At 37.5% G+C, this 72,089-nt stretch overlaps 3 protein-coding genes across 4 annotated transcripts; 2 read left to right on the top strand and 1 right to left on the bottom strand.

The window, feature by feature from the left end:
* Positions 1-35,612: 35,612 nt before the first annotated feature.
* Positions 35,613-36,332, top strand: LOC113334166 (histone H2B-like). The gene has a single exon (XM_026580511.1). The coding sequence runs from the start codon at positions 35,698-35,700 to the stop codon at positions 36,133-36,135; it is 438 nt and encodes a 145-aa protein (XP_026436296.1). The 5' UTR covers positions 35,613-35,697; the 3' UTR covers positions 36,136-36,332.
* A 114-nt stretch (positions 36,333-36,446) lies between these two features.
* LOC113334167 lies at positions 36,447-40,636 on the top strand. 2 transcript variants are annotated; one of them, XM_026580512.1, is made up of 4 exons: positions 36,447-36,546; positions 36,655-37,711; positions 38,742-39,007; positions 40,051-40,636. In XM_026580512.1, the coding sequence occupies exons 2-4, from the start codon at positions 37,649-37,651 to the stop codon at positions 40,091-40,093; spliced, it is 372 nt and encodes a 123-aa protein (XP_026436297.1). In that variant the 5' UTR covers positions 36,447-36,546; positions 36,655-37,648; the 3' UTR covers positions 40,094-40,636. The 2 variants fall into 2 exon arrangements, 1 of the variants encoding a protein (XP_026436297.1); XR_003352583.1 differs by lacking the exon at positions 36,447-36,546 and having other exon boundaries at positions 36,657-37,452; positions 37,576-37,711.
* A 12,708-nt stretch (positions 40,637-53,344) lies between these two features.
* LOC113334261 (zinc finger BED domain-containing protein RICESLEEPER 2-like) lies at positions 53,345-56,391 on the bottom strand. Its single transcript, XM_026580598.1, has 2 exons — positions 56,359-56,391; positions 53,345-54,502 (listed from the first exon to the last, which is right to left on the bottom strand). Exons 1-2 carry the CDS (start codon positions 56,389-56,391, stop codon positions 53,345-53,347), a joined length of 1,191 nt encoding a protein of 396 aa, XP_026436383.1.
* Positions 56,392-72,089: the final 15,698 nt, after the last annotated feature.

The following is a 72,089-nucleotide window of genomic DNA, read 5'->3' on the forward strand; positions in this document are numbered from 1 at the left end:
ATCATTAACCTACAGGGTCTCGAGAAGAAACCTAAGGTTAAAGGAGAATCGACTCTAGTTATGCATATAGTAACACACAGGAGGTGTGGGGATTAGGTTTCCCAGTTGCTAGAGTTCGCCTTTATATAGTTTTTGTTAGAGCATATCTCGGTTGAACCCACCAAGCATTGGTATGTCAAGTTTGGTTGTTATATTTTAGTGAATCAAAACTCATGTTAAGAGTCACTTGATTATGTACTAGAGTCAACTTCGTACAGGTTAGCTTGAAAGTATTAGGATATGAGACATTACAAGTATTGCGAAGACTTGAAGAAGTAAGAAGCTACAACGACAACATCATCCTTCCACTTGAGGTTAGTGATATTTGAATTGAACTGTTTCATTCCCTAACATATCTTTCAAGTCGTGCATACTGAGAAAAAAACTGCGAAGCATGAAGACTCTAGATAGACATAATATTAAGGAATACAATACGAGGTTTATTGCTTAACCATTAAACTTTGTGGATAAGACATCGACATAATCGTTTAAATGCTATTGTTTTTATGTATGGGTATGAGGTGAGGATTTCATCCTAGGAAACAATGTTCTACATGTGTTTTAAGGAAGTAAGTTCATAAACTTGTTTATGGATCGAAAAGGAAATCGTCAGGCGTTATTGGTATTGTTATTCATTGCATATCTTGTGAACAACCAATATGTGTGATTTAGTATAACCGCTCATGACTTGTTTGTGTTCTTGGTAAAACTCTTCACAAAGGCCTTACTTATGTATTGGTATGAACTTTATTAGTGAAACCGATCTTAAGTAATCACCTGAGATGGTATGATCGAGTTTGTGATTTGTGTATGACCGACTCTAGGTAAAGGGGAACCGATCCTAGTAAGAGGTGCAACACATCACAAAGGGGAATCGATCATTGTATGAGGTGCAACAAGTTTTTAGCAGAAAGGGGAACTGATCCTATGGACATGTGCAACACATATAAGTTAGATACCATATATATGTGGGGAACCGATCCTAGTACCTAGTCAACCAAATTTTGGAAAGCTAGTGTGACTATGCACAGTACTCACATGGAGGTAGAACCGAAACTTGTTTTCGTAGAATCGTTAAACCCATGATTTGTGATTGAGTGTTCTTGATCAATCACATAGTTCTTGAAAGTCAGATGAACCAATTACAAACTTGTTTGGAAGTATGGCAAATCAGTTTCAAGGTTGTAAGTATGAAAGAGGACTTACAAAGTAAGGATGTCGATATACTTTGAACACGTACAATAATGTTTATCTTTTATTGTTCAAAGTTATTCCTTAATAGCTAAAGGGAGAAAATCCCAAGATCGAAAGAAAAATAAGTTAAGAATCTTTTATTTAAGGTTTTTAATTTTATTTTAGGAAATGAGAATTAGTAATGTGCATTTACTAGTTGAAGATTTTCCAAGAGATTTTCGGTCAATATTTTGGACAGAGCATTTCCAGGAATTATGGAAACCGAATTTGGAATATATTGCATATCTTGAGAATATTTTCGGTTTTGGAAATTCCTTGGTGTCCAAACTTCCTTGTCTATAAATACTTGAAGTTTTCATTTCTAGAAAACTAATCCATCGTGATAACAAACTTCCTCGGTTGTGTTGTTACTGGTGAAGCCGCCTATTCGGAGAGGAGAGTAACCTAATTAGGCGAAATCTCTTATGGTCGCTCAGTTTAAAGTCTTCTTTGAGATTGAGAAGCTCTATTAGTATCGTTGGTGGGAAACTAGATAATTGTGGTTTATCTTTTGTTTTCGATTGATTTGATTGACTAACGGTGGTTGAACTTTGATTGCACCTAGTTTGTTTATGCTTGAGAATCTTCTCTTCTGATATAAGATCCACTCAAACTAGATCGAAGTTTCGACAGGGATATTTAGACTGTTTGTAGTTTTAAAGACGATCTTGTGATAATCCATTGTTAACAGACTCCGTTCTGTGCGTGATTGATCACAAGAGATTCAAGTTGTTGTGTGCAGGTGTTTATTGAAGATCTAAGAAGATTTGAAGACAAATAAGATATTGAAGATTTCTGATTTGGGGTTCATAATCTTTAGTGTGCACAATACTTGTTTCGGTATAGAGGATCCAATTATAATCAGCTTATCCTTGTGGTAGATTGGATTGATTAGTTGTGTAGATCGGCATCAATACAATTCTTTGTGATTAAAAGTATTGATTGCAAAATCTTAACAATTACCTTTGGTAGTTGAGAATAAGATAGATCTAAGAACCTGACGAAAGAGTTTATTGAGATAAACAGAAGAGCCTTTGTCGAACTCACATCACTTGGCTGAAGAGAGTTGCTACCAAACAGATTTGTTGTTCCTTCACTGTTTGGAATACGAACCAAAGGAATTGTTCCAAGTACCTGACTTATTCATAAGTTGGAGGCGTGGGAATACAGACGGAACTAGGTGAACTATAGGTTTAGTTGTTTGGTCTCAACTATACGAAGTTGGTTTAATTTTGTGTAGCGGCTTAATCCTGAGAGTATTCAATTCTGGACAAGGTCTCGGGATTTTTCTACATTTGCGGTTTCCTCGTTAACAAAATCTTGTTGTGTCATTTACTTTTATTTTCCGCATTATAATTATTTTATTATAATTAAAGTAAATTACACAAACGTTAATTCCTATTTACTTGATAAGCAATCCTATTGTGTTTGGTTAAGTCCGAACCTTTTTATCAAGTAAACATACTTCGTTGTTGTATTGTCTCGATCTCGTATCCATAGACGATTACACGAAGTGTGAACCGATTAGTTGTATTGTCTCGACTTAGTCCATAGACAATCACTTTCGGAGAAAGGACTTATAGGTAGGAAAAGTTTTAGCTTGAGGTATATTTGGGTACCCTCACCTTTTCAGTTTTCAAATCAGGGTTTTCAATCCAAGTTACCTTGGTAACAAAGTATTCAATATTCACCGTTAGATGAAAAACCTGATTCAACCAAGCTAATATATTTCAACCGTTAGATCGAACTTAGCCTGTTACACACAAATGAAATGTACCCTCATTTAAGTTTATGTAACCGTACCTAAACGTGTACACCAGGTTGGTTCACAAATAGTTAACCGAGGTTAGCCATATGATTACTCTCATATCAACCTTATTCATCTTAACCATAACTAGTTCAAATGACTCAAATGAAATTAGTTAAAGAGTTGTTCAATTGTATAGATAACACAATCGAAACCAAATCGGTTTGATTCACTTGAATCAATCATGAACATTATAGCCACGGTTTGCAAAGATTGCATTCCTTATGATTTAAATGTTTAAGTCCATGAACTGACTGATTTGAAAAAGTAACCAGCTTAAGTATGCGTACGGGTATGCGTACTTAAGCAACCGGATTTTGAGTTTGTTAAGTTTCCAAATTCAGCAGAAATTTTTCGGTTCGAAAACTTCCGCCAATATGCGTACGGGAACGCATACTTAAGATGACTAGTTTAGGAGTTTGTAATTCCCAAACTCAGCAGATATTTTTGGTTTGAAAACTTACGCCAGTATGCGTACGGGTACGCATACTTATCTTGTCTACTTCACCAATTTCATATACACACATATGCATACTCTTGGTTCCCGGTTTATGGATTTATACACTAATGTGAGAACACACTATATATGCTTATATCCAAAGATGGTTACATCCTCAACTCTTTATATCAATCATTGAAATATTCTTATATAATGACAATAGTCGTTTTCACACACTATTAGCATCAAAGCCATTTTCAAGATATTGAAATAATCATTATCAAAACATTCCAAGCCTACATCAAATGATTGTATCACACAAACCATGTAAGATGTTACTCGGCAATTTTCTCATGATATAAGATGAACTTGGTCGAAGCGAAAGCTTACTGACACATATTTCGAGAAATATGTAAGCGAGATATACTCAACTCGAAATCTCAAATGTGTATAGAGAAAACTATATCGTAACACGACTTATGTCTCAATATAGGAGATAGTAGAAATAGACTTTCCAAGTGATAGATGAGTTCAAGTCTCCACATACCTTTTTGTCGAAGAAGTTCCACAAGTTCCCCTTAGTAGTTCTTCGTCTTCAAGAGATGAACGCCGAGAGATCTAAGCTCAACTACACTATCTACATCCTAGTCTGAGACATCTATAAATAGGCTAGAAATCAAGACTTATAGTTTTGATCACTAACATTGACAAACATGCTTGAGATAGAAACACATGCGAGTTCGACCGAGCAATGGTATAACACTCCATCTCACATGGAAACCACTCCCCCTTACATAATGATCCGAAAACCATATGTATTTGTAGTGTGAACTATACATTAATTCTCCCCCTTTTTGTCAATAAAATTGGTGAAGGTACGAAAACTAGTGGGATCCTAATGAAATATCCATAGAGACACTTCATGACCAAAAGAAAGTACATATCAACTTTTTAGGTACAATCATATAGCCGAAGCTAAATGCATTCATCAAGGAGTTTATAAAGATACAAGATAACTCCTATAATATTCCACATCCGCACTTCCCACAAAGGTTTGGCAATTAAACACAAGTTCAATTAAGAACTCTCCCCCTATAAAATGTCATTCCCGAAAGAACAACAAGAGCGACCTTACTTTCACAAGAAAAGAAGGATTTCTTTGGAAAACACAAATCACATAAAAATATGAATTTGTATCCAAAATACTCAATTAAATTAACCACAAGAAAACCCATGATTAATTTAATCGGAAATGCTCAACATAAGATAACTTACGGAGCCGCACAGTACATACATAAGAAATATGGATCCGGGAAGATCAATATTGTGGAATAGACAAGGATTCATTCTACTTTCCATCACTATTTGCATAATGACATACAATAGACATAATCCTTGTAAACAAGAGTTTTATCCTTTCTTCCATCAAATAATGACATAAAGGCTTTAACTTTTGTAAGTCAAAAGTTCATTCAATCTTTTATCAATACTTGCATGTCGACATATGAATGACTTAACTTTTGACCACGTATGGGACAATCATAGTTCACGGACACAAACACACATATCCCATAACAAATTGCAATATATAAAATCATAAATATTAATACTGCGAAAATCATCTTCCAAACAAACTTTAGAATTTAAGCAAATAAATCTAAAAGCATTGAAGATGAAAATCGTTGGACATAGCTATGTGTAATCACAATAATGGATATTCCAAACTCTAGTTATTCTTCCTAAAAACACAAGAATAAAATTCTCATAAGAATTTCCTAGACAAAATAAAACCAACAAGCTAATGAACAACGACAACAATATTTACTCATCATCTTCATCATCGGAAACAATCCAAGAAGCTTGAATCATGTTCATATCTTCCTTGATCTCGGGAAACTTAGTTGCAACCAACATCAATTGTTCTTGCACGCATTTTACCCTTGAATTGACTTTACACACACCCTTGTAAATTTTTTGAAGAAGACTCAAGGTGGTAGGGTCACAGGAATCGTCAAGGGAATCACATCTTTATCTTTTGCACACGTTCTCCCTCATACGTTTGAAAATACATGGATGAACAAGTTTGGGAGCTCCAAGGGAATTGCCAATTGAATCAAAACCACGTTCACGGCAAATTTGACTAATCAAGCAAGGAAAGCCTAACTTCTTGTTGGGTGAAGTCATCGAAGCCATTTGAAAAATGATGAAACCACAAATATCGAGACTCGGAACACCCAATTCAAGGAAATAAACCAACTCTGCAAACTCGCGACTCCACTGAGAATTCTCAATTGTGGAGGGACAAAGATTAGAGATACCAAGTTTTCTGAAAGCCATCAAGGCAATACTAAGAACATTAGTAGGAAATTTCCCTTCATTCCAAACAACCTTCTTGCCACAAAGACCATGAGAGATGTCTTCATATGATAGCCTTTCATTGATGAGTTTCAAAAGTTGTTGTAGTAGTAGAGTTCGTCTAAGACTTGTGAAGGTTCGATTTTTAAATTTAATAAAAATAAATATACAAATAATGTTAACAATGGTGAGAGGTACTGGGACTAACAATTTCACCAAATTCCATTCATGTGATTCAAAATTATTCCTGCACAATTATATCTTGTATGAAAACAATTTGTTGACTCTAGTTCCTTGCCTAATGTAGATTTTGAGAGCAATGAATGTAAATATAAAGCATGAGACATCAAAATATTTTAGCTAAGCATGACCCATCAATTGAAATGACACTCATTCAATAAAAATCATAAATCATTTCATAAACAATGCAAGTAGTCATAAAAAGAAATTGATTTATTTACCACAATGACGAAAAATGGCTCCATCCGTCGTCCCATCGTGGGGTTTAACTTCTCATATTAATCACTTGATCAAAATACATGTTTGTTGCTCAAAAGTTGATTAAAATGATGAAAAGGTGTAAAACAGCGAAAGTACGACCCACAAAAAGCGTCCAAAAAAGAACGATAAATAGTAATGGTCACAGACGCAGTATCTCTACGACCCACGCCTGTGTGTCGTTCTCACTATTGGAAAACGACTGTCCTGGCGAGTTTGTTCTTCGTGTTCTTGGTGTTCTTCATCAGCAGCAGCAGCAGAAAAATGGCAGCTCTGCAACTCGTGATTTCTTCATTCTTTAGCCTCCAACACTTCCCCAAACTCTCTACACCTTCTCTGTGGTGCTAGCAGCCTATATATACCCATTTTGACCGAGAATATGTTCTCATAACTCCAAATAATTCCCGGCAGTTAATAACAAATATTCCCATGCAAGATACGGAGATTTCTTCCCTGTTTTGAATCTTCACGCGTCTTTGCACATCTGACACACTCCAATTAGTCTGAAACACGTCCCAGAAGTAGTTAAACACACATCCATCTTACGCCATGCACAGAAAACATGTACAATCCCGTGAAAAACTCTTCTCAACTACGCACTCCCCTGTTTTCTTCTCACCGAGAATCTATCCAAATATAACTGACGAAATCGACCATACCACGCCTGTTACCACCATTCAAGTCATCCCAACAATTCCCAGTTGTTGAGTCTCCTTCATTCTCGTCCAAACTGCCAACCCTAATTCTGGTTCTTTGAAGCCAGATTTTCCCGCCAAAAACAGATTTGAAAGGTAGAAGATGGTGTCCCCCTAACCAAACTGGGGGTGCGAATATCAGGTGCCCAACTGAGGTGCCCCTTATCCAAAATGAGGGTGCCTTTAGTACTTTTCTCCGGGAGTCCAAATAGCACTTTTTGAGCAACTTTTTCCACACAAGTGTATTTCTCCAAAAACACCTACAAACACACAAAGTATCAAAATTAGTACAAAAATCGAGCACTAACAATAGACATTGAGTATAATTTAGACACAAAAATGTGTCTATCAAATACCCCCAAACTTATTATTTGCTAGTCCTCGAGCAACACTAACAATAAGAAAATAAAACCGAGTTAATCTCGGGAGGGTTTACCAGAGGTGTACCCACAAAACCATTACTCCTACATGGTCACAAGTATCCGAAGAGATATGAGGACATACATATTCTCAACCTATCTCCAAGTAACTAGAATGCTAGAGAAATTAAAGGTGCCAGCTCTAAAGCTGACTGGAGAAAAGGGGAGACACATCCGCAACACTGCTAGATAAAGAGATATCCGCTACACAGCTAGATAAACATTGTAAGATGCGTCCGCTGCTTTACAGCTGGATAAGATTAGGAGAGAGATAAAGATGAGAGGGACATCTGCTACACAGCTTGACTAATTACGTGTGATGAGTTAAACCAGTGCTAGAAAGATCTTGTGCCAGATTGAAAGCGGACTAACAAAGCAACCAAATGTATCTTTCTTCGACTCTCTCATAGTGCTCAGTAGAAACAACGTCTTCTTCGGTCATCAACTGTTGATGATAAACTATCGAACCTCATAGAACCTTGACAATTAACTCTTCTCTTCGATTTCTTCCTTGACTTATAAATTTCTACTTCCCTTTGGCCTTATTGAACAAAACGCAACGATGTTTTTTTTCATTTTTTTTTCTTTTTTGAAAACAAAAATTACAAGACAACAATTTACATGGCCATGAGAGAAGGACTTTCAAAACTTGGATATTCGCAACTTGTGATGTCTTGGTATCATGGATTCTAACAACTTATATCATTTGCTCTTATAACTTCAACTTTGATTTTTGAATTATTCTTTTCTATTGTTGCTTCTAAACCTAAAACGTCTTCAACTTTCTTCATTGATTTTGATGTCGCTCCGCTTGTTGATGATGATAAGTTTCTACTGAGAGAGAGTCGCAATCCAGTAACTAAGACTACATTGTGAGGTTGCTTTATCTTTCTGGCATTTCCTGACCTACTTGCCTTTCCATCATGTATGGTTAGGTCCATCACGGTTACCTTCTAAAAGGAACAAGTTCTCTCCTGAATTTCAGGGATCTCAATGTTTTTTTCTCTAATGTCTCAAAAGGTTGTTATCCCTAGCATTCCAATTTCTATCTTTTCGGAGAGAAACAGTATGTAAACTTAGCTAATCGGATACCATGTGACGCTAGAAGTTTCAAAATTGCAACTAAAAAGTTCTTCCCCACCCCCAAACTTAAATCTAACATTGTCCTCGATGTTCTAAAGATAAAATTAAAAGCATGAACAAGGAGAAACTGTTACCACTTGAAGAAAAAGAGTTAAGGAAAGATATTACCATGTTGCATGAGCATGGGTTACCTCCCAAGAAATGCTAAGTTTAAAGTCTTCAGCCAGACTTAGGAAAGGATTAGTCAACTCGAACCGTATAACATTAGCCGGAATAACTGTGGGTCTTCAAAACCAAATAGAGCTGACCAAAGGAAACTGCAGTAAACCAAGAAAATGAACAAGACTAGCATGCCCTTACCTAGTTTCCTGATTAAGACAACTACATCTAGTTGCGGTTTAGGTTCAGGTTCTATAAAAGGGTCTAAATATATTTCTTTAGGCTGCAACTCCTCAAAAGTGAGATCCGAATCAGGTATTAGAGTCTGGAAAAACTCAAGTAAAAAATTAGAAGCACAAAATAATAACCTAAATAACTGCGGATCCTTAAATTCAATCAGGTTTGACTCACACAGCTGACCACAAAGAAAGAGGTGGTCTTCCTTAAGCAAATGTGTCGACCCTACTCTCCTAAAGTAATTAGGTTTAGTCTCAAAACTTAATAACCGACACATCTGAAAATCATATGTTCCCACAATTGGAAGAAAAGTTTTTGGTGGGAAAACAGAGTCAATTTTGGTATGATAGCCTGGGTTAACCACATCAACCAGAGGATGGGTTTCTAACAACTGAGCTCTCCTATGGACACAACTAGGTTCAGGAAAAAGTGTATGAAGATAATCTTGTAAGATGGCTGAGGCACAAATTTCAAGTCCCGACTGAGGGATCTTTGTAAGAGCTAAAGGTATGGCACAAGGGGAATGATAATCACCCCCAAACTTAGATTTTTGGGTATCTCTAGATAGACTAGCTACAATTTCATTAATTTCTAGATCGTTGGAATCCTAAAAATAGTCAATTGCTTCTTCTAGGTTATACTCAAGTGACGCATCCTCACTCATATTTAATAGCTCTACGAGTTCATTTTCTTCGTCTAAGACCATTGTTTCTAAATCGCTAGACTCTAAAACAGTATTCTCAAAATAAACTCGTTCCTCTAAACCATTATCGACTTCGTAATCAAAAGGAAATACTACATCATCTAAAGAGGTGGTATCTCTAATCAAATCCTCGTCCTTTTGAATAGGAGAATAATCATTCAAATTATCGGGATTTGAACCAGAAATAACACTATCATCATAAAGTTCATTTAGAGTAACAAATTCCTGATCACTATGCCTACAAATTTCAAATTCTTCATCAACACTATCCACATCATAATAACATGAAAATGGTTGAACCTCATCTAAAGTAGTGTTACCAATTCTAACCTCGTCATCTTGATAAAAATTATCCTTATTTTCACGGGTGATATAGGAAAGAATGCATTGGCAATCAAGAGTAATTCGAGCAGTTCTTTCTTCCGTCTCTAATTGAAGCCTACGTGTTGACTCAGCAAACTCACATGTTGACTCAGTTAACTTACGCGTTGACTCAAGTATCTTACGTGCTTCATCGAGAGGAGAGGAATTATAAGAATCTTGCTCGTATGACCGGTGGGCATGTGGATAGTAATTGGGCTCACCATGGTATGACCCATATCCTTCAAAAGGATGGCGTTACCAACCACTATTCCCAACATGGTCATAAAAAGGATGATGTCCATATTAAAATTCAGGTCGATAATCATTGTATTGGCTTCTATCATACCTGTTCGACATTCTTAATTGCAAGGTAATTCTACACAATCACAAACAAGGATGACTCGACCAAATCAAACCTATAAAATCTAGCAAACAACAAGCATGATGGCTCCACTTAGATTGTTTCTAGACCAGCTTCTAATCTTTCGAAAAGGAATTCGTTAAAATCTGAACAAACCTCTCTGGAATCAATCCGAGTTTAAGTAAGTTGAATTGAGACGAGGGAAGCTGCGAGGAGCTTTGATACCCAAGGTCTCACCGGTATTATAAGGCGGCACAGTCACGCATTCAACTTGCAGAAACCATCATGAACTTCAAAGTATGCTCAAAAGAGTAACCAATATTTTTCGAACGACTTTCCTATTAAGCTCGTTACCCTATAGGTCTCGTTCTAGTCAAAATTTTAAGCTTAGGTTCGCGTTTGGTTTCGTTTTCCTAAGGCGGGAAAGAAGGAAACGGTGATGAAGTCCGAGTCCTTATCTTAATTTGACCAGGCCTTGCCCTTTACTAGGAAATTAAAACAACCGTATTCAAATCCTCAACATATATTCACCTTAAGGCATACAATAAACCCGTTGACAGGGGATTCGCGGGTGTTTCGAAAGCTTACCTCCCGTACCAGACGGGCGCAGAACCGCTAAAGTCGACTCGGGACACGACTCCTATGTCATGTGCGAACCCGAGGGGCCGAGACGATATTGTAATCGTCGTCCTTCCCTGCAAACAATTTTATATTTAATGTACCTTTCCTTAGGGTTTAAAAAAAAAATTGTCCAAGTCCAAAGTCCAAATAAAGTGCAAAAGAAAAGAAATAAAAAAAATAATAGTAATTACAAAAAATAGAAGGTCTCTAAAAAAAAAATTCTCTCTCTTTTTTTTAATTTTTTCTTTCGCTCTTTTTTTTTTCGCTTTGTCTTTTTCCTTCTCTTTTGGCTTTAGGATTTGATTCCAAGTCTTTAGTATCCAACTTCAAACCTGTAATACAAAGATACACCCAAAGAAACGTAAAAAGAACAAATGAAATAAAAAAAAACCTAAAAATTCTACCTAAGAAAAAATCTGCGTCGGCGGCGCCAAAAATTGATGAGTTTCAAAAGTTGTTGTAGTAGTAGAGTTCGTCTAAGACTTGTGAAGGTTCGATTTTTAAATTTAATAAAAATAAATATACAAATAATGTTAACAATGGTGAGAGGTACTGGGACTAATAATTTCACCAAATTCCATTCATGTGATTCAAAATTATTCCTGCACAATTATAGCTTGTATGATAACAATTTGTTGACTCTAGTTCCTTGCCTAATGTAGATTTTGAGAGCAATGAATGTAAATCTAAAGCATGAGACATCAAAATATTTTAGCTAAGCATGACCCATCAATTGAAATTACACTCATTCAATAAAAATCATAAATCATTTCATAAACAATACAAGTAGTCGTAAAAAGAAATTAATTTATTTACCACAATGACGAAAAATGGCTCCATCCGTCGTCCCAGCGTGGGGTTTAACTTCTCATATTAATCACTTGATCAAAATACATGTTTGTTGCTCAAAGGTTGATTAAAATGATGAAAAGGTGTAAAACAGCGAAAGTACGACCCACAAAAAGAACGATAAATAGTAATGGTCACAGACGCAGTATCTCTATGACCCACGCCTGTGTATCGTTCTCACTGTTGGAAAACGGTTGTCCTGGCGAGTTTGTTCTTCGTGTTCTTCATCAGCAGCAGCAGCAGAAAAATGGCAGCTCTGCAACTCGTGATTTCTTCATTCTGTAGCCTCCAACACTTCCCCAAACTCTCCACACCTTCTCTGTGGTGCTAGCAGCCTATATATACCCATATTGACCGAGAATATGTTCTCATAACTCCAAATAATTCTCGGCAGTTAATAACAAATATTCCCATGCAAGATACGGAGATTTCTTCCCTGTTTTGAATCTTCACGCGTCTTTGCACATCTGACACACTCCAATTAGTCTGAAACACGTCCCAGAAGTAGTTAAACACACATCCATATTACGTCATGCACATAAAACACGTACAATCCCGTGAAAAACTCTTCTCAACTACGCACTCCCCTGTTTTCTTCTCACCGAGAATCTAGACAAATATAGCTGACGAAATCGACCATACCACGCCTGTTACCACCATTCAAGTCATCCCAACAATTCCCAGTCGTTGAGTCTCCTTCATTCTCGTCCAAACTGCCAACCCTAATTCTGGTTCTTTGAAACCAGATTTTCCCGCCAAAAACAGATTTGAAAGGTAGAAGATGGTGTCCCCCTAACCAAACTGGGGGTGCGAATAGCAGGTGCCCAACTGAGGTGCCCCTATCCAAATTGAGGGTGCCTTTAGTACTTTTCTCCGGGAGTCCAAATAGCACTTTTTGAGCAACTTTTTCCACACAAGTGTATTTCTCCAAAAACACCTACAAACACACAAAGCATCAAAATTAGTACAAAAATCGAGCACTAACAATAGAGACATTGAGTACAATTTAGACACAAAAATGTGTCTATCAAATACCCCCAAACTTATTATTTGCTAGTCCTCGAGCAACACTAACAATAAGAAAATAAAACCGAGTTAATCTCGGGAGGGTTTACCAGAGGTGTACCCACAAAACCATTACTCCTACATGGTCACAAGTATCCGAAGAGATATGAGGACATACATATTCTCAACCTATCTCCAAGTAACTAGAATGCTAGAGAAATTAAAGGTGCCAGCTCTAAAGCTGACTGGAGAAAAGGGGAGACACATCCGCAACACTGCTAGATAAAGAGATATCCGCTACACAGCTAGATAAACATTGTAAGATGCGTCCGCTGCTTTACAGCTGGATAAGATTAGGAGAGAGATAAAGATGAGAGGGACATCTGCTACACAGCTTGACTAATTACGTGTGATGAGTTAAACCAGTGCTAGAAAGATCTTGTGCCAGATTGAAAGCGGACTAACAAAGCAACCAAATGTATCTTTCTTCGACTCTCTCATAGTGCTCAGTAGAAACAACGTCTTCTTCGGTCATCAACTGTTGATGATAAACTATCGAACCTCATAGAACCTTGACAATTAACTCTTCTCTTCGATTTCTTCCTTGACTTATAAATTTCTACTTCCCTTTGGCCTTATTGAACAAAACGCAACGATGTTTTTTTTCATTTTTTTTTCTTTTTTGAAAACAAAAATTACAAGACAACAATTTACATGGCCATGAGAGAAGGACTTTCAAAACTTGGATATTCGCAACTTGTGATGTCTTGGTATCATGGATTCTAACAACTTATATCATTTGCTCTTATAACTTCAACTTTGATTTTTGAATTATTCTTTTCTATTGTTGCTTCTAAACCTAAAACGTCTTCAACTTTCTTCATTGATTTTGATGTCGCTCCGCTTGTTGATGATGATAAGTTTCTACTGAGAGAGAGTCGCAATCCAGTAACTAAGACTACATTGTGAGGTTGCTTTATCTTTCTGGCATTTCCTGACCTACTTGCCTTTCCATCATGTATGGTTAGGTCCATCACGGTTACCTTCTAAAAGGAACAAGTTCTCTCCTGAATTTCAGGGATCTCAATGTTTTTTTCTCTAATGTCTCAAAAGGTTGTTATCCCTAGCATTCCAATTTCTATCTTTTCGGAGAGAAACAGTATGTAAACTTAGCTAATCGGATACCATGTGACGCTAGAAGTTTCAAAATTGCAACTAAAAAGTTCTTCCCCACCCCCAAACTTAAATCTAACATTGTCCTCGATGTTCTAAAGATAAAATTAAAAGCATGAACAAGGAGAAACTGTTACCACTTGAAGAAAAAGAGTTAAGGAAAGATATTACCATGTTGCATGAGCATGGGTTACCTCCCAAGAAATGCTAAGTTTAAAGTCTTCAGCCAGACTTAGGAAAGGATTAGTCAACTCGAACCGTATAACATTAGCCGGAATAACTGTGGGTCTTCAAAACCAAATAGAGCTGACCAAAGGAAACTGCAGTAAACCAAGAAAATGAACAAGACTAGCATGCCCTTACCTAGTTTCCTGATTAAGACAACTACATCTAGTTGCGGTTTAGGTTCAGGTTCTATAAAAGGGTCTAAATATATTTCTTTAGGCTGCAACTCCTCAAAAGTGAGATCCGAATCAGGTATTAGAGTCTGGAAAAACTCAAGTAAAAAATTAGAAGCACAAAATAATAACCTAAATAACTGCGGATCCTTAAATTCAATCAGGTTTGACTCACACAGCTGACCACAAAGAAAGAGGTGGTCTTCCTTAAGCAAATGTGTCGACCCTACTCTCCTAAAGTAATTAGGTTTAGTCTCAAAACTTAATAACCGACACATCTGAAAATCATATGTTCCCACAATTGGAAGAAAAGTTTTTGGTGGGAAAACAGAGTCAATTTTGGTATGATAGCCTGGGTTAACCACATCAACCAGAGGATGGGTTTCTAACAACTGAGCTCTCCTATGGACACAACTAGGTTCAGGAAAAAGTGTATGAAGATAATCTTGTAAGATGGCTGAGGCACAAATTTCAAGTCCCGACTGAGGGATCTTTGTAAGAGCTAAAGGTATGGCACAAGGGGAATGATAATCACCCCCAAACTTAGATTTTTGGGTATCTCTAGATAGACTAGCTACAATTTCATTAATTTCTAGATCGTTGGAATCCTAAAAATAGTCAATTGCTTCTTCTAGGTTATACTCAAGTGACGCATCCTCACTCATATTTAATAGCTCTACGAGTTCATTTTCTTCGTCTAAGACCATTGTTTCTAAATCGCTAGACTCTAAAACAGTATTCTCAAAATAAACTCGTTCCTCTAAACCATTATCGACTTCGTAATCAAAAGGAAATACTACATCATCTAAAGAGGTGGTATCTCTAATCAAATCCTCGTCCTTTTGAATAGGAGAATAATCATTCAAATTATCGGGATTTGAACCAGAAATAACACTATCATCATAAAGTTCATTTAGAGTAACAAATTCCTGATCACTATGCCTACAAATTTCAAATTCTTCATCAACACTATCCACATCATAATAACATGAAAATGGTTGAACCTCATCTAAAGTAGTGTTACCAATTCTAACCTCGTCATCTTGATAAAAATTATCCTTATTTTCACGGGTGATATAGGAAAGAATGCATTGGCAATCAAGAGTAATTCGAGCAGTTCTTTCTTCCGTCTCTAATTGAAGCCTACGTGTTGACTCAGCAAACTCACATGTTGACTCAGTTAACTTACGCGTTGACTCAAGTATCTTACGTGCTTCATCGAGAGGAGAGGAATTATAAGAATCTTGCTCGTATGACCGGTGGGCATGTGGATAGTAATTGGGCTCACCATGGTATGACCCATATCCTTCAAAAGGATGGCGTTACCAACCACTATTCCCAACATGGTCATAAAAAGGATGATGTCCATATTAAAATTCAGGTCGATAATCATTGTATTGGCTTCTATCATACCTGTTCGACATTCTTAATTGCAAGGTAATTCTACACAATCACAAACAAGGATGACTCGACCAAATCAAACCTATAAAATCTAGCAAACAACAAGCATGATGGCTCCACTTAGATTGTTTCTAGACCAGCTTCTAATCTTTCGAAAAGGAATTCGTTAAAATCTGAACAAACCTCTCTGGAATCAATCCGAGTTTAAGTAAGTTGAATTGAGACGAGGGAAGCTGCGAGGAGCTTTGATACCCAAGGTCTCACCGGTATTATAAGGCGGCACAGTCACGCATTCAACTTGCAGAAACCATCATGAACTTCAAAGTATGCTCAAAAGAGTAACCAATATTTTTCGAACGACTTTCCTATTAAGCTCGTTACCCTATAGGTCTCGTTCTAGTCAAAATTTTAAGCTTAGGTTCGCGTTTGGTTTCGTTTTCCTAAGGCGGGAAAGAAGGAAACGGTGATGAAGTCCGAGTCCTTATCTTAATTTGACCAGGCCTTGCCCTTTACTAGGAAATTAAAACAACCGTATTCAAATCCTCAACATATATTCACCTTAAGGCATACAATAAACCCGTTGACAGGGGATTCGCGGGTGTTTCGAAAGCTTACCTCCCGTACCAGACGGGCGCAGAACCGCTAAAGTCGACTCGGGACACGACTCCTATGTCATGTGCGAACCCGAGGGGCCGAGACGATATTGTAATCGTCGTCCTTCCCTGCAAACAATTTTATATTTAATGTACCTTTCCTTAGGGTTTAAAAAAAAAATTGTCCAAGTCCAAAGTCCAAATAAAGTGCAAAAGAAAAGAAATAAAAAAAATAATAGTAATTACAAAAAATAGAAGGTCTCTAAAAAAAAAATTCTCTCTCTTTTTTTTAATTTTTTCTTTCGCTCTTTTTTTTTTCGCTTTGTCTTTTTCCTTCTCTTTTGGCTTTAGGATTTGATTCCAAGTCTTTAGTATCCAACTTCAAACCTGTAATACAAAGATACACCCAAAGAAACGTAAAAAGAACAAATGAAATAAAAAAAAACCTAAAAATTCTACCTAAGAAAAAATCTGCGTCGGCGGCGCCAAAAATTGATGAGTTTCAAAAGTTGTTGTAGTAGTAGAGTTCGTCTAAGACTTGTGAAGGTTCGATTTTTAAATTTAATAAAAATAAATATACAAATAATGTTAACAATGGTGAGAGGTACTGGGACTAATAATTTCACCAAATTCCATTCATGTGATTCAAAATTATTCCTGCACAATTATAGCTTGTATGATAACAATTTGTTGACTCTAGTTCCTTGCCTAATGTAGATTTTGAGAGCAATGAATGTAAATCTAAAGCATGAGACATCAAAATATTTTAGCTAAGCATGACCCATCAATTGAAATTACACTCATTCAATAAAAATCATAAATCATTTCATAAACAATACAAGTAGTCGTAAAAAGAAATTAATTTATTTACCACAATGACGAAAAATGGCTCCATCCGTCGTCCCAGCGTGGGGTTTAACTTCTCATATTAATCACTTGATCAAAATACATGTTTGTTGCTCAAAGGTTGATTAAAATGATGAAAAGGTGTAAAACAGCGAAAGTACGACCCACAAAAAGAACGATAAATAGTAATGGTCACAGACGCAGTATCTCTATGACCCACGCCTGTGTATCGTTCTCACTGTTGGAAAACGGTTGTCCTGGCGAGTTTGTTCTTCGTGTTCTTCATCAGCAGCAGCAGCAGAAAAATGGCAGCTCTGCAACTCGTGATTTCTTCATTCTGTAGCCTCCAACACTTCCCCAAACTCTCCACACCTTCTCTGTGGTGCTAGCAGCCTATATATACCCATATTGACCGAGAATATGTTCTCATAACTCCAAATAATTCTCGGCAGTTAATAACAAATATTCCCATGCAAGATACGGAGATTTCTTCCCTGTTTTGAATCTTCACGCGTCTTTGCACATCTGACACACTCCAATTAGTCTGAAACACGTCCCAGAAGTAGTTAAACACACATCCATATTACGTCATGCACATAAAACACGTACAATCCTGTGAAAAACTCTTCTCAACTACGCACTCCCCTGTTTTCTTCTCACCGAGAATCTAGACAAATATAGCTGACGAAATCGACCATACCACGCCTGTTACCACCATTCAAGTCATCCCAACAATTCCCAGTCATTGAGTCTCCTTAATTCTCGTCCAAACTGCCAACCCTAATTCTGGTTCTTTGAAACCAGATTTTCCCGCCAAAAACAGATTTGAAAGGTAGAAGATGGTGTCCCCCTAACCAAACTGGGGTTGCGAATAGCATGTGCCCAACTGAGGTGCCCCTTATCCAAATTGAGGGTGCCTTTAGTACTTTTCTCCGGGAGTCCAAATAGCACTTTTTGAGCAACTTTTTCCACACAAGTGTATTTCTCCAAAAACACCTACAAACACACAAAGCATCAAAATTAGTACAAAAATCGAGCACTAACAATAGACATTGAGTACAATTTAGACACAAAAATGTGTCTATCAAATATCCCCCAAACTTATTATTTGCTAGTCCTCGAGCAAAACTAACAATAAGAAAATAAAACCGAGTTAATCTCGGGAGGGTTTACCAGAGGTGTACCCACAAAACCGTTACTCCTACTTGGTCACAAGTATCCAAAGAGTTACGAGGACATACATATTCTCAACCTATCTCCAAGTAACTAGAATGCTAGAGAAATTAAAGGTGTCAGCTCTAAAGCGGACTGGAGAAAAGGGGAGACACATCTGCAACACTGCTAGATAAAGAGATATCCGCTACACACCTAGATAAACATTGTAAGATGTGTCCGCTGCTTTACAGCTGGATAAGATTAGGAGAGAGATAAAGATGAGAGGGACATCTGCTACACAGCTGGACTAATTACGTGTGATGAGTTAAATCAGTGCTAGAAAGATCTTGTGCCAGATTGAAAGCGGACTAACAAAGCAACCAAATGTTTCTTTCTTCGACTCTCTCATAGTGCTCAGTAGAAACAACGTCTTCTTCGGTCTTCAACTGTTGATGATAAACTATCGAACCTCATAGAACCTTGACAATTAACTCTTCTCTTCGATTTCTTCCTTGACTTATAAATTTCTACTTCCCTTTGGCCTTATTTAACAAAACGTAACGATGATTTTTTTCATTTTTTTTTTTTTTTTTTGGAAAAAAAATTACAAGACAACAATTTACATGGCCATGAGAGAAGGACTTTCAAAACTTGGATCTTCGCAACTTGTGATGTCTTGGTATCATGGATTCTAACAACTTATATCATTTGCCCTTATAACTTTAACTTTGATTTTTGAATTATTGTTTTCTATTGTTGCTTCTAAACCTAAAACGTCTTCAACTTTCTTCATAGATTTTGATGTCGCTCCGCTTGTTGATGATGATAAGTTTCTACTGAGAGAGAGAGTCACAATCCAGTAACTAAGACTACATTGTGAGGTTGCTTTATCTTTCTGGCATTTCCTGACCTACTTGCCTTTCCATCATGTATGATTAGGTCCATCACGGTTACCTTCTAAAACGAACAAGTTCTCTCCTGAATTTCAGGAATCTCAATGTCTTTTTCTCTAATGTCCAAAAGGTTGTTATCCCTAGCATTCCAATTTCTATCTTTTTGGTGAGAAACAGTATGTAAACTTAGCTAACCGGATACCATGTGACGCTAGAAGTTTCAAAATTGCAACTCAAAATTTCTTCCCCACCCCCAAACTTAAATCTAACATTGTCCTCGATGTTCTAAAGATAAAATTAAAATCATGAACAATGAGAAACTGTTACCACTTGAAGAAAAAGAGTTAAGGAAAGATATTACCATGTTGCATGAGCATGGGTTACCTCCCAAGAAGTTCTAAGTTTAAAGTCTTCATCCAGACTTAGGAAAGGATTAGTCAACTCGAACCGTATAACAGTAGCCAGAATAACTGTGGGTCTTCAAAACCAAATAGAGCTGACCAAAGGAAACTGCAGTAAACCAAGAAAATTAACAAGACTAGCATGCCCTTACCTAGTTTCCTGATTAAGACAACTACGTCTAATTGCGGTTCAGGTTCAGGTTCTATAAAAGGGTCTAAATATATTTCTTTAGGCTGCAACTCCTCAAAAGTGAGATCCGAATCAGGTATTAGAGTCTGGAAAAACTCAAGTAAAAACTTAGATGCACATAATAATAACCTAAATAACTGCGGATCCTTAAATTCAATCAGGTTTGAATCACACAAATGACCACAAAGAAAGAGGTGGTCTTCCTTAAGCAAATGTGTCGACCCTACTCTCCTAAAGTAATTAGGTTTAGTCTCAAAACTTAATAACCGACACATCTGAAAATCATATGTTCCCACAATTGGAAGAAAAGTTTTTGGTGGGAAAACAGAGTCAGTTTTGGTATGATAGCCTGGGTTAACCACATCAACCAGAGGATTGGTTTCTAACAACTGAGATCTCCTATGGACACAACTAGGTTCAGGAAAAAGTGTATGAAGATAATCTTGTAAGATGGCTGAGGCACAAATTTCAAGTCCCGACTGAGGGATCTTTGTAAGAGCTAAAGGTATGGCACAAGGGGAATGATAATCACCCCCAAACTTAGATTTTTGGGTATCTCTAGATAGACTAGCTACAATTTCATTAATTTCTAGATCGTTGGAATCCTGAAAATAGTCAATTGCTTCTTCTAGGTTATACTCAAGTGACGCATCCTCACTCATATTTAATAGCTCTACGAGTTCATTTTCTTCGTCTAAGACCATTGTTTCTAAATCGCTAGACTCTAAAACAGTATTCTCAAAATAAACTCGTTCCTCTAAACCATTATCGACTTCGTAATCAAAAGGAAATACTACATCATCTAAAGAGGTGGTATCTCTAATCAAATCCTCGTCCTTTTGAATAGGTGAATAATCATTAAAATTATCGGGATTTGAACCAGAAATAACACTATCATCATAAAGTTCATTTAGAGTAACAAATTCCTGATCACTATGCCTACAAATTTCAAATTCTTCATCAACACTATCCACATCATAATAACATGAAAATGGTTGAACCTCATCTAAAGTAGTGTTACCAATTCTAACCTCGTCATCTTGATAAAAATTATCCTTATTTTCACGGGTGATATAGGAAAGAATGTATTGGCAATCAAGAGTAATTCGAGCAGTTCTTTCTTCCGTCTCTAATTTAAGCCTACGTGTTGACTCAGCAAACTCACGTGTTGACTCAGTTAACTTACGCGTTGACTCAAGTATCTTACGTGCTTCATCGAGAGGAGAGGAATTATAAGAATCTTGCTCGTATGACCGGTGGGCATGTGGATAGTAATTGGGCTCACCATGGTATGACCCATATCCTTCAAAAGGATGGCGTTCCCAACCACTATTCCCAACATGGTCATAAAAAGGATGATGTCCATATTCAAATTCAGGTCGATAATCATTGTATTGGCTTCTATCATACCAGTTCGACATTCTTAATTGCAAGGGAATTCTACACAATCACAAACAAGGCTGACTCGACCAAATCAAACCTATAAAATCTAGCAAACAACAAGCATGATGGCTCCACTTAGATTGTTTCTAGACCAGCTTCTAATCTTTCGAAAAGGAATTCGTTACAATCTGAGCAAACCTCTCTGGAATCAATCCGAGTTTAAGTAAGTTGAATTGAGACGAGGGAAGCTGCGAGGAGCTTTGATACCCAAGGTCTCACCGGTATTATAAGGCGGCGCAGTCACGCATTCAACTTGCAGAAACCATCATGAACTTCAAAGTATGCTCAAAAGAGTAACCAATATTTTTCGAACGACTTTCCTATTAAGCTCGTTACCCTATAGGTCTCGTTCTAGTCAAAATTTTAAGCTTAGGTTCGCGTTTGGTTTCGTTTTCCTAAGGCGGGAAAGAAGGAAACGGTGATGAAATCCGAGTCCTTATCTTAATTTGGCCAGGCCTTGCCCTTTACTAGGAAATTAAAACAACCGTATTCAAATCCTCATCATATATTCACCTTAAGGCATACAATAAACCCGCTGACAGGGGATTCGCGGGTGTTTCGAAAGCTTACCTCCCGTACCAGACGGGCGCAGAACCGCTGAAGTCGACTCGGGCCACGACTCCTATGTCATGTGCGAACCCGAGGGGCCGAGACGATATTGTAATCGTCGTCCTTCCCTGCAAAAAATTTTATATTTAATGTACCCTTCCTTAGGGTTTAAAAAAAAAATAATTGTCCAAGTCCAAAGTCCAAATAAAGTGCAAAAGAAAAGAAATAAAAAAATAATAATAATTAATTACAAAAAATAGAAAGTCTCAAAAAAAAAAAATCTCTCTTTTTTCTTTTTTATTTTTTCTTTCGCTCTTTTTTTTTTTTTTTTTGCTTTGTCTTTTGGCTTTAGGCTTTGATTCCATGTCTTTAATATCCAACTTCAAACCTGTAATACAAAGACACACCCAAAGAAACGTAAAAAGAACAAATGAAATAAAAAAAATCCTAAAAATTCTACCTAAGCACAAATCCGCATCGGCGGCGCCAAAAATTGATGAGTTTCAAAAGTTGTTGTAGTAGTAGAGTTCGTCTAAGACTTGTGAAGGTTCGATTTTTAAATTTAATAAAAATAAATATACAAATAATGTTAACAATGGTGAGAGGTACTAGGACTAAGAATTTCACCAAATTCCATTCATGTGATTCAAAATTATTCCTGCACAATTATAGCTTGTATGATAACAATTTGTTGACTCTAGTTCCTTGCCTAATGTAGATTTTGAGAGCAATGAATGTAAATCTAAAGCATGAGACATCAAAACATTTTAGCTAAGCATGACCCATCAATTGAAATGACACTCATTCAATAAAAATCATAAATCATTTCACACACAATGCAAGTAGTCATACAAAGAAATTAATTTGTTTACCACAATGACGAAAAATGGCTCCATCCGTCGTCCCAGCGTGGGGTTTAACTTCTCATATTAATCACTTGATCAAAATACATGTTTGTTGCTCAAAGGTTGATTAAAAATGAAAAGATGTAAAACAGCGAAAGTACGACCCACAAAAAGAACGATAAATAGTAATGGTCACAGACGCAGTATCTCTATGACCCACGCCTGTGTATCGTTCTCACTGTTGGAAAACGGTTGTCCTGGCGAGTTTGTTCTTCGTGTTCTTCATCAGCAGCAGCAGCAGAAAAATGGCAGCTCTGCAACTCGTGATTTCTTCATTCTGTAGCCTCCAACACTTCCCCAAACTCTCCACACCTTCTCTGTGGTGCTAGCAGCCTATATATACCCATATTGACCGAGAATATGTTCTCATAACTCCAAATAATTCTCGGCAGTTAATAACAAATATTCCCATGCAAGATACGGAGATTTCTTCCCTGTTTTGAATCTTCACGCGTCTTTGCACATCTGACACACTCCAATTAGTCTGAAACACGTCCCAGAAGTAGTTAAACACACATCCATATTACGTCATGCACATAAAACACGTACAATCCCGTGAAAAACTCTTCTCAACTACGCACTCCCCTGTTTTCTTCTCACCGAGAATCTAGACAAATATAGCTGACGAAATCGACCATACCACGCCTGTTACCACCATTCAAGTCATCCCAACAATTCCCAGTCGTTGAGTCTCCTTCATTCTCGTCCAAACTGCCAACCCTAATTCTGGTTCTTTGAAACCAGATTTTTCCCGCCAAAACAGATTGAAAGGTAGAAGATGGTGTCCCCTAACCAACTGGGGTGCGAATAGCAGGTGCCCAACTGAGGTGCCCCTATCCAAATTGAGGGTGCCTTTAGTACTTTTCTCCGGGAGTCCAAATAGCACTTTTTGAGCAACTTTTTCCACACAAGTGTATTTCTCCAAAAACACCTACAAACACACAAAGCATCAAAATTAGTACAAAAATCGAGCACTAACAATAGAGACATTGAGTACAATTTAGACACAAAAATGTGTCTATCAAATACCCCCAAACTTATTATTTGCTAGTCCTCGAGCAACACTAACAATAAGAAAATAAAACCGAGTTAATCTCGGGAGGGTTTACCAGAGGTGTACCCACAAAACCATTACTCCTACTTGGTCACAAGTATCCGAAGAGCTATGAGGACATACATATTCTCAACCTATCTCCAAGTAACTAGAATGCTAGAGAAATTAAAGGTGCTAGCTCTAAAGCTGACTGGAGAAAAGGAGAGACACATCCGCAACACTGCTAGATAAAGAGATATCCGCTACACAACTAGATAAACATTGTAAGATGCGTCCGCTGCTTTACAGCTGGATAAGATTAGGAGAGAGATAAAGATGAGAGGGACATCTGCTACACAGCTTGACTAATTACGTGTGATGAGTTAAACCAGTGCTAGAAAGATCTTGTGCCAGATTGAAAGCGGACTAACAAAGCAACCAAATGTATCTTTCTTCGACTCTCTCATAGTGCTCAGTAGAAACAACGTCTTCTTCGGTCATCAACTGTTGATGATAAACTATCGAACCTCATAGAACCTTGACAATTAACTCTTCTCTTCGATTTCTTCCTTGACTTATAAATTTCTACTTCCCTTTGGCCTTATTGAACAAAACGCAACGATGTTTTTTTTCATTTTTTTTTTTTTGGAAACAAAAATTACAAGACAACAATTTACATGGCCATGAGAGAAGGACTTTCAAAACTTGGATCTTCGCAACTTGTGATGTCTTGGTATCATGGATTCTAACAACTTATATCATTTGCTCTTATAACTTCAACTTTGATTTTTGAATTATTCTTTTCTATTGTTGCTTCTAAACCTAAAACTTCTTCAACTTTCTTCATAAATTTTGATGTCGCCCCGCTTGTTGATGATGATAAGTTTCTACTGAGAGAGAGTTGCAATCCAGTAACTAAGAATACATTGTGAGGTTGCTTTATCTTTCTGGCATTTCCTGACCTACTTGCCTTTCCATCATGTATGGTTAGGTCCATCACGGTTACCTTCTAAAAGGAACAAGTTCTCTCCTGAATTTCAGGGATCTCAATGTCTTTTTCTCTAATGTCTCAAAAGGTTGTTATCCCTAGCATTCCAATTTCTATCTTTTCGGTGAGAAACAGTATGTAAACTTAGGTTCGCATTTGGTTTCGTTTTTCTAAGGCGGGAAAGAAGGAAACGGTGATGAAATCCGAGTCCTTATCTTAATTTGGCCAGGCTTTTCCCTTTACTAGGAAATTAAAACAACCGTATTCAAATCCTCAGCATATATTCACCTTAAGGCATACAATAAACCCGCTGACAGGGGATTCGCGGGTGTTTCGAAAGCTTACCTCCCGTACCAGACGGGCACAGAACCGCTAAAGTCGACTCGGGCCACGACTCCTATGTCATGTGCGAACCCGAGGGGCCGAGACGATATTGTAATCGTCGTCCTTCCCTGCAAACAACTTTATATTTAATGTACCCTTCCTTAGGGTTTAAAAAAAAATAATTGTCCAAGTCCAAAGTCCAAATAAAGTGCAAAAGAAAAGAAATAAAAAAAAATAATAATATTAATTACAAAAAATAGAAGGTCTCTAAAAAAAATCTCTCTCTTTTCTTTTTAATTTTTTCTTTCGCTCTTTTTTTTTTTTTTTTTTTTTGCTTTGTCTTTTTCTTTCTCTTTTGGCTTTAGGCTTTGATTCCAAGTCTTTAGTATCCAACTTCAAACCTGTAATACAAAGACACACCCAAAGAAAAGTAAAAAGAACAAATGAAATAAAAAAAAACCTAAAAATTCTACCTAAGCACAAATCCGCGTCGGCGGCGCCAAAAATTGATGAGTTTCAAAAGTTGTTGTAGTAGTAGAGTTCGTCTATGACTTGTGAAGGTTCGATTTATAAATTTAATAAAAATAAATATACAAATAATGTTAACAATGGTGAGAGGTACTGGGGCTAAGAATTTCACCAAATTCCATTCATGTGATTCAAAATTATTCCTGCACAATTATAGCTTGTATGATAACAATTTGTTGACTCTAGTTCCTTTCCTAATGTAGATTTTGAGAGCAATGAATGTAAATCTAAAGCATGAGACATCAAAACATTTTAGCTAAGCATGACCCATCAATTGAAATGACACTCATTCAATAAAAATCATAAATCATTTCATAAACAATTCAAGTAGTCATAAAAAGAAATTAATTTATTTACCATAATGACGAAAAATGGCTCCATTTGTCGTCCCATCGTGGGGTTTAACTTCTCATATTAATAACTTGATCAAAATACATGTTTGTTGCTCAAAAGTTGATTAAAATGATGAAAATGTGTAAAACAGCGAAAGTACGACCCACAAAAAGCGTCCAAAAAAGAACGATAAATAGTAATGGTCACAGACGCAGTATCTCTATGACCCACGCCTGTGTGTCGTTCTCACTGTTGGAAAACGACTGTCCTGGCGAGTTTGTTCTTCGTGTTCTTGGTGTTCTTCATCAGCAGCAGCAGCAGAAAAATGGCAGCTCTGCAACTCGTGATTTCTTCATTTTGTAGCCTCCAACACTTCCCAAAACTCTCCACACCTTCTCTGTGGTGCTAGCAGCCTATATATACCCATTCTGACCGAGAATATGTTCTCATAACTCCAAATAATTCCCGGCAGTTAATAACAAATATTCCCATGCAATATACGAAGATTTCTTCCCTGTTTTGAATCTTCACGCGTCTTTGCACATATGACACACTCCAATTAGTCTGAAACACGTCCCAGAAGTAGTTAACACACATCCATCTTACGCCATGCACAGAAAACACGTACAATCCCGTGAAAAACTCTTCTCAACTACGCACTCCCCTGTTTTCTTCTCACCGAGAATCTAGCCAAATATAGCTGACGAAATCGACCATACCACGCCTGTTACCACCATTCAAGTCATCCCAACAATTCCCAGTCGTTGGGTCTCCTTCATTCTCGTCCAAACTGCCAACCCTAATTCTGGTTCTTTGAAACCAGATTCTCCCGCCAAAAACAGATTTGAAAGGTAGAAGATGGTGTACCCCTAACCAAACTGGGGGTACGAATAGCAGGTGCCCAACTGAGGTGCCCCTTATCCAAATTGAGGGTGCCTTTAGTACTTTTCTCCGGGAGTCCAAATAGCACTTTTTGAGCAACTTTTTCCACACAAGTGTATTTCTCCAAAAACACCTACAAACACACAAAGCATCAAAATTAGTACAAAAATCGAGCACTAACAATAGAGACATTGAGTACAATTTAGACACAAAAATGTGTCTATCATTCATCACTTGGCCTGGGGAGACGAAATTTACCCAAAGGGATTTTGGTAATCCTTGAAATCAACTCTCTATTAACAAGAAACCTTTCTCTATTTATCATGGTTTTGAATTCCACTTTTTCGAGATCAACATCGTGAATGTTGGCATAGAATATTCTTGTGAGAGTATCAAACCCTTGGCCAAGACCATCAAAGATGTTTCCAAGATTGAATTTTTCAAAACAAATTGAATCTTCTTTATGTCCACTAGAGGAATCCAATTTATTTCTAAAATAAATCCACTAGATAATCCTTTGAAAAACACTAGCACAAGAATCATTGACAAACCTAATCCTAAAAGAATTTTGGTCTAAAGGAAGATTCATGCTAGAAGATGAAGAACCCATATTTTTTGAAATTCTTTTTGAAACCTTAAGATTCATGATGAGGTCTAAAAATTGGAAAGGAAGGAAGAAGAAAACACTTACTTGGAATGAACCTTGAACACCCTTTTTCTTAATTTTTCTCCAAAGAAGTTTTAATGGAGGAAAAGCATGAACCCTAGAGTGTTCACGTACGCGGACAAAATTGGGAAGGAAGAAGGTACGCATACCATTCTTTTATAAACCTAAGAATGGGCTTGGGCCCATTTATGAACAGCGACCCACAAGAGGAAAGTAGGTTTTCTTAAACCGTTCACCATCCAAGGTTCGCACACTGAAGAGATCAGTATCATGCAGAAAAAGAACAGAGGAGAGACTCCATTACTTTTAGTTAACCTTTTGAGAAAACAAAAAAATTACAACAAAAATTAATTCAGAAAAAAAGTCAACCATCACTTGCCCCACATCAAGTTATATACAAATGGGGTAAAGTCAGTCGTGTTACCGAGAGACTAAATGTGCAGAGAAAATCTCATGCAACTTTTCAGGTTGAGATGTATTAGTATAATCATAGTAATGATTATATTCTGAATTAATAGAATTTTTTGAATCCCCCTTTTTATACCCAAGAAAAGACTTTTTCTGAAGGTTAGAACCTACGACGAACTCATAGGAATCGATTTCACATGAGTTGGAGGTAGGTCTAGTTCGTACATCATGAATACATGATTTGACAGGTACAAAACTTTTCTCAGAACAATTCTTATTCTCAAAGGAATTAAGCTTTACTAAGAATTTAAAAACGCTTTCAAAAGCTTTAAATAGATCTGTGTCAATTGATCCATTATGATAGTATTCCTCATAAAGATTAAGAGTTAATCTAGTGAGATTCCATATCTTTGAGCGTCGACTGCGTTTTTTCAAAAGACTCTTCTTAGAAGAGCTTTTAATTGTTCCTTTAGATTGTTCATCATCATCTAAGCTTTCCAATGACTTAGATGAAGCAGGATTATCACAAAAGACCAGAGGTCTAATCAATAATCTTTGAGCAATCTTTACGGAATTCTGGCGTGCGTTACAGATGCCAAGAGCAAGCTTCCTAAAATAATTTCCCATAGGGACAGTCTTTAGGAAACAATCAAACACAAACTTATTAGGTTTATAATGTTTGCCTGCTCTGATACCAATTGAAAAGACAGGGGTCTAACAACCACACTCAATATTTCGCTTAGCAATCTGTATGGACTAACTCCAATATACTTTTAAGAGAATCAACTATACAGTCAGATTCAATCTTAATAAAAAGTATATCAAGGAGTTATATCTCAATTTCTCGATTCAATACTTACTCAAGCAAATAGAAATCTGCGAGTCTAATTGAATACAAGAGAAATCACTGTTCAAGTATCAATCAACAACCAAAGGTTGGATTTACCAATTGATCGATTCAACACACAACCTGTGATATTTCAATTATATAACAAAATATAATACGGAAAATAAATAACACAGACACCAGAAGTTTTGTTAACGAGGAAACCGCAAATGCAGAAAAACCTCGGGACCTAGTCCAAATTGAACACACATTGTATTAAGCCGCCACAAACACTAGCCTACTACAAACTAACTTCGGTCTGGACTGTAGTTGAACCCAAATCAATCTCACACTGATACAAGGTACAGTTGCACTCCTAACATCGCTGATCTCACCAGGATACTACGCACTTGATTCCCTTAGTTGATCTCACCCACAACTAAGAGTTGCTACGACCAAAATTCGAAGACTTTAATAAACAAATTTGTATCACACAGAAAAGTCTACAAGAATAGATAAATCTGTCTTTTGATAAATCAAGCTGAACAGGAACCAATCGATAACCCAGACTTATATTCCCGAAGAACAACCTAGAATTATCAATCACCTCACAATAATCTAAATCGTATGACGGCGAAACTAGATATTGTCGAATCACAAACGATGAGACGAAGATGTTTGTGACTACTTTTCTATCTTACCTATCAGAGAAATTAATCTCAAGCCAGTCTTACGATTGTACTCAAACACGATAGAAACAGCAAGATCAGATCACACAACTACAGAGAAAATAGTTGGGTCTGGCTTCACAATCCCAATGAAGTCTTCAAGTCGTTAACCTACAGGGTCTCGATAGAAACCCAAGTTTAAAGGACAATCGACTCTAGCTTATACAACTAGTATCACACAGGAGGTGTGGGGATTAGGTTTCCCAGTTGCTAGAGTTCTCCTTTATATAGTCTTCAAATCAGGGTTTGCAATCAATGCTACCTTGGTAACAAAGCATTCAATATTCACCGTTAGATGAAAACCTGATTAGATTCAAGCTGATATCTTTCAACCGTTAGATCGAATATTAGATTTTTATACACACATAAAATGTAACTTCATTTAGGTTTGAGTAACCGTACCTAAACGTGTACAAGTCGTTGGTTCAACGGTAGTTAACCATAGGTTAGCCATATGAGCACTTTCATATCAACCTTATTCTTCTTTACCACAACTAGTTCAAATGACTCAAATGAACTAGTTAGAGAGTTGTTCAATTGGTTAGATCTCATAGAAGTATACAAGACACAATCGAAACAAAAACATTTTTGATTCACTCGAATAGATTTATGAACATTATAACCACGGTTTTCAAAGATTGCATTCCTTAAAATATAAATGTCTTAGTTCACGAATTAAATTGTTTTTAGAAAATAACCTACTTAAGTACGCATACTGGTAAGCAGACTTAAGTACCCGAAATAAGTTTGTTTTCAGTTCACAAACTCCAGCAGAAATTCACGGGATGTGAACTTCCAATAGTACTACGCGGACTTTAGTTCCGGTTATCCTGAGCAACAAAGTACGCCTACTTTGGTTCAAGGATATTGGACTTACACACATATGCATGAGTTTTCTCACAATGTTTATATTCAACCATTGCTATGTATTCTAAACTCTCATTTCAATCATTGAAACATTCTTAGAGAACGTTATATAGTTGTTGTTCACAAACTATTTTTCGTTAAAGCGATTTTCAAGTGATTGAAACTATTATGACTTTCGTCACTAGTAAAGATGAACTTGGCCAAAGCGAAAGCTTACCAACAAATATTTCGAGGAATAGATAAGCGAGATAAACTCATCTCGAAATAGTACATATGTATAATCATAGTCTATATAGCAATACGACTTTTGTCTCAAGATTGGAGATAAAGTAGACTTTTGAGTGATAGATAAGTTCAAGTCTCCACATAACTTTTTGTCGATGAAGTTCCACCAGTTACTTGAGTAGTTCTTCGTCTGTGCATGATGAACACCGTGGAGTCTAGAGCTCAACTACACTTTCTATCCTAGTCTGAGACTTAGCTATTAGTAGACTAGAAATCAAGACTTATAGTTTTGGCAACTAAACTTGACAAACAAGCTTGAGATAGAAACGCTTGCGAGTTCGACCGAGCAGTGCTCTAACAAGAAATATTGGTGTGATTAAAGGATTTAGCTATATGCCCTGAACGAAAGCAAGTCTGGTTCATATTTATAACCGCTTCACCAAAAATGTCCCTGAAAAAGCAGGGGTATAACAACCACACCAATAATTCGTTCGACAATCTGTATGGACTAAACTCCATTATAATTCCGAGATCACCAACTTAAAAGTGAGACTCAATCAAGAAATATATCAAAGAGATTGATCTTTTTCTCAATACAATCAGCAAATCGAACAGTTAGAAACCCGTGAGCCTGATTGATGTGGGAATAACTTGGACGGTACCAAATACCAATGCCCAAGTGTCAATCAAGTTATATCCAACAAACAAGGTCGGATTTATCATCTGTGATTGAACTACGCACAACCTGTGATATTTCAATTATATAAACAAATATAATGAGGAAAAGAAAGAATACAGACACCAGAAATTTTGTTAACGAGGAAACCGCAAATGCAGAAAAACCCAGGGACCTAGTCCAGATTTGAACACCACACTGTATTAAGCCGCTACAGACTCTAGCCAACCACAAGTTAACTTCGGACTGGAATGTAGTTGAGCCCCAACCAAGTCTCACTCCGATTAAGGTACAGTCACATTGCTTATGCCTATAGAACCACACCGTATTTCGCGCACTTGATTCCCTTAGATGATCTCACCCACAACTAAGAGTTGCTACGAACCAAAGTCGAAGACTTGTACGAAAAATTGTCTCCCACAGATATGTCTATCCTTTATTCCTTTTATTCCGTGTTTTGATACAAAGATCAAGGTGAACATGAACCAACTAATAATCTGGTCTTATACTCCCGAAGAGCAGCCTATAAATATTAGTCACCTCACAATAACATAACTGATTAACATAAGAATTTATTGCGAAATCACAAAAGTCTGAGACGAAGAACTGTTGTGATTATTTTTTATATCTTACCTATCAGAGACAAATCTCGAGTAAATCTTATAGAAGATAAAACTCAATACGATAGAACAAGTAAGATCACAATACGCAACTACATAGAAAATAGTTGGATTTGGGTTCACGAATCCCAAATGAAGTCTTCAAGTCATTAACCTAATAATGATTTTGGAAAACCTAGGTTAAAGGAGAATCGACTCTAGTTTGTAACTAGGACACACAGAAGTGTTGGTATTAGGTTTCCCAGATGCTAGAGTTCTCCCTTAATAGTCTTTCAAATCAGGGTTGCTTACAATCAAAGCTAAGATAGCTTAGTAACAAAGCATTCAATATTCATCGTTAGATGAACTCCTGGTTTAAGATTCAAGCTAAGTCTGCTTAGAAATTAAGCAATCAATCTCCACGTTAGATGGTAGTAGCTTGATACAAACAAATGAAATATACTTATATTTAGATATGGATGAACCGTACCCAAACATGTATACTTTGTTAGCTCAATAATAGTTAACCGAAGTTAGCCATATTAACACTTATAACTTAGCCATATTCTTCTAACACTTCTAGATCAAATATGATGATTAATCAATCATGATAGATAATCAAATGAATCTAAATGTGTTTCAAGAGAGTTGTTCAAATGTTCATCATCTTATAGGAATATGTATATGAACCATTTGAAGCAAAATCGGTTTGGTTTGTAATTGTACAAAGTACTTATACAAGAACCAATTCATGAACATAATGCAACAGTTTGTAAAACTAGTTCACATACATTAATACATTAAAGTTCCAGGGACTTTAAATTCGCAAACGAATCCTGAGTTCATGAATATGAAAAACATACTTTACCGATTTTAGAAAATAACTGCTTTGTTCGCAAACTGAGTACGCGAACAAGAATTTCAGACTTTGGCTTTGTCCAGCCATTCGCAAACAGCGTACGCGAACATGAGTTCCGGACTTGGCCTTGTCTATCCCATTCACAAACAGGGTACGCGAACACAAGCTCCGGACCTTTTCACAGGTAAACCAGTTTGCAAACATAGGTCACGAACAATAGTTCTGAGACCTAAACTAAACTTTCACAATTAGTATACAAAGTATGCAACCTGTATTATATCCCGACATGGTAGTTCTAAAACTCTCATATAATCATTGAGACATCCTTGGAAGACAACAATGGTAATCTTACACATACCACTAGCTTCAAGTAATTTTCAAGTGATTAATCGATCAATACGAAACTTTCCAAGTCGACATCAAATGATTGTCTCACACGGATCGTATAAGATGTTTCAAGGTATTTTTCACATGATTATCTTTTGACTTAATATTTAGTTTCCAACAAATAAATTGTCTCCAACTAAACTCGTCAAGAATACGATGAACTTAGTTAAAGCTAAAAGCTTCCAACACATATTTCGAGAAATAGATAAGCGAGATAAACTCGGCTCGAAATATCATATGTGTATAATGTAAAAGGTCTATATAGTTATACGACTTAGTCTCATTATAAGATAAAATAGAATAGACTTCTAAGTGATAGATAAATTTTAGTCTTCACATGCCTTTTGTTGATGAAGTTCCTCCAAGATCTTCAGTAGATATTCTTCTTCAATTGGTGAACTCCGTGAAGTCTAAAGCTCAACTACACACTTTTATTGTAATCCGAGACATAGATATAAGTAGACTAGAAATCAAGTATATAGTTTTGATCAACTAAACTTAACAAAAAAGCTTGAGATAGCAACGCTTGCAAGTTCGACCAAGCAGTGCTCTAACATTCCTAATGTTTTTTGGTTGAAAATTCCTGTAAAACCATCTGGTCTACGAGCCTTCTTACCACCCATTTGAAAAACAACATTAATTCGTAATTTCCTCAGCAGTAAGAAGGGAATTCAGATGAGCATTACCCTCAATAGATAACTTAACTAGGAGATCTTGAAGGACTATTATGCTACTAGGTCCTGGGATGTTAGTAGACTCAATAACCACTTTGATGATGCTTTTGTTGAAAAAATTATCACCAATCCCTTAAGCCAGATATGCACTCCTGATAGGAGGGCTTGAGAACTTTTAAAGAATGGTAGATTTACCTCTAAATCTGCCTACTTGGGACTCAGAGGACTTAGGTCCTCCCCTTGTAGTATCCTTTGGAAGTGCATTTGGAAAATTAGAGTCCCTCATAAAATTCAAATCTTCACTTGGAAAGCTGCTATAAATGTTATACCTACTGTACCAGATGTTCTCATCCTAATGGGTTTGTCATGCATGCTTTGGTTATTTGCCCATTTGCTAGTCACGTCTAGTCCCTCACTTCTCTGTGTGGCAATACTCAGGCCTTTATTGATAAATTTTTCATTGATTGGTTGATATACTGGTTAGTTGAACCTGCTTCTAAGCTTCCCGATGAAGCTCAATGTTTTTTTGTCACTATCCTTTGGTCTCTTTTAAGTAGTAGAAATAATATGTTTTTTTTAAAAAAAGGAATCATACTTTGCTGTCTTATGTAGAGCCAAATCCATGCTTCCGACTAGGAAACCTAAGCTTCATATCCCTTCTTTTATCTCTATTGTTTACCTTGACAAATGGATGCCCCATCCTATAAGATGGATACGATGTAATACTGATGGTGCCCTTGGATAATGGTACATGCTATATGATGAGAGACTTCTCCAAAAATGCTTCCTTTTGTGCTTCAATAGTTTCTGAAGTTGAATCTGCTGAAGAATCTGAAGCTAGAGCTATTTGGGCAGTTTTGAAGAAAGTTGTGGAACAGAAGCTTACTCATATCATCATTGAAAGTTATGCTTAGGACCTCATCAACCAATTTTCATTTAAAGAGTTTGATGGAGATTCCAGAACGGATGTTATCTTTAAAGACATTCAGTTTTTTTCTTATAGTTTAAAAGCTTGTCTTTTTACTTTTCAACTTAAAATCTGTAACTCTATTACTCATGAGCTTGCTCAATGGGAAAAAAACAAACAAGTCTTCTATGTAATGGTATGTGCCTCCAATATGGCTTATGCCTGTTGTTGAGGGGGATAGCTTTTTTGAAGGCCGTTGCTCAAAAAAAAATAAAAATGCTCTTGCAGGCTGAAATTTGACGTCAGTGGGGTGAAATTATCCTACCCAATTTTGAATATCCCGCCTACGGCTAAGTCCTATGGGCTAGATTAGCAGGAAAGTATTGCAGTTCAAAAAAAAAGTGTTGTCTATTTGTTAACACTAGTTCTCTCTCCTAGCATGTGCTCGCAGCTGAACTAGCAGCGAGATAATAGCGATGAATAGTTCAGTGCTACAAAAATAACTTTTTCGCTGGATGGTTCAACGCTGGGTAATTTATTTTTTGATATGACGACTGAGATTTAAAGCGCTGAACCAAACAACGCTGGGCTGACGTGGATTGCTAATCTAGCTGCTAGATTAGCGCTCTCATAGAATTTAGGAGGTAGTCCTAGCTGACGTGGATTACTAATCTAGCTAGATTAGCACACCATAGGACGCAGCCTAAGATAAAGACTAAAACTTCCCCTTTTGTTAATTTTTTTTGAAAAATCTGAGCCTTCCGTAACCTTTACAACAATCAACGGTGCGAACTGTCGATCCGTATGAAACTATGTGCACCAATCATACTCTACCAATGCCCCTATATAAATAACCCAGCTCTCTCCTTCCAATTTCACATTCTTATTCTTTCTTTCACACCAGCAAACAACACCTTCTCTCTCTATTCTATCTCTGAAAAACATTTTATTTTCCGTTCAAGTTTCCGATCAAATGGCGCCGAAAGCAGCAGAGAAAAAAGCAGCAGAAAAGAAACCCGCTGAAGAAAAGAAAGCCGAAAAAGCACCAGCAGAGAAGAAACCCAGAGCTGAGAAGAAATTACCAAACAAGGATGCTTCATCAACAGATAAGAAGAAGAAGAAATCAAAGAAATCAGTTGAGACATACAAGATCTACATCTTCAAAGTTCTGAAACAAGTTCATCCTGATATTGGTATCTCTAGTAAAGCTATGGGCATCATGAACAGTTTCATTAATGATATCTTTGAGAAACTTGCTGCTGAATCATCCAGATTAGCTAGGTATAATAAGAAACCAACTATCACTTCTCGTGAGATTCAAACTGCTGTTCGTCTTGTTCTTCCCGGTGAATTGGCTAAACATGCTGTTTCGGAGGGTACCAAGGCTGTTACCAAATTTACCAGTTCTTAATTCATTGTTTCTGCTTTTTAGGTTTTAGAAATTGAGGGTTTCTTTTGTTGTTTTAGTGGTTTGGGGTTTAGGGATCTGGGTTTAACATATGTAATTAGTATGTCAAATGTATGTGATTTCAATTTCTAATCCAAATATCTTGTTAGCATTTGTCCTAATTTGTGGATGTGAAAAATCAATTGAAACCTGTTTGCATATCTGGAAGTGTTGATTTATCTGATGTTACTATTTTTTCATAGTTTTTTCCAAAGTATTTTTGATGTAAATTAACACAACTGTGCATTATAGGCTACGTTGGATGGATTTTCTGTAGGGGAATAGTGAACTGCTAGTGCTTTGATCTTATTTGGTTTCCTCAGATGTAGTCAGAAAAATGTTATCAAGACATTCACATTTAAAATGGGAGTGCAGGTCTCATGTTAGTTTATTCTTAAACTCCAATTTAGACAAATATTCTTGTAGCATTTGTTATTCATGTATGGATGTTTATTGTCTCTGATTCATGTGTGGTTTTGGTAGGTTTTGGCGCATGTGACTCAAGTAAGAACAACACCTGTTTAAGATGCGGCCTGCGGTTAATGAAAAACCTGGTACACTGAATTTCCTAGGAAGACCTACTGCATCATCCTTCATTGTTGCTTCTCAGGCTACAATGCCGTTTCAACCTTCTCAGCCTCTCTGATTGGGGTAGAGAACTCTGCTTATGCATCTGGCCGGCCAGCACAACACAACACTTCAGTTCAACCCGGTCTTCCTCGCAAGGCTTGTCATTTGTTGGTCAACAAGCTCCTCTTCCACCCTTCCCCTTCCATCCACAGTATCAAATCCCTCAAGTAGGACCAGTACCTCATAGTGTAAACCCTCCTCCCCATTCTCCATTATAGTCCTCATTTCATTCACTAAATCCACATGTGCAAACAGTTTCACAGGGGTATCCATGTGTTGGTGAAGCTAATTATGTCCCTTCGGTTCCACCAGTGCAGCCTTACCCCTTTTCTTCTCAACAAAGAGGTTATAGACCACCTTCAACCCAAGCTGCTTCATGGGAATGAATTCTGCAGGGCCTTCTGTTGGTGTTTTTCAGAACTTGGTTGAGGATTTCAGTTCACTCTCTGTTGGAACTTTTTCAGGATCAAATGACCCAGGCATTGATTCAAAAACATTGCCGAGGCCACTGGATGATGCTGATATGGAGGGGAAGTTTTCTACGGAGTTTTATCCCTTCAGTTGCCATCCTAGATATCTACGACTTACAACAAATGCTCAATCACTGCTTTCGAGGAGGCATTTGCCTCTTGGGGCAGTTTTGCTGATGGGGTTTGTAGCATTATGAATTCCAAAATAGTCATTATTTTTTCGATTTTGGGCAATCTATGTGTTTCGTTCTCTTTTATTAATCGCTTAATATATCTTATATTTATATTGAGCCTTATTGTTCAGGAAGAAGTGCCCACAGTTAACCTTGGACCAATTGGAACTGTCCATTGTAGAAAGTGTATTTATGTGAATCCTTATGTTCTGTTTTCTGAAGGAGGAAGAAAGTGGCGTTGCAACATCTGTAATTTGCTTAATGAAGGTTGGTACTAAGTATTATCGGTTTTGTGTTGATGCAAATAGACCAAATTAAGGAGCCTTTAGTATATATCTTGCATATAGTTGCTGTACCAAAAATATACATGAGTTTGTTTTCCTCTACTATGTCTTGCTACTATTTAAGCGGTCTTTTCTGATGAAGTTGGTTTCATTTCCATGAACTTACCATGGATTGCAACAGGATTTGTGATTTCTCTGTGGTTATCTTTTGGTACTTCTCTCCATACCGACTTGTAGTTCTGACAATTTTGCAGGCCATCATCCTGTGTATTTTCTTTGATCACAATTCACGATGTAATTTGGTTGTTGTAAGAGATCCTTTTTCGCCCAACTCTATAGTGGTTTGACACTAGGGAATATTTTACAAAATAATATGGTCATAATCTGTGCACATCAATGATGTGGTGCCCTAGTAACTGTCTCGCAGGCTATCCATATTAGTCTATGGTGCTTGGAGTTGGATGTGCTTAGAATCCCACTTATTCTCAAAGACTAAAACTGTCTTTTCTTTAAAATGCATTATGCGAAATTTAGTGTCTAGAAGTAAATATGATGAGATTGAACAACTTATTAATAGAATTCCACCGCGGGTAATAAACAGCAAACCTCTCGAGTCACTAATTTGGATTGGGAGTCACCATGAATGCTTGTTATGTGTCGACCAACATTGGACATAAGCCTTTGAAAATTCCTCTTGGGATCACAGTCAACTTATCTAGTCTTATTGTTCAGGAAGAAGTGCCTACAAATTGGAGTTGTCTGTTGTAGAACTAGAATGAGTTAACTCTAGTACCCTTCAGTAATCAATGCGCTATGCTGTGGCCTGCAAGTACATGTTTTTGAACTTTCTTCACATATCATCTCCCTGCCTTCGAAATATTCTTGGTACCCACCTATAATGTCTTAGTGATTATACTTAATGTTACGATATTTTTGATAGTCCCTGGGGAATTTTTTTCCCAAGAAATGTACTGTTTGTTAATTTGTGGTTTGCATTCCTTTGCTTTTTGCAGATTTGGTTGCTACTAGAGAGAGTAGAGACTGACTTCAATAAAGTAATAAACCCACAGTGGTTGGTTTTTGGCGCTCCTGTTTTACTGGCATGTAATGATACTCCTTGCCCTAACAATGGGTCAAACATAAGCCGTATACTAAACTTTGCGGCACCTATCCTCTCAGTAACGTCTTTCAAACCAGTGTTAGAAATATCAAGTTATAACTTTCTGTTGAGAGTGAGGCAAGACGCAAGATCTGGTTTCTCTTCTGGTAAACGACTTAGGTATGTATGATTTGATTACTGCAACTGATTTTCGTTTTTCCTCTTACCTTATTATCCCCTAACTTTTGTCCTAGGCTTTCGAATTGCTGTTAAAAATTATGTTCTGTTTTGCTAATGCATGATCCAGTCAAGTACTGCTGATTGGTGTCAGTCGTTGAGTTATGCATCAATGTTTGTACGGATTTACAATTAGTTATGATGTGCTTATTTTAGTATTTGTTGGCTAGATGCTGTGCCTTGTAACTTTGTTTGCAAGTACTGGTTCTATTTTATTTATTTAATCTAATTTCTCAAGTGTTATCAACAATCGGGCATGTCTGTGTTTCTGCCCTTGCTATATTTAGCTATTAAGTCGTAAAATGATTCCATTGCCAAGCCTATATGTCCATTTGATTGCTTCTATCCTAGCCTGTGCCTCCATCCCATGCTGACTTTAGGCCTTGTGCTGCAAAACTTTGACCTCCCTGCACCAACCAGATGACCACCTTACTACCATAGCTATGGTCCCTGCATAAATATTACTATTCCATTTAACTGCGATGATGATCTTTATGTTTCCAAAAGATGGAAAGATCCAGCATTTGTCCTCAGGTAAAGTCCCTGTGAGTTGGTTGAATGGTTGTCTTCCTTGATGTTCAGCTTCCATTCGGTATCTCTGTGAATTGAGCAAGTTTACTGGCTGTTGGTATCATGTCTTGTATACACTTGTATATGAACAGTTTGATTCTAGGTGTTATCCGAAGGTTCCAAATATTGTCCCAAGAAGAAACATTTGGTGGCTTAAATCCCTGAATTGCATTGTATAAATACTTTTTATTGAATTCACCATTAACTGCTAAGCTGCATCTTGGCTTATCTTCGCTAGGAATGTAACTTAGCAGCCTCTTATGAATACAGAATACTCATCCTGTTGATAATGATACCCTCTTTCCCACCAACCTGCTTGGCATGTACATGATAAAAGTTTGATGTTTGCAGAACTTCCTTGTTTTTTAAGTTTTATTGCTAAGGATATGTACGCTCTTTTCTTTTATGTTTTGCAGATGCAGATTTAGTTCGACATCTCTTTGCAATGGAGGTAGTTGATTCCTTAAAACAAACAAGAGATTATGATGCCAGCAAGCAGCAAACTTGAAGACTTCCGCAGGCGTCTGATAGAGTGTAACGGTAATTACAGTTCACTCAATATTTGGAAGGAAATTCGTAAGTCTGACAACCCAAAGATGTATATGGAATATCTGTTTAGGAATAAACAGGCAAGACTTGGTAGTGCAATGAAAAGAGCACTTCCCTGGAAATTCGAGGCTAAGGATCAGCCTTGTACAACGATTAGCGATGGCAAAAAGACCAGGAGGAAAGATGCGGAAAAAAAGAACAAAGTATGGGAGATCAAAAAAGAACAAGTACGAGACGCAGTATGATCTTGCCACGAAGCCTCCGATGATGGAAAAACAAGACAGCATCATAAAATTAACCGACGCCGCAATCCTTACTAAGGTAGGAGCGCAAGGTGGAAAGACAATTATTGGTGCCCTTGAAGCCCATGTAAACGGCTTCATATTTAAATGTAAAATACATGCATTTCAAGGTTTCCGATGTAACGACTGATAAAAAAAAAAAAAAAAAAAAGGTTTCCGATGCAACAGGGGGTTAGTCGTTTTAAGAGTATATGTTTGCCAACTAAACACACTCTCTTTCATCCTCCGATGACGTGTCAAGCGATTGAGAGGCTATTTTTTTCCATGGCTAGAAACCATGGAAACTCTTCCATTCTTACTTCAATCCCTAATCCGATTGCAGAATCCTCTAATCCTGCTAGTTTATCAGAGGCAAACATTGGGTTTGGGGATTTTCCTCCTCTGGGGGTATTAAAGACCCTAAACCTAATTCAACTTCAGATCCAAAATCAATTCCAATTTTGAAACAATCCCAGTCATTAGCTATGCTGGTGTCTTGGTAACAATAATCTTCAAGTAATCTCATCAACCAAGCTTTCTTTTGATGAAGCCAAGGAAATTGATGGAGTGGCTACCGCCGTTTTCAGTTCAGGTGAACTCAAATCACACTTTTCTGATTGTGAATCTTATGTAGTAGGTTATTTTGTTGGGAAAAATCTTCAATCTCCTTATGTTAAAGAAAGCCTAATATCTCAGTGGAAACTGAAAGGTGATTTCTCCATGACTATTCATGGAAAACAAGCTTTTTTTGTTCAAATTTGCTAAGAAGAAGACAAGATAAAAGTGTTAGAATTGGGTTCTGTTTTCATAGCTAAGAAACTCTTTCTGATTCGTCCCTGGTCCATTTCTCTAGAGCAAAACATGGATGCTATTACCTCAGTTCCGGTATGGATGAACCTTAGGCAGGTCCCTCTTTATCTTTGGAATGAATTAGGGTTATCTAGAATTGCTAGTATTGTGGGCACTCCAATCATGACTGATACTCCAACAACGTTGAAGACAAGGATGCCATATGCCAGGGTCTTGGTTGAAGTTGCAGCTGATTGTGTTTTTCCAATTGAATTGCCTATTCAAGTGGACAATGTACAACTTGTGGTGAAGGCCGAGTATCCTTGGAAACCTGATGCTTTCTCTCACTGCAAAACCTTTGGGCATCCAAGTGCCAAGTGCTGCTTAGTTCCTAAGACTAAGAAAAACTTCTTGCCTCCTTGTTCAACTCCGGTTACTACTGAAGAACTAGTCGCTCTAAACAATGCACAGTTGGTTGTTAACATAGAGGATAAAGCTGAGATTACTCAAGACGGAGTTGAGAAAATCCCTCTAGTGGTACAAACTGTTTTGGAGAGGGCCCCTATACCATCTGAATTGCCTATTCATGAGATATGGTTAAACCAAAAGAAGAAGAAAGCTGGAAAAAAAAGGAGATACGACTATTCAGGAGCCTACAGAAGTTTTGAATACTTATACCATTCTTGACTCTGAACTTCCTTTTGCAAACTTAAGCAATGAAGACAGTGTGATGGAAAAGACTCCTTTGGATGCTGACGTCGATAAGAATGGAAAAAAAGAAGAGGTTCTTGGTGAGTGGGTTTCTTACAAAAGAAAGAAAGGCGTCTGCAAAAAGAATGTTTAAAGTGCAAGCACCTCATCGTATGATCCCGCCATTCCACCTGGTTTTGAATCCCATAACAGGTTTCATGGAGTTGAAGAAGATGAAGGAGAGGTAGGAATATCCCAGGTAGTTTCGAAAGATCCTAAGGTTAGCATCGCAAAGTCGTCTTCATCAAAGCCAATTGTTGGAATTGGGTATGAAACCCAATGGTACAGGTATGGGTACTCTCACAAGTTTAAAAAAGAAAAAATCACGTATATCTAAAGTTGATAACAAAGTTTCGGCTAATAAACTAGTGGAGTTTGGTTCTTCATGGGGCTTAGAATTTCCACCTCTAAAAGCTAATCGTGAATAAATGTTTAGTGATCTTGCAAAAAAATCACGCTTATCTAGATATAGAAGATGTTGACGAGCATGTTAATTGACAATAGGCAGCGGTCTTTTTTGTTTCGTCAATATGGTCTTTGTTGTGGCTTGAAGCTTTATTTTAGCTTTATGTTTGTTTAGTTGTTTTTTCTGTGAGCTTTTAGCTTTATGTCAGTTGTATTCGCCAGCACACGGCTTGTGTACCCTTTAACGTCAATTAGGATTTTTAAAGATATCTTGAGAATTTTTTTTTTGTAAGGGATTTGGGGAGACTCTGAAAGTTTATTGATTTTGGGGGATTCTCTGAGTGATCTTTAAGAAATCTCTCGAGTCATGGAGACAAAAATATAAAGAAACTTTACCTCGTACAACTAATTAGAAGAAATTTGTTTTTTTTTCAAACTTTATAAAATTAATGTATCATAAATAATCCATAGACTTAATATAAAAAAAGAAGAAGAATATAATCAATGAAAAGTTATAAATTTACATGTGCATAATAGAAATTGTGGCCATTTTGTCAACCGAAAAAATAAACCAAATTGAACATGACCGCAATGCATGGTTGAGATCCTGTATTACGTGGAGTTTTTAAAAGATAATATTTATTATTATTTAAAAAAAAATGGGCACCTAACTCAGCTGGTCATCCCTGTTTCCCAAGGTTTCATGCGTTCCAGGAGGTCCCAGGTTCAATCCCCAATGGCATAATATTGCAGGAATTAACATGGAAGGTAGTGTTTGCTTGCCCCTCTTGTGACACAATCTCAGCCCCCCCTCCCGCTTCGGCTCTCTTGGCTAGGTTACCCATGAGTCTCGTTGGTAGGTTACCACGGCAACCTGTTCAATTAATGTAGTAGTATGTCGTTGGAGCTTAGGTTGTTAGGCTTCCAACTAGTTTCATGTAATAATCCTTATCCAACAACATACATTGACTTTATTATAATTAATTTGGTTTCTTATTATTGTTTATTTGTTTTATTTTTTTAAATATCCAAAAGTTTCCCCAAATATCACCTACTTTGGAGAGACTTTTTTAAAGCTTTTTATGGTATATTTTCACTTAAAAGTCTCTAAAAGTCCTCCATAACCTAAAATCATTGATTTGAAAATCCAAATCCAATAATAGAGAATTCTAAAGACTTTCAGAAAGTCACTATGCAAGAACATAAACTTTTGAAGATTTACAAAGATTCCCTGTCGACTAATAGGAGATTTGGAATGTCTCTAAACTTTCCTATAAATCTCAATTAACTGACCCCGTAAATGTAGCTCTTTTGCGGGTCGCAGACGAGAGGATGCTACCTCTATTGCACTTCCACTTGCATGACAACACCAAGGTGGGGAGAAAAAACAAACAAAGGATATCCAGTTCCATCTGATGATGACCCCGGTGGAACGGAAGAGACCTGATTCTGATTCAGCTATGATCGAGAGTGAGAGGCAAACGGGGGCCGTAACGAAAATTTACAAAACTTTGTGGAGAAAATTGGTGCTAAATTGGGTTGCCAATTCCGGAAGCTAGATTTGATGGGGCTTTTCTTGTTGGAACTAGTAATCAAAACACGTTTACGATTAAATTAACTGATATAGTTATTAAGAAATTATGGGATTAATCCTAATATATTAGTGATGTACATGTGAATCCTATATTTTCGGAGTAGTTGGCAGTTTTGAATCTAGGAATATATTTCCTATTACAACTAGGAATTACTGTGTTAGTGAGTTAGCTGTTTAAGAGTTCAGTCAAGATTGTGATGCCTATTTAAAGGCTTTTATGTTAATAAGAAAAGTGTATCAGAGTGTTAAGCAATATAGTCATATCTCTCTCCATATATACTGGTCTTTGAAATTTCTACATTTGGCATCAAGAGCCAGATGATTTTCCGACAATGGCGAAGGAAAAAAAATGTTTTTTTGTGAGTTTACAAAAAATTGTTTTATTTTGAAAAGGTTTTTGATTTATTTTGTGAGAAAAGTATTTAGAAATATGGTTTAAGGGTTTAAAAAGGTTTGGTTTCCATCAAAAAAATAAATTTTGAGGTTAGAAAGCACGAGTTTGTAGTTGTGATGGTAAAAATTTGGAAAACAAGGATTTTTAACTACGAGAAGAAGAAAAAATCCTACTAATTAGGTCTTTGGAAGACAAGAGTTTCTATTGAAGGAAAAAAAAGTTTTTTGAGAACCTTTTTTTTTATATAAAATATATTTGATCACAGTTTTTGTTGAGCACAAAATTATTAAGATTTTTTTTTTGTTTAGATCTTTTTTTTGTTCAAAACATGTAGAAGGATTCTAAAATTTGGTTCAATAAACGTTATGTTAGTCTAATTATGTAGGATGTTGATCGGCTAATAATGATGATCATGTTTTTCTAATTTATGATGATGATGATGATGATGTACGACGAATGATGATGATGAATGATCGTGAAGACGATGATGATAATAATAATGATGATGGCAACATCAAAACAAAGATGTTGATTTATGATGATGATGATGATGATGATAATGATGATGATGAAGAAGAAGAATGATGGATGATGCATTATGAAGATGATGAATTGTACATGTTTGAATTAAGGGAAGGTATTGGAATTAGTAATCAAAACACGTTCATGACTAACTTAATTGATATAGTCATTAAGAAATTATGGGATTAATCTTAATATTTAGGATTAGTAACGTATCCTAGTATTTTGGGAGAAATTTGTAGTTTTAAATGTGGGAGTATATTTCCTATTAACTAGGAATTAATGTGTCAGTGGGTTAGTTTTTTAAGAGTTCAGTCATGGATATAATGCCTATTTAAAGGCTTTTATGTTAATTAGAAAAATGTATCAGAGTGTTAAGTGATCTCTCCATTTATATTGTTCTTTGAAATTCATACATTTTTACCCTCAAAGGTATCAGCCAAATTTTTCCTGACTTCATTATGCCTAGTTGTGCTTTTAGAGACACCCTTCGCTGTGTCTATACTAAGCGACATTGAAATTGTGAATCTATCGAACCATATATCTGAGGAAATTATCGTGACTTTTATATCTAATGACTTCAAGACTGAGAGTGTGCTTCAAATCTCAATTCCCTTGGAATCAGTTGCCCGCTTAAAGGATAATCTTAACTTAGTGGGTGTGGTCAAGTACTATGAGAACAAGCGGGATCTGCCCTGGCAGCCAATAGTGGAGAAAATCATAGATTGCCCGGAGACATTCATCGAAAATGGTAGATGGGAGTCGTATGAACTTGAGTATAGTGCTACTTCTGCCTTCTATGGGAAGAGTTTATCCGAGACCCAGACTATTTTTTAGGCGAAGAAGAATAAGAAAAGGGAACCACTAGAGGAGTGAATATATGTGTTGGGTATTTAGTATCAGGGGTGAGGATAAGAGAAAAGTTGATCTTATGGGATCTTTTTGTTGGTCACTGAGTAGACCACTAATTTAGAATGATTTTTTAGGGACCATGGTTTTTTTGAGGGAACCATGATTTTATTAGGCCACCTTCCATATAGTGATAAGGAGTGTCCTAAAATGTTGAAATGACTAACATATCCTTAACCTAATTTAATTTAAAACCAACGTAATAACCACCTATATAAATATAACCACCACCGCCCACTACCGCCGATTACCACCACCACCACCACCACCTCCGATTATCATCACCACCAACCACCGATTACCACCACCACCGCCGCCCACCACCGCCGATTACCACCACCACCACCTCCGATTATCACCACCACCAACCACCGATTACCACCACCACCTCCTCCCACCTCCACCGCCACCGCCTATTTAAGAAATGTAACAACATCAATGCAATCACAATTAAGTTCGGTTACATAATAATTTTATCGAGTATAAAAGACGCCAGCCGCAACCTGATTCTGCCATGGGACCACTCCGGAGGTATTTTCCAACAAACCCTTCACTTTAATTTGATTTTGATTGCTTCAATCGAATAGAAATCATCAAAATAGGGTTTTAATAGGAGTTACAGAGCCATGTTCGGTTAGGACGATTTTCCAAAAAACCCTAGTTTACTAACCGAACTTCTTGAATATGAAGAACACGAAGAACAGTTCGGTTCTATTGGATTTAAAACTAAGTCACCGAACTCTCTGTTCGGTTGTTTCGCAAAAAAATTTGAAACTACAAAGTAACCGAACTCCACCCTTAGAACCGAAAAAAAAACAAATCCAGTCTAACCGAACTATGTTGTTGTGGCCACTATGCTGAGTTCCAAAATAACCGAACTTAGCCAATAGAGTTCGGTTTGTTCGCAAAAACTTTTAAAACTACAAAGTAACCGAACTTAGCCAATAGACGCTGGAACTTCACATTTTTTTTATTTGTTAAGTTCGGTAACTTCACAATTTTATCGCAGAAACCGAACTCACAGTTCGGTTGGTTAGCTGTTAGGTTCAAGTTTGCGAAAGAACCGAACTTTGTAAACTTATATACTCTTATATTACGTAAAGTTCGGTTAGATAAAAAGTGCATGCAGTTTGCGAACCAACCGAACATAACGCTGTAACTCCTAGAAATTCTATTATTTGAGAGTTCGGTAACCTGCATGTTTGGAACAAGTAACCGAACTACACTTTCAGATGAGTTCGGTTACTTTTTCATCTCACGGGGCAACCGAACTAAAGCTTCAGATGAGTTCGGTTACTTGTTCTTCATATAAAGTAACCGAACTGTTCAAAATCCAGTTCAAATCCGGATCATTTTGAAGATTAACAAATATTCTAGGAGAGGATTGAGATGAAGAATCAGATGAGTTTTCATCATTTGAATACTCAAACTTAGTGAATTGGAATTTTTTTTTATTTTCCATGTTTTTCTCCTTCATCTTCTCTAACTCTACTCTCTCAATAATTCTACTCAACTAATAATAAACCCATCTTTTAATTTAATCTCACTAATTGTTTTTAACTAAATCATTTACTAATCATAACCTAAAATTAATTAAGAAGGTAGATTAGGTATTAAATAAATAACTAGATATGGGATGACCTAAAATTACTTCTAATGCCTTTACCCAAAATAAAACCATGGTCCCCCAAAAAAAATCATGGTCCCCAAAAAATCGTTCTAATTTTATTGTCTCCACTAAATGGGCCGACATTCATACATACGTTGTTTTCTTAAATCTTGCAGAACTAGCCCACCGTCCAAAGTTAAGCCAAATGGTTTGGCCTCCTAGTAACCTGATTTGCTCCCCGAGCAGCACCTGATAAAATAAGGATATCGTCATAATCCTAGAATGCATCCCATATATCTTGTATTTCTTATTTTACCTCTCACTATCTCTTACTATCTGGGTTACATAACCATTTGCGCTAGAGGAATACACTCGAGAATGAAAAACTATATTTCATATGCGTTAAATCAAACAAACTTTAAAGTTTTCAAACCAACAATGATAAAGTAGTGAAGTTACATCTTAAACAATAATGAATAAGTTCTAATATCATCTAGTATGTAATAAAACAAAAGAATTGCCTCAATAAAAAAAAATCATGTTATTTTCCAAAGCACACAAATAACAACTGAAAAACACCACTAACAATCCAAAAGAAATATACATGTTATGATTCAAAAAAAAGTGTAAATGTTAGGACCCAATAATGAAGAACAACGTAGAACCTGTGATGTATGAATGATGGGAAAAATGTCAGGACTCAGAACTCATAGTTTGTATTTTTTTTCCGAGACAATTGTTTGTAGTTAACAACTTTATTGGATGGTCGAACCGTGTTTATTGAACATTTTGAATTCGAAATCCTGTATTCCAAATCTTAATTGTATCCATATAAGCACTAAAGTAGTTTCTTCATATAAAGAAATTATATTAATCGATTAATTGATTTCACCTACTGGGTAACATTATACATTCTAGGAATTTGCTCTACGTAATACGAATTGAACATCATTCTATGAATTACAATATTTGTTTCTTACATTTATGGTGTTACATTTTAACTTTAGCTGTTATTTGATCTTTTCTTCATAATTGGTGTTTTCAACTTCGTTAATCCTTAAATGAACACGTAAAGAAGAAAAGCCTTTTCTCCCGTTTCCAGTGAAGTCACTAAGTGAACCCTCCATTTTTTCACCTGCATACTTTTTCGTTGATTTGAAGAAGATCAGGGGTATAAACAAACTTCTCTTTTCTCTTCTTTCTTCTTCTCCCCAAATCAAACATTGAAAACCCAGCTTCTTTCTTCCTCGTCCCCAAGTCAAACCACGTACAATATTCGACTCCTCAGTTCTAAAGATTTCAATTGGATATTTTAACAAAACCCCAGTTGAATTCTTAGGATTTCAGTTGAAATCCAGATTCCTTTTCTAACCTAACTTTACAGAGATTTCACAATTAAATTAAGGCTCGAATGCCGATTTAGAAAGGCATGATTTTTACGATTCAAAAAACACCGAGATAATATGGTATTATTCTCAACATAGACTACTTTGATGAAGAGAAATTTTTTTATGCTTTCACAGATTTATCTTGAATAATATTTTAACAAATAAAAAGCAACCAGGAAGAACTGAATTGATTAAAATGTGTTATCTGCTTTTGTTATCTATTAAATGCAGTTCATCACTTTTCTTAAACACATTTTGGATAAAGTTGATAAACTACAAAGAGATTTTTTGTGGGATGACAAAGATAATAATAATTGTGTCTATACCAAAGCTTGGAGCAGTAGTTGCATTAGGAAAAATTAAGGTGGTCCGGGAATTAGAAACCTACATAAATAGAACCTCACTCTTATTAACAAGCTGTCCTGGTGGCTAATTGAAAATCAAAATCATCTATGGGTGAAGATTCTAAAACCTAAATATTACCCCAAAACCAATTGTCTCAAGAAATCTAGGAAAACTCGTGTTTCCTGGATTTTGAGTAGTATTAGAAAAAGGTATAAAGTACATGAAAAATAATCACATCTTACAAGTCAATTATGGTGCAAGTATTGATATCTGGGAGGATTTACGATTACTTGGACAAAAAAATCGGCCATGTCCTCTTGTTAAGGACAAAGATACCCCTCCCATTTGTTGGATCCTTTTTGGAACTAGAATATATCAACCGTATCTGAATACATTGGCCCCAGTACCATAATAGAATTCTTTCTACGACGACAAACATAATTGAATATGATAAGATTAAATGGAGATCGACTGTGATAGGCTAAGTCACAACTAATTCTGCTTGTAAATTCAACACTAATTATGAAAAGTATAATGATGTTGCACACTTTTGGAAACAAACTTGAAACCTTAGCATTATTCCTAAGATACAATTTTTTTGCTGAAAAATTGTACCCAAAGTACTTCATATGTCTAAAGAATTTGTCAGCATAACAAAAATGCTTACCCTTGTTGTTGATTATGTAACCCTGACATTGAGGAAGATGAAATTCATTTGTTTTTCAATTCTAATTTTGCTAAAACTATTTGGTTTTCCATGTATTTATCTAATATTCTGAGTTATATGCATAACAACGATATAAAGAAATAGTTTTGTGACTGGATGAATTTCCTGTTCTAAAATCTGTTAAATCCAAAATAGCTTATATTTTGTGGGCTATATGGAAATGGAGTCATAGAAATACAGTTACTTTTGAGAATATAAAGCCAGATACAAACAATCTTAGTTTCAAGATAAGCTTGGATCATCAATATTACCAAAGTGATTGCACCTTGAATAGGCACATAGGAAACAAAAATATTACTCAGGATTGTTCTAACGTTCAAGTTGAATGAATATATGATTTGATACTTATTTGAAAGACACTGACTTTTCTATGGGGTTTGCCATATACATATCTAACTTTACAGGTTTCAGAAGTTATGTCAGAGCCGGATCAGGATGAGTGAAATGCCCATTAGATACCAAAACAAAGGCTTGCACTGAAGCTTTTAACTGGATAAATGATCTAAAGATCTCTTCTTGGGTGTTACAAAGTGACTGTCAAAACTATGTGAGATTTAATCTCTTCACAATTGCATCCAGGACAATCTTTGGCCTGCACATGGGTCGGTTTGGCTCGGTTTTGGCCTCACCCACCACCCGACCCACTGATGGCGGGTAACAGAAGTTGTCACCCGCAACCGAACCAAAAACACAATGGGTAGGTTTTCACCCGACCCATTGTGACGGCGGGTTTGGTCGGGTGGGTGGTGGGTTACCCACCATAAAATAAAATGACATTAGTACATTACATTAACAAGGAACAGAGTTATTGAGTATAACTGTATAACAATATAAGTGTATAACAAAGTTGATAAAGCTAACAATAAAAAGGAACAGAGTTCAATTGTTCAAAGCTCAAAAGATAAAAGAGTGCATTACTATTGAGTATTGCGTACTATACTAAAGCCTAATATCATATAAAGCGACCAACAGCGAGTCGCTGCAAGCCTGCAAGTTTGTGGATGTTTTACCTCCGAATGGCTGAAATCCTGAAATAAAACGAAGTCTGTAAATTAGTTACAGTAACAAAGATGAACTCAGAAAGATCAAGCTACTGACAATGACCCTTGGGCCTTGGCGTCATTACCTTGTCTAAGCCAATAGGAATCAGTCATCTATGAGTCTATGACGATAGAAGAAGCAGCAAGGTCACTGAAACTGAATAGCTCTGCAAGCGAAATGAACAATTAGAATGAATGAAAGGGTAGATGAATTTATTGAAACAAGTAAAATAGCTCTGCAAGCGAAATGAACATTTTAGTTTATCCATCCACAACAACAGCAAGTACCAACACAAACTGCCCATCAGTACACCGGACAGTCACTGTAATTAGATGAAATAGTGCATGGTAGCTACGCGTGCTTTACAGTTTTATTGTACTTCTCTTACATCAACGTTCTAAATATAGGATAGCTAGATGTCCTGCCTGCTATTCGAAGTCTTGAAGTGAAAAACCCCAAAAATTCTCTAATCAGTACACCACCTAATCTGAGCATTATCCTTCTAGATACTAATACAAACACAATACCATAAATTGAACATTAACGACCTCAATATAGAACACAAAGTTTAGACAGACATGAAGCTTCACTACCAAAGGACCCCAATAACCAAAAGACCTCAATAACATAATGTCCAAACATAAAGCTTCACAACCCTATTTTTAGGTCGTTAACTTGAAAAACTCAGATGCAAAAAATGATTGCCCTGACCTATGCAAAAAAACTCAGCTTCATCATAATCTCAACATCCAAATTCAACTATAAGAACATATAAAATATCCTAATACTAAGAACATCAAGATAACAGACAATACACAGATCAAAGCAAAATTTGAAAAGCCAAATTTCAAGATTCTCAAACCATAGAAAACAGTATAACAAACATCAAACAGATAACTGAATTTAAGAAATCCAATTGATATGAGGTACACGACATTGTGACAATGCCTCTGACATGTTGATATAGAGATAACTATGAGTGATCTTCGGATTTCAAAAGATTTTTGTTATAGATTACTAACATAACAGGGCAGTTAACATAACAGGGCAGTTAATCTATTCACATAGCATGCATTATGTTTAGTAAACCATGTACTTTCATGTAATAAACATGCTGCAGTAAAACTCACAGTGTCATGAACAACAATAGAGCCAAGGAAAATTTGGACATACCAGACTCAGCAATATCAATCTCCTCCTCCTCGACTCCAAGGGTAGATGAATCCATGTCTATTGGTGTTCGTAACCAATTTTGTAACAAAATTAAGGCCTCAAGTGTCTTGGGCTTTAAGGATCTTCGAAAAGGATCCAAAATTCTTTTTCCGGTACTAAATGCTGATTCTGAAGCAACGGAAGAAACGGGAATAGCAAATATATCTTTAGAATAAGTGGCAAAATGTCAAACCTCGCAGCATTTACCTTCCACCATTGTAATATATCAAAAGTAGCATTTTCATTTGTGGGTGTGTAGATCGGTTCAGCCAAGTACCTTTCTACCTCAGATCTCCCAATGTCCTCCACATTACTCAATTGATGCTTTCGTTTATTCCTTCCCGCCATATACTTGGCCTTGCTAGAAATAGTACTTCCAAAACTCGAAGAACTTTGAGTAGAAGTGGAATTAGTCTCGCCCACAGATTCTGATGAAGATACTGCACATCTAACATTTTCTGCTTTATAAGCTGCAAACAGCTCCACAAAATTTTTCAGAACTTCTTCAACCCATTTTTCTACAAGTTTTTTCTTCATTGCTGGGTCATAATGCACAATTAAATCTTCAACAGTCACAAATAATCCATGTTCTTTCTCTCGTGGATCAAGAAGTACAGCCATAAACATCAACGAATTCATCTTTCGGTATGTTCCCCAATATTTGTTGTACTTGAGCAACATTACAACACCCATGTGGCTTAAAAAAGGGTCCTCATGTGTATTTTTCCATTCTTCTAATTCTTGACGAACAGTGCCAAGTTCCAATAAGAAAGAATGAGAAGTAACATAAGTAGAAGCTGAAAATGCAACAGTTGCTTCATAAAATACGTGTAGAAACTTAATCAGAACTCTCGCGTTGCACCAATCGTATCGTTCAGGAGCATGCACTTTTGGCCTGTTTTTTTTTCTTGGCTTTCCTGACAGCAGCAGAATCTTCTTCTTCAGTAGTATCAAGTTCTTCTTCATTGTCTAATTCCAGATCATAATCAGCATCAAGATCAACAGTGTCATCACCATCACCCATAATATTATCTGGTACTGGAATATCAAAGCAAAACTCTTCACAAAATGCCTTATCCAACTCACGTAGACTTTCAAATGCCTTTTCATATCTTTCAGCAGCAACAAGCATTAAGTAAGTAGAATTCCACCGCGTTCTCACATCTAATATCAGACCCTTGTTACAATCTATTCTTTACGACTCAGCAGCCTCCGTAAACCTTTTATATCTTGCGGGAGATTTCGTGACATATTTTACCACTTCCCTGATCCTGAGAAGTGATGTATGATACTTCTTCATACCGTCCTTCACAACAAGTGCAAGTACGTGAGCCGCACATCGAACATGTAAATGTTTAGCTCCGAGTAATGCAGAACCCCAACTCTGAACTCTCTTCCTCAAATAGTCAACAACAACTTTATTTGCAGACGCATTATCAAGCGTCACAGTGAAAACCTTTTCAAGTCCCCAGTCTAGCAAACATTTCGCCAAAGCCTCTCCAATATTTGTACCTTCATGGCTATCAATCAAGCAAAAACAGATAATTCTTTTATGTAGTTTCCAGTGATGATCAATGAAATGCGCAGTCACTACCATATAATTGTAATTCTGCGATGACGTCCAAGTGTCAGTAGTAAGGCACACTCTTATCTTGTTTGCTTTGAAATAACTTTTCAGATTAGCCTTCTCTGTCAAAAACAACTTGCACACATCACGGTATATTGTCATACGACTTGGAAGCTTAAATCGAGGCTCAAGATACTTACAAAAAGCTATAAAACCTTCACCTTCAACAATTCTAAAAGCCATTTCATCGGTAACGATAAATCTAATCAGCGCTCTCCTGCACGCATCTTGAGAAAAAGACACCCCAACCAACTGTGGTTCCTCTCCAAGCTTGCAAGGCTGGAAGTCAAGTGTTTGTTGTCCGTCAGCTCTAGCCTCATTCATTTCATTCTTATACTTCTGACACTTATCCAAATGATGTTGGAGATTAGAAGTCCCATGTTTCTTACCATCCAAATTTTTCTTACCAATCTTGTAATTAGCCTTTTTGCAATATTTACATTTCGCTCTCTCACCATTTTCATAAATATCATAGTGATCCCATACCTTTGATCTCTTCACACCAGCATTAGGATTATTATCTAATGTTTCACCTGCGGCACAAGCATGTGAAGGTTCAGAAGCTGGTGTAGATGAGCCAGCGGTACTCCCTGTCCCTGCTGATGGTCCATGCACTTGTACAGAACGCGGTGGACGTGGAGGGGGAGGTCCCATTTGTGATGCCACTCCATGTATAATTGGAAGATTAGAAGCAGAATCATCTTCTAAGATTTCAACCATGGTAACCTGCACAAAAGAAACAATTGAAAGTACTAACACCATACTGAATTGAACAAAATACTCATGACTTAGTTCAAATACCAAATAAATTAACTAGGTTGTACTAAAGAACTGAGATTGATTTAAAAAATCAATTAGAACTTGCTAGGTAATCAATTCAGTCCATAAACTTATAAAAATCTCTAAGTTCAGAAATTATACAAAATTTCTAAGTTCAGTCCATACAAACTTATAAAAATTCTTAAGTTCAGACCATACAACTTATAAAAACTTCTAAGTTAAGAGATTATACAAAATTTATTGAAGTACACCAATTTAATTCTAACATGTAGCTTCAACTGAGTCCTAGCGGTAGGGTTGCCGAAGGCCTTATGTTAACGACAGAAACATCCTCTCAACAAAGAGAGAATGAGCTACAAGTAGCTTTTGCGATTCACCGCTAGGACCATTTTTATCATGCTCAATGAGATTCTATCAAACTTCACCTAAACAATATAAAAGGAACCAAAATAAGCAAAACAGTTGGATATACCTTCTTAGTTTTCCTAAACCAACTCTGATTAGTTCTTCTTCAAACTCTAATGAACTGAACTTCAGTTCTTCAATCTTGACAAACCCTACCATGGAATAAAAAAAAACATTAGATTCAGATAAACAACAAACCATAAAATGGAAAGGACATATAAAAGGAACCTAAATAATCAAAACAATTTCATAGTTGGATATACCTTCTTAGTTCTTCTTAAACCAACTCTGACCAGTTCTTCTTCAAGCTCCAATGAACTGAACTTCAGTTCTTCAATCTTGACAAACCCTAACATGGAAAAATAAAATAAAGGGTATTAGATTCAGATAAATTGAGCGCTGCCTAAACACATAAATATTCAAGAATCCTTTGAATCTACTGATTAAACTCTTCATTACTGAGTTCTAACATAGTAACATCATACCAATTCATTCCAAACTGAAATTAAAAAACAACACCCTAAACAGATAAACCCTAAATTGAAAATTACAAGAAATCACATCATCAAAAAATTACAAGTTTACAACGGTTCCTAATCTTACCTTCCGTTATTGGTTTGCTTCTGGTGATGGCGATGATCCACAAAGCGAATCTGAGACTGAGCGAAGAAAAAAGAATGGAGTTGGAGACTTGGATGGAGATGAGTCTGTCTGAGAAGGAGAGAAGACTCAGAAGAGGCCGCAGAAGAGAAGGAGATTGCGATTAGGTTAGGTTAAGTTAGGTCTTTTACTTTTATACATCAATTCAACGGCTCTGATAATTCATCCTAGGTTAGATCTAAGGGTCAGGATCCTACGTTAGTTTTGGGCGGGTGGGTGGGTCGGTTCGGGTGACGGAAGTTTCTACCCGCAACCGACCCAAAATAGGTGGGTTCTGGCGTGCCTCACCCATAATCGACCCATGCCTCGGCGGGTTGGGTCGGGTACGGGTATTTTTGGTCGGGTACGGGTTGGGTCGGGTATGTGCAGCCCTAGGCCCAATGCATGGACTGCAAAACTGGAACAACCCCTCGTTGAATTTTGTCTAGGTGATGGTAAAACGATAGCCTCATCTAACCATAGGAATTCTACAAAACTGAAATACTGGCACCTCAAGAATCTCCTTTGAGAATTAGCCTCAATATTTCTTCCCAAATCCTTCCAATCCCATCACATCATCTGCACTTGAAGTATATAAATAGGCAACTTATTGCATAATATTTTGATTCTAAACAAATTTCACAGGTAATTTTATCATTGATATTCTGCAAGTTAAAATTAAATAATTTTTTTCAGTCATTACAAGTGCAAATATACTAGTTTGCGAAAATTACTTGTATTGTGTTTTTTAGAATTACCTCATCTTCGAGACCTGATGATGTTCCTCCCATCGAGCTTCAAAGATTGTTTATATTTGACTTAAAGAAGCTGCATCGATAATTTATATTGGGGTTAAATAGACAAGAGAAGTATAAGATATGAAGATGACAGTTCAACGGTAAAGAAGGATTTTTAATTATAGAATTAAACACATCTATACGATAAACAGATTTCGAAGGTTTAATTGAAGGGATTAATGAACCATGTAATATATCAAGAGAAATATCATATTAAATTTATTGAACCTCATGATTCTTTTTTTTGAAAATAATTTTGATTAACTGACAACATCCTTAAAACAGAAAAAAAAATTAAGTAAAAGTAAACAATTACAAAGACATTAGAGGACAAATATACAGAAACATGAGAAGACAAATATCGTAGAAAATGTATTCCTACAACATTGCTAGAGATTTGTACTTGATAATGAAATTTCAGTCGTCGGATGATTCTATAACTTCCTCGAGATGTGTTATTGAAGAAAGTATTAATTTCTGTTATTTTATGGATGTATCATCTCTCCTATAAATTTGGGCTCCAAGAATTGTTTATAAATAAAAGTTGGGGTTGGGGGAGGGGTACCTGTAAAGATACTTTGATTCATCAATGGGTAAGAGTTATTAAAGGTACTTCACGAGGAGAAAAAGATTATAAATGTGTACCATTTCCGTTAGAATTCCATCTTTATTTACATGTTGTAGAGGAATTGTATCCAGTCTAATATTCATCCATATATATTTTATTTGAATGCTGGTCTCTAGGTTCATCCTGGTCCAAATCAATTTCCCTGTTGATAAGTACAAAAATGTTACGTTTTATGTCCATGTTTATATTAGTTAGGACTCGATATTTGATCTAATGACACTATATTAGTGCTTTTACAGAAAGTACATGCAACCCTATTATATGGAGCATAAACAACTAAAGCATCAACTTTTGCGACAAAGATCAAAAACTGTAGCTGTCATGGTATTTCATATATCAGCCGCATTCATGGCCAGGGAAGGCAAATAGTGAAACAAAGGAATTGGTGCTATTGTTTATTACAAGCAGGTGAAGGTCACTAGTTGTTTGAAAATAGTGGGAGACGTGTCCTACTCTCCACTACATGCATCAAAGCATCTTCGTTTCTTATCGAAAGAAAAAGGAATAGGAGTTCTCATTCCCTATAGCAGCTGCCATTATTTTGTTTCGTAACTTTCATATACATTTGTTGGTGAACGAAGACGAGATCAAGATACAGATACAGATGGTGAATCAAAGATGCTGATATTAAATGGAACCGTTGGTACTTGAAGGTGCTACTGATATAAGGGTCTTGATGTCGGAAATATAGTTAACAGTGGTGGTGTTCAAGCCCTTCTCAAATAGTTCTGGTGGTTGAGTTCGTTCTACCGGTGGAGTTCAAGCTATATGTTGCCGATTGTTCTTGCCATTTACAGAAACTGGGGGTTGGATATATGTGGTTTGTGGCTGTGTTCTAAGGAGATGGTGATGCTGTGTGCCGGTGAAGGGTTGGTGCAGGTCAGGGAGTAGAAGGAGAGGTACTGACGTTGGCTAAATGGGGTTCGCTCGAAAATGGTGCCACTGGTTGTCGATAACAGTTGCTGGGGTTAACTGAGTCTCCCTGAAATCAGTTGGAAGTGATGGTCGGTGTATTGTTTGATTGCTTTGGGGTACTGTTGTTGCATCCGGTGGTGAGTCTGAGAAGGAGCCAGTGAGATGAAGAATACATGGAGCGACTGCAATGGGACACAGCGATGAGAGATGGCTGAAATTAGTTGCACTGGTGTTGGCTGGTCGGAATGGATGAAGCAGCAACGAGAAGACTAAGATTTGTACCGGAAAAGCTAGGGATTACACACGGAAAAGAAGATTGGTTGCCCATGGTGTCGACTGTTAGTGTTGAAGAAGAATCAAAGCTGCTGTAGTAATGAATTGTGGCAGTGGTGATTGAATTGGTTGAATTTTACTTTACGATGACTTCATATTGTGTTGTTGCCGTGACCAAGTGAAGAATGTACCGAGATTCGAAAGCGGCCAGGGAGTTGGTAATTCGGCCTGAATTTGGAAGTCAGGTTCGTGTGATATTGATCGAGTCTGGTGCTTTGGTTGAGAAGGAACTTAGCCGGACAGAATCTAGTTTGAATTTGGGAAATCATTGGTTGGCTGAATCTCAGTGGGTTATTATACCGGGCTCTGGGCTTGGCAGATTTGCTAGGTCTTGTTTTTAGACTTCTCGCAACTGCATACTTATGAGGAGAAAACGAAGAAAGAAGGGGGAGGTTGCGGCTGCTGAGCCAAAAACCAGAGAAGGGAAAACAAGCGAGCGGCAACAGGAGAAAAAGGGTTCGGAGTATTTGTCATTTCAATTCCATTTGCTTTGTTTGTTGTTCTCACTTAGATTCGTTTATGATTCAATTCCATTTGCTTTGTTTGTTGTTCTCACTTAGATTCGTTTATGGCTTTTGAGAAAGCCGCGTATTGTTAAACCTTGTAGTTAGGGTTTATGGTAGAAACCACTTGGAGCATGAGAATAATTTGATTTGAAATATTTATATTTTGGAGGCTATTATGAATTGAATATGATTAGTTCTTGAAATTATTTATCGATTTATCGAAATATGGGTTGTTGTTTCACCGGGTTCAAAACCTTATGCACGTAATTGGTAGTTTTGCAATTACATTTGTCTCATTTTGTTTGATAGTCCATGCTTGGATTCATTCCTTTGATGGGTTATGTTTAGGATAGTCAAATGATATTTGTGAACTAAAATTAATTTCGTACAATTTTCTCGCTAATACATTTTGATGGTGCATGCTTGGATAGAATCTTTTGATGTACTATGCTTCTCGTATACTAGTGATATTTGCGACCCTAATACATATAGTAGGTGATGTCGATAGAACAGACGATAAATAAATATTCATGAATTATGTTTCATTTCATTAATTGAATAGAAATAGTGGTGGATACTATAAACCCTAATTACCGACGTTCCCATTGAATTTTATTTAATAAGTTTAATTTTATTATTTCGTTTTACATTTCTCATTCTAAAAATCTCAAAAACCATTTTTCTGGTTAGTCAACTAGAGATATTGATTAGAGTATTTTCACCGCTCCCTGTGGGTTCGACCCGTACTTGCCTCTGTCTACTAGTTAGACACCGTGCGATTGCGGTTATTATAAATAGGTATCTCCGGATCCTATCACCTGCCTACATGGTCTTACTAGTAACTGAACCTCATTTTTCTAGGCATCTCTAAGCTCCAGGTTTGAATGTCTACCTAGTCTTACCAGTAACTGATTCCCCATATTTTTAAGGATCTCTAACTTCCAGGTTTGAATGTCAACCTTGTCTTACCAGTAACTGATTTCACATCTTTTTAAGGATCTCTAACCACCATGTTTGAACGACTACTGGGTCTTCTGGTGTAGAAGGTGTAGATGGTGAAATTTGGATAAGGGGAAAAAGTGTTATTTTAAGACCATAGGACAAAACTCAACTCTCACGGGAGAGACTAATCCCTTGGACCTCAAGGAAATGTAGATGGTGGATTTTCAATAAGGGTTAAAATCGTAAAACCATAATAGTACATGCTCCTGATCCAGCAATCAGATGAGTATTGAGGCTCATGTCTCTCGTTGAAGCATGAAAGCTCATACCGCATGAATCTCTGATTGAGAATACTATCTCTCAGAGTATATAAAGATGTGCAGTCTCTCAGCTGAGGCAACAACATATCTCATGAATGCTGAGCAATTTCAGTAATTACTTCTATATAAGATGGAAAGATTAGACGGCTCCTAAACGACTTACTGCTAGTGTAGAGCAATAACGTCTTCAGGATGTAACAATGTTTTCCCTGACTATATGAAATAAATATGACGCTTCAACAAGATCATATCACTCAATTCCTGAATAATTAATGCTCCTAGACGATCGTACTAGTATAGAGTTATCAATTAATTATTCCAAAATTATTAGATTCATTAACTGAATCCCTGGAAAATATTCTACATTATTCATAATATTTCGTCACTTCAATTCGTGGTTATTCCCAACAGAATTCCACTGGGTTAGTGATAAATATTCAACATACGGGCGTCTGAGTCAATATCGAGTAAGCCCCGACTAAAATGGTGCAAGTGTACTCAGCAATAATGCACAAACGAGCACCTGAATGCACGAACGAGCATTCCAAAACACGAAGGAACGATGAACCTATGCAAAATAGGAAGAAAAATAATAATAAAAAAATATTAGCAAAGGCGCTAGGGGACTGGGCCCACCATCCGGCCAGTCACGTCGTGGCCAGTCCCAGTCCCACGCCCAATTTTATATTTTATCATATTTTATTATTTTCCCCGATCTCATGAAAATCCCTTCATTTGAACAGATCTCCTTCGTCTCAAGGAAACTCCCCAGTTCCATGGTGTTTCCTCGTAACAAAGAAATAATAAAATTTAGGAAAGGTGTCGCGGGACCTGGCCCACTAGCCGGCCGGCCACGGCTATCCCACACCTCATGATTCCTTATTATTTTATTATTTCCCTCATCCCATGAAAACTCCTTGATTTCATGATATTTCCCTCAACTCATGAAAATAATATAAAATTAGGGAAAAGCTCACGGGACGGGCTCATTGGCCGACTGGCCATGCCCTAGCCGTGTCTGGTCCCACACGCCCTTGTCTCATTATTTTAATATTATTTGTTTCCCTAATCTCATGTAAACTCTTTCACTTCAAGAAAACTCCCTAGTTTCAGCAAACTCCTTGATTTCATGATATTTCCCTCAACTCATGAAAATAATATAAAATTCGGAAAAAGATCATGGGACCGGGCTCTTAACCTCATGAAATTCCTCAGTTTTTTGGTATTTTTCTCACATCAGGGAAAATACATAAAATTGGGAAAAGGTTGCGGGACCGAGCTTGCCAGTTGGACGACCATGCCCTAGTCGTGGACGGTCCCACACCTTGCAATCCTCCATTTTATTAATTATTTTCATCATCTCACGAAGATTCCCCAGTTTCAGCAAAACCCTGAATCCTTCATATTTTTTCAAAAGGTTGCTCAAACGCGCATCAGAAAATATCGAAACTCTCAGGACTGAGACACAGACACTATGGTGACACGGGCATGTCTCCTTGACCGACCAAGGCCGTCCCTAAGGCTTGCAAAGAGCCGGTCCCATATGGTTTAATAATCTTGACCTAATTTGCTCAATCATTGGGTCCAAACTCTTCTAAAATAACTTGAAGTTTGCTCAAAATACCATCATCTAGTCCCACGACCACCAAGGGCCGGTCTCATGCCCCCTTGGTCAGTCCCTCATCTCTCCATAATCAGGTTTTACTACCTAACGCTCACATGAACACTATTTTAATAAATGATTAAACCAGCATTTAATCATCCTTTCACCAACTGGTCTTCAATAGATTTTGGTATTTTTCTCACTTGAGCATATGGGCGTGACATGGTTGATTCCTCGTCCCGTGTAGCCGGTCCCTCCTTCACTATGTGGTTGATTTTCAATAAATCATCATTTGATCAAAAATTAAGGTTTCAACGAGATGGGGGATATTAACTAGGGTTTTGGTCTGGTGGTCTACGACATGTGTGTTCATACACACGAAGAGAATGCGAGCAAGTCGTGCAATTAGTTGGAGGAGTTAGAAAATTAGTGGGTGGAAAATTAACCAAGTATCTGCAACGATGAACAACTAGTTTTGACACGATTTCCCACTTCCCCACTATTTGACTCCAGCAACCGTCACACTTCATGGGATCAAGGTGTTTACAATTCTAGAAATATAAATAAGTCTCTGAATCATGATTGAAACAACAGACAATCTTTCGTAAAACAGACAACACGAGATTAACAACTCAACGTCTGAGCAATTACTCTCAACAGAGCAAATTCAATCAATCAGAACTTATTTTATTTCTTCACGCATAATACACAATACACCTACAATATTTGATCATCATTGATCTCACACATTTCTCAGCTTCCCTCCTACGGATCGACTCATCCTCTCTTGTGATCGAATTAACTCTGGAACGTCCATTGTCTTGGTTTAGGCCGGAGTCTTACAAATTGATCTCTCGAACTTAAAGCACTCCCTTCTTGCAGTGCATCTGTGTGAGGGTGAGAATTTTCTCGGTTCAAGGAGTCTCCTCCGCACGGTCATCTCCTCAATTCCGTAAAAACCAACAAATCGTTTCCCCCATCTACAGATTGGAAACCACAGTGGGAGATCATTCTCTCGGTTGCAATCTCATTTCTCACAAGATGGTTGATCTGAGGTCGTGTACAGTTACGAATCCTAACACGAACGACGCTAGCACTAGCAACGACGCCAATGATGGTATCCCAGAAACCATTCTTGCTTTCAAAAATGGTGGTGACATTAATCGTCCTCATCCCAACACCAGGAATCATCCTCTATTCGGTCGGCATCCCGAAGAAGTCAGAGAAAATCCACTTACCATAGGAAATCTCATGAAGGTGCAAGAAACTCTCGCCAAAAATCAGACTGACATGGTTGCTACTCAGAAGGAATTATTCAATTATCTTAAGACTCTTACAGACAAGGTGAGAAAACCCAAGAAAAGGGAAAAGGAAAAGAAACATCTTCAGATGCGGACTCTGAGGTTGTTCCAGTTCATACAGTGGATGACAATGTAGTCCGCAAAGTTGCAGACGATTCATCAGCGAAGGAATCATCAAATTTCATTACTCGGAAAGATTTGGAACGCCTCTTGGAGAACCATGGAAAAGACAAGACACCACATGTCGGCCACCAGCCTCCGTACCCTGTTGCTACGCAAAGGATTCCACTACCAAAAGGTTATGTCTCTACAACATTCACCCTTTATGATGGAACATGCAACGCTCGAGAACATGTTTCTCGGTTTCTGGAAGCTTTGGATGAACATGAACATAACCATGTTGTCCGCCTCAAAGAATTTTCAAAATCTTTGAAAGGTAGAGCATACACCTAGTACAACAACATCGCACCAGGAACTATCAAAAGCTGGGGAGAAATGATTAATGCTTTCTATAGAAAATATTTCTTCGTTTCAGATCAAATCACTCTCTCTGACCTCTGAAGGATGTTTCAAAGAAGCAATGAACATCCCAATGATTATGTGAAAAGGTTTAGGGTTGAAGCCCTGGACTGTCATGATCCAAATGTCACGGAGCAGCAACTTGTGGACTTGTGCATCAATGGGATGATCCGTCTATAGAGCTTTACTAGAAAATCTACGCTTCCAGACCTTTTCTGAACTTCATGAAGCGGCTAAGATATCGGCAACTACCGCACCCGCTTTATTAGAAAGGGCTAAAGCTACAAAAACTGAAGAGCCACGAGAAACTCGAGGTAGCAGACGTCTAATCAACAAGCAGTAAAATCTCCAACCCTCCACAAATGTTATCGCATAAGGGAGCAAACTTAAGGCCGAGCCACGCAAGCATACCTTAGCTCCTTCAAAATCACAAAAGAAGGATAAGCAAGATGCACAAGCCCCTGACCAACGTACATGAACTGATCAAGAGGCACCTGACTTCCCCTTTTCCATTGAAGAGGTGATCGAACTTCTGGATGTCTGGATCCAAGATAGTGCAATCAAGTTGCCATATGTCAAGAAAGAGCCATCTGAAGAGGACACGGAGAGTCCTTGTTACTTCCGCTTCCACAGGTTCGTCAATCATCCCACAAGTGACTGCTGAGTTTTGAAGCGCATATTCATGGAAAAGGTTGAATCAGGAGAGCTTAACTTGGGGACTGAGGGAGTACACAGAGACCCCCTCCTAGTCAGAACTTTCACTCTATCTGACCCACCTGTCAAGGAAGCAATTCAATCCTTGATTGAACATGCCTGTGAATTGCTGTACTTATCAAAGGCTCAAAGGAAAGACATGTTTGCTGCATTAACACATCGTGTCAGGAAAGCGTTTGGTGATCCAGGAGATGCTCTCTGAACCTTCAGTAACGGACAAAGAAATGTATGACTAGGAACTTCTCACCACAGTACATCTCAAAGGAAATGAATTCAGAAGAGTGTCCGTTGATGTTGGCACATCCATCAACATCATTCCTTTGAAAACTCTCAGAGCCGCTAGCATTACTCGGAAAGAAGCTACACATGATCCCATATCAATCAGAGACCACGAAGGGACACTCAGAGATACATACAGCCACATCACCCTCAAGGTCAGAGAAAACTCGATCTGCACTGAAACCAAGTTTTATATAATCCGGGAAGATCCAGGATATGACATGATTCTTGGACGACCTTGGATTCATACCGGAAAAGTGACTCTAATGCCTTCGATTGAAGAAAGCTCTGACTCAGAAGAAATAGAAGATACTCCATCCTTCGAGCATCCGGAGGCAGTTAAAGCCTTGGTGGAATTAACGCAGAAACCTGGAGAAAGTGCACACTCTTTCATCGAAAGGTTCCATACTCAGGCAAATCTGATTCCTCTTCATGCGCATATACTACCAATGTTTAATTATGTTGCTCTGGTTCGAGGACTTCTTCCCACTAACAACTTAGCCGTCGCAAAGAGCTATGAGTGGATAGCCTCACCACGACAATATTACACTAAATGTTTGAATACAAAGCTTCTTCAAACCGAGCATTCTCTCAAAAGGTTTATTGCCGAATACATGGCTGCACATGACAAGCAGTATTCTGGATACTTTCCTTTGCGTGAATGTCCATATGTGCCGTAAAACTGGAAGGATCCACAACCATGAAGCTCCACTGCACTAGGAGTTCCGAATCAGCAGAAGATATTCAAGGCGCGGTCGACCAAACCTAACAAATTTCGTGAAGGAGACCTAGTTCTCAAGGAAACTCAGCGCAACCTTCACTCTGCAAGAAACTCCAATTGGGAAGGGCCATTTATGGTTGCTAAGTCCATAAACGGAGGATACTACAGGTTGATCAACACATATGGCATAACCCTGCCAGTGATCCACGAGAATTGGCTTAAGGCGTTTGAAACTTGAAATTATTGGGCATTTAAGATGCTGGGCGTTTGAGTATTCATGACGTCTGGGATTTGGAATTTAGGATTTTCTTTCATTGTATCTCAATTTCTCCAAAACGTTTGCAATACTTGCATTCAGTATTTGAATTCAGCAATTTATCAAAATTCAGTTCATTTTACGTAAAGAAAATCTCTATCAAATCCAAAAGAAAATCCTCAATCATCTACAGATCCAAAACCAATCAATATCAAAACCAAAACAAAACCTCACATCTCTCAGAAGTTCAGAAGTTCAAGAGATTATGAAAAGGAAATCAAAGAAAATCAGCAAAGAAAGACTTTCGCTCCTCTGCATCCTTCAAGGCTTGCAAAGTCGCCTTCTCCGTGTTCAGCTCTTCAGTCAGCCTAGCAATCTTGTCTTCCTTCTCCTTCACAACATCATTGGGAAGGGTATGTTGTTCTCGCATGAGTCCTTAATAGCATCTATATTCTTACAAAGCCATTTTACGTTGAAGCCAAGTCTTTCAAAATTCTCCAAGTTGAACTCCCAATCAAATAGTACTTGTTCGGTCAAGCATGAGTCCTTAATAGCATCTACCTCCTTAACCTCATGAAATTCCTCAGTTTTATAGTATTTTACTCACATCAGGGAAAATACATAAAATTGGGAAAAGGTTGCGGGACCGAGCTTACTAGTTGGCCGGCCATGCCCTAGCCTTGGCCGGTCCCACACCTTGCAATCCTCCATTTTCTTAATTATTTTCATCATCTCACGAAGATTCCCCAGTTTCAGCAAAACCTTGAATCCTTCATATTTTCTCAAAATGTTGCTCAAACGCGCATCAGAAAATATCGAAACTTTCAGGACTGAGAAACAGACATTATGGTGACACAGACATGTCTCCTTGACCGACCAAGGCCGTCCCTAAGGCTTGCAAAGAGCCGGTACCACATGTTTTAATAATCTTTACCTAATTTTCTCAATTGCTCATATTGGGTCCAAAAGTTTGCTCAAACGACCATCATCTGGTCCCACGACCACCAAGGGCCGGTCTCATGCCCCCTTGGTCGGTCCCCCATCTCTCCATAATCAGGTTTTTCTACCCAACGCCCACATGAGCACTATTTTAATAAATGATTAAACCAGCATTTAATCATCCTTTCACCAACTGGTCTTCAAAAGATTTTGGTATGTTTCTCACTTGAGCATATGGGCGTGACATGGTCGATTCCTCGTCCCGTGTAGCCGTTCCCTCCTTCACTCTGTGGTCGATTTTCAATAAATCATCAATTGATCAAAAATTAGGGTTTCGAATCCAGAGCTCTGCAAAAACATAATTCTGAGCAGATTCAAACACCAGTAATTTTACGTTGACCCGTGATCAACACTTTAATAATTATGCTCGGCTCAGATGCATCATCTAAAATTAGCATTTTTGCTCAGGCGAGCAATATTTGCACATATTAAGGAATATTGGTTCAACTATCAATATTCAACGATACCAACAATTCATCAAACGAGCAACATTTGCTCAGACGAGCAACATTTGCTGAATATTGGTTGAACTATCAATATTCAACGATTCCGCAACATTTGTTCACCTTAGGTTATCAACATTTATCCGATACCTTTGTATCAATAGACATGTTCAATTCATGAGTCTCAGAACATTTGCAAATCACGTTCGACTTAGCAATACACGGACTCATCGTCCCATAAAGTCAGCAACTGACTCCACAATCACGAGATATCAATCGTGTCACATGAGGGATATTAACTAGGGTTTGGTATGGCGGTCCACGACATGTGTGTTCATACACACGACGAGAATGTGAGCAAGTCGTGCAATTAGTTGGAGGAGTTAGCAAAGTAGTGGGTGGAAAATTAACCAAGTCTCCGAAACGATGAACAACTGGTTTTGACACGATTTTCCACTTCCCCAATCTTTGACTCCAGCAACCGTCACACTTCATGGGATCAAGGTGTTTACAATTCTAACAATATAAATAAGTCTCTGAATCATGATTGAAACAACAAACAATCGTTCGTAAAACAGACAACACGAGATTAACAACTCAACGTCTGAGCAATTACTCCCAACAGAGCAAATTCAATCAATCAGAACTTATTTTATTTCTTCACGCAGAATACACAACACACCTACAATCTTTGATCATCATTGATCTCACACATTTCTCAGATTCCCTCCTACAGATCGACCCATCCTTTCTTGTGACCGAATTGATTCTGGAACGGCCATTGTCTTGGTTTAGGCCGGAGTATTACAGATTTATCTCTCGAACTTAAAGCACTCCCTTCTTGCAGTGCATCTGTGTGAGGTTGAGCATTTGCTCAGTTCAAGGAGTCTCCTCCGCACGGTCATCTCCTCAATTCCGTAAAAACCAGTAAATCGTTTTCCCCCGTCTACAGGCACCCATAGCCATGATATCTAGTATACGTCCCCGTGAGACACTGCTGGTCATGATGCCGTGATTCCTAGCGCACATCCTCGACGAGATACTGCTGGTCACGTAGGTTATGTAGAGCGTAAAACGTCCCCGACGGACTTATGAACCTAAACAACCATAATTCCAGCATGTCTTCGTGATATGCAGCTGATTGTGATGTCATGATTCCTAGTATATATCCTCGAAGAGATACTGCTGGTCATGTAGGCTCTGTGGATGCGTAAAAACGTCCCCGACAGAGTTATGACCCAGAACGGAGATATACATCCCTGTTAGCACGACTTTTCCTATTTGAGATCAAGAACTGATTCCATCATCGCGAGATACACTGGTCATGCCTACTCTAGGTTGTGACTCGACTTACTAAGGCTTCTGAATATTTCCTAGGATATCCCCGCGAGATACGCTGGTTACTCTGGCTCTGGACCCTTTCGACAGACTCTTAGAACATCCTATCAAGATACACTGGTCATGTCGGCCTCATTATACAGACACAATTGAATCATAGCACATCTCTGCAAGATATTCCGGTCAAACACAAGTGATTTGAAGTACTCGCAGAGAAATTATTAGACATTTAAGCCTCCCTTCCCCTCCTGAACATGTCCCAGCTGACTTCGGAGAGACTTAGTCACGTCAGCCATGTCTCAGAAAGATTTAGCCACGTCAGCTAAATTTCGGGCAGACTCAGTCGCGTCATCCAAGTTTTAGACAGACTCAATCACGTCATCCAAGACTCATAAAGATTCAGTCACATCAGCCAAGTCTCAGACAACCTTAGTTGTGTCATCCAAGTCTCAGGCAGCATCAGTCGCGTCAGCCAAACCTCAGATGGCCTCATCCGAACTGAGCCGTCTGAAGAGTCTTATACAGGCATAAGACTCAGGCACAAGCCTCACCTAGGGCTCAAGCCTATTTCTCAGCGTCTCAAACACACTCACGACTAGTAAATTGGACCTGGACTGTACATGTCTATCTAAAAACGTGGATAACCTCCCTTGAGCTCCGCATGCTCAACAAAGGGACCAACAAGCAATAATATGGTTTCCACGTGAAATATGTGACCGGCCATGGAGAGAGGGAGATCAACCTCAGCTTATCTCACACTCTACACACGATTTTTGAGGCATTCATGCCTTTTCACGTGACTCACATTCTCACAAATCAGAGAATATCTCTCTATCTTGGCAAACTCGGCTAAAGAGAATATTTCTCTCTCTCAACACATCATCACAAAGGCTGACTCAACTTCACACAAATGGGGGATATCTACTAGGGTTTTGAACTGGCGGTATACGACACATGTGAGAAATACCCGACCTATTTCTCATCGCAGAAGAGAGTAAATAAAGGCGGTGGAATAATTAGATGAAATCAACCTAGTTATCTCTATTTATTAATGATGAGACGAGAGAAGTAATCCGCACGGAAAGCAATACCTTTCTTCACCGGCCTGAGATTAGAGAATTCAGCTATAAATAGGTTCTCTATTTATCCAAGCTAACACATAACTTTCTCATAAACTCTCAGAGCAACTCTTTTCAAATTATAGAATTCTCTGATCTATGTCTTCATCTTCCTCCCTCCCTAAGACCATCCCTAACATCTCTTGTGACTGAAGCAGCCTTTTAACGTCCAATGTACGTGTTTCAGGCGAAGACTATTCGTGCTCAACCTCCCGTAACTCACTTTCAGAAACCCTAAAATCCTACTTTTATCCTCAATGATTTAGGTAACTACATTTTGGAGACCACAGTGGGAGGTTGTACACTCAGTTGCAGATCTTAGTTATGGTCACTATTAGGAAGGAAGTCGATCCCATCAATCCGAATAAAAAACAACGTCCCTTTGTTTCAGCTTCAGTAAATACACCTCTGACACGCTCGAGAGGGTTATCCCTACATGCACTTTATCTCTTAGACGAGTGTTTGACCTTATTGAATAGGTTAGTGCGTCCTAGATCACCTGGATCTCTTCATGCATGAAGAAACGTCCCAGCGAATTATTTCCATAAAAATCTACTATTAGTCCTTTAAACGTTGGGTAAGGACCAAGGCAAGCTCCTGGGACTCAACCGAGTCTTATAAAAACTTGTATCGACATCCTGGGTTATCTTTAAACCTCCTTAGAGTTACCAGTAGGGATAGATCCAATAAATCTAGATCGAGTACACGTTTCCTAAAGAAGGAATACTAAAACTGCTGAAAATAACACGGACGGGATCCGGTCTGCCTGCAATCGACCTCACAGGAGAAGATGAAGCTCGTTACGAACGCGACTGAGCAAAGGAGCCACAATCCAGTCGAACTTATCACTTTCAAGTACCTCAAGGACCAGTGACGCTCTAAACTTAGAGATTCTGACGAATATTTGCTCCAAAATTCTTTTAGGTTAAAGGTCCTCAACATGATCACACGGGACTCAGGAATTTTACTTCACTTTAATATTTACTTATTATTTTTTCATAATGTATCCGATTGACCTAGTTATTTTCCCGCCGTCTACAGACTAAACTTAGCGAAAACTTGGAAAACCTCCAAAAAATTGGTGACCTAGTAAAAAGTGTTGCAGAGCCACGTAGGGTCATAATCCTCTATCAAAGATACATCTTGTCATTCTTCCTGCTTTAGAGGATCACGATCAGAACCCAATAGAGTACAAGACAAAACTAGTTTTCACCAAAGCTCATATTTATCCGAAGGCTAAAAACCACTGGTCGGTATGCTATCTCAACATCCAGTCTGTCAGAAAGAGGAGAAACTAACCCTATAAATTACAACCAAGTCTAAGCGAGCCTTTAACTCAGCTGTACCAACGACCATCCAGCTTCATTTGACAATATGATCTTAGTTCACCCATGAGGGAAAAAGAGAATATATTTTCACCTGAATCTATCAAGGGAAAAGAAATTTGTAGTGATACTCGTGGGGTCAACTATTAATGCTACTCATCCAGATGGTTGATAACAGTTCCCACGGTCAAAGCTTCTTCTCTGAAGACTAGCTCGATAGGATAATCCATGTGTCAGAGTCGGACGTGATAACTGAAGAACAAGATGCATCTTTCTCCAGTCTTAGAAGGTGTCTATTAATCTCAAGTTCGGTTGACCATCTCCCAAGAAAATAGATCCCAGCAGAAAATTTGTAACGTGTTTTCACATGAGTCTCTGTCAAGACGCCTAGCAGGGACAAAATAACAACTTTGTCTCACCTCTGAAGACTCAATATCGAAAAATACAAAGGTCTTACCTCGATGATTAAACATCTCCAGTAAATGAGAATTCTTATTAATACAACAAACTGGGGACTGACGAGGAACCGTGCATCATACATCTATATGACTAACATGAGCGTCTCAAACATCCAACTCCTAGATGATAGATCTTACACCATTGACCCAGATATTCCGGGTGCACAACAAATTGGTATAATTCGGAACGCTTCAAGTTAGAGACTTCTCACTAAAGTTGTATGAACGAGGATCAGATATCCTATCCGAGCCTCAACTCCCATTGCCAAGACTCAAACACAATTCAACATTGCAATCAGATCAAAACTTATAAGATGTTATCCTCTGGGCACTGGAAATCAATCCCACGATAGAGAGGCCAGAATACTTCCGCAAGACGAAGATGAGAAGATTCAAAATGTTTTATCGCATTCAAAGAAGAACTCACCCATCACGCCAAATTTAGGTTTTCTGTCATGACCAAGCAAGCTAGGCTTTTTCAAACCCCTTCTAAAGGTTTTCACAACAGATGCATGTACCAAAGAAAATATGCGTTTGAATCCTCCCTCTGCTACGGATCCACACATGAGACAAATTAAGGTTTGTAATCGAGTTGAAGAAGAGTCTATATTTTCTACTTTATTCAGACGTGGCTCACACTTCATCCATTTAACTCGACTAGATGGTAAAAATTAGTAGAGAATTTGACGATGCCCCCGATGAAATATGTACGTCTATGTCCCTACTACCACATGTTATAAGCGCCAGACGTACTGAAATACAATCTAAGAGATATGATCAAAATACTAGAATGTATAGATACTGAAAAACCATATATTTCCGAGTTAAAATTCACATGGACCTGTAACTGGAAAAACAATCTCCAGATCCTAATTTTTCTCTAATAGATGAAAGGCAAGTCTTTTTTGTTCGATAGTAGGGGTCAACCACTGAAATCGGACATCAAATGAAGTTTCTTCAACCTCCAGCGTGAA

This window comes from Papaver somniferum, unplaced genomic scaffold (genome assembly GCF_003573695.1).
Source record: "Papaver somniferum cultivar HN1 unplaced genomic scaffold, ASM357369v1 unplaced-scaffold_135, whole genome shotgun sequence".
Lineage (NCBI taxonomy): Eukaryota > Viridiplantae > Streptophyta > Magnoliopsida > Ranunculales > Papaveraceae > Papaver > Papaver somniferum.

Coding starts and splice junctions, on each gene's coding strand:
- LOC113334166 (XM_026580511.1), top strand. CDS start 35,698: ATGGCGCCGAAAGCAGCAGAGAAAAAAGCAGCAGAAAAGAAACCCGCT.
- LOC113334167 (XM_026580512.1), top strand. CDS start 37,649: ATGTTCTGTTTTCTGAAGGAGGAAGAAAGTGGCGTTGCAACATCTGTA. Junction 37,712..38,741: donor CTGTAATTTGCTTAATGAAG/GTTGGTACTAAG, acceptor TGCTTTTTGCAG/ATTTGGTTGCTACTAGAGAG. Junction 39,008..40,050: donor TCTTCTGGTAAACGACTTAG/GTATGTATGATT, acceptor TATGTTTTGCAG/ATGCAGATTTAGTTCGACAT.
- LOC113334261 (XM_026580598.1), bottom strand. CDS start 56,391: ATGGGAGGAACATCATCAGGTCTCGAAGATGAG. Junction 54,503..56,358: donor CATCAGGTCTCGAAGATGAG/GTAATTCTAAAA, acceptor TCTTTTGTGCAG/GTTACCATGGTTGAAATCTT.